At 42.3% G+C, this 72089-nt stretch overlaps 1 protein-coding gene across 1 annotated transcript; it reads left to right on the top strand.

Annotated features, from left to right (window-relative positions):
- Nucleotides 1-11957: 11957 nt before the first annotated feature.
- Nucleotides 11958-21575, top strand: Rbmx2 (RNA binding motif protein X-linked 2). The gene is made up of 6 exons (XM_006996639.4): nucleotides 11958-12148; nucleotides 12333-12448; nucleotides 15078-15129; nucleotides 17641-17770; nucleotides 19520-19703; nucleotides 20404-21575. The coding sequence occupies exons 1-6, from the start codon at nucleotides 12144-12146 to the stop codon at nucleotides 20889-20891; spliced, it is 975 nt and encodes a 324-aa protein (XP_006996701.1). The 5' UTR covers nucleotides 11958-12143; the 3' UTR covers nucleotides 20892-21575.
- The last annotated feature ends 50514 nt before the right edge of the window (nucleotides 21576-72089 follow it).

The raw sequence follows: 72089 nt of genomic DNA, 5'->3' as shown, positions 1-72089 counted from the left end.
TCATCATTTGGTAATTTTGGCATCCTAACACAAAGAAGAGAATTGGAGCTAAATTGTCCAAAGTCTCATAGCTAGCAAGTAATGGGGCGGAGACTTACTGCAAGTCTGCCAGACCTCAGATCCTATGTTTGAACTACTCGGTCTTTCCAGAATGGAAGATGCTGACCAGACACAGAATGAAAACTGTGTGGCATTATTCTATAGTTCTGGAAACCTGGTTCCAGCCCCCTCAAAGGATTCTAATCTTTAAAAAAAGGCTGTCAGCTTTCATGTATATGCATTGCAATTTGAGCCACGACAGGCTTCATTAGTCACCTTTCTCTTTTCTGTGGTAAAATGTTCTCACAAAAAATCAACTTAAAGTGAGGCACTGGCAGACTGATCTGTCTGAGTTTGAGGCCAGCCTGCTCTACACAGTGAGTTCTGGGCCAATTTGGACCATATAGTTGAGACCCTCTCTCAAGAAGAAAACAAAAAAGCAACTTCATGAAGGATGTTTTATTTTGACTCAAGGTTCTGGGGCACACAGTCCATCATGATGGGAAAGTCATGAGGCATGGCAGGAACATAAGGCAGCTGGCCACATGGCACCCCAAGTCAGAAGGCAGAGAGTGATGACTGCTGGTGTTCTCCTTTCTCTTCAGTTCAGAACCCCGGCTCATGGGATGGTGCCACGCACAGGTAAGGTGCTTCTTGTCACCTCAACCAACCTCATCTTGATAATCCCTCCTAGGCATACCCAGAAGCTAAATGCTATCTTAGAGGTGTGCCTGGAGGCTTCTCTCCTAGGTGATTCTAGAACATATCACATAGACAATATTAACCATCAAACAGGCCAATGCCATGCTTTGTCTCTGAGATTTTAGTATCGACCTATGCCTTTTTTTTTTTTTTTCACTTATCGGTTTCAGTGCCATGTCTTGTTTGGCATTCCTGATCCTTGGCCTACCCTCTTCTTCTCCTAGTCCACAGACTGTCTCCTGCTGGACCAGTTTCACCAGGTATTTCTGCTAAGTGACTTCTTCACCTTGGGCATGATTTGCTATCATGTGATTTGTCTCAGCAATAGAACACTCCTGGAAAAATCTGGGCTGAGAACAATGAAAGTGACCAAGAAAGGGATACAAACTACCCTTGCAGACAATCTTTTGTAGAACAGAAAGTGGCCAGTAGTCAGTGGGTTGAAACCTAACCTGTTTCACTGTAGTTGTGGTAGCCATTTGGGATCTCTTGCCTTGGGCAACCTCCTGCTATCCCTTAAAATTCCTTTTCCACTGAGCTCTAGTTTAGATTGACCCAGTAACATTTTATCATACCTGGTCTGGTTATCCCTTTTTGTTGAATCTGGCCTCCATGCCTTTTAGGCTTGCATGCCAGTGTGGACTTCACTTTATGAATGTGGAGTAAATGTGATTTGGGACCAGTGGTGCCCTCTGAAGCACCTTTGCTTCCTCCCTTTCTCCCTGGAACTGAATTCTGCTTTTCAATCAACTTTGCCAGTTGCGGCGTTGAAATTTGTGCTGATTTAGGTATGGAAAATTACTGCTTTGACCTGAGCAGTGGCAGAAAAGTAAATGTAAACAATGGCAGTCAGGTGGAACTAAAACAAAATACATATCATCTGTATATGTTTTGGAAGGCGTATTCACCCCTGGAAATAACTTGGCCTCTTTTAAAGGACTTAGGTTTCTCTATTCAGCCTCTCGATGTTATACTTAACCATCAGATTGCTAACTCTCATAACTCATGCTAATTCTCTTGCAACAACTTCTTGAAAGCTTAGCAATTGGGTTTGGTTGTCTTTGGGTGACAGTATTCACAGGTAACTCTAAATACTCTAAAGCTGTGGTCATTAGGTGTTGTTTTTGAGCCACGAAACTCTTTTAGAATCTAAGGGGCACCCTAAACCTTTTCATAATGTACTTGCTCATATACATACACATATACAAAATCAATATCACCATAGACTCCCTGGATCCCATGAATGGATTCCAATGTAATGGAATGGAGGAAGTCATAAGATCTTCTATTAATGTAGCACATATTTATTGTTCTCTTTATTTTTCTACTCAATCCACCATTAAACCAATATGTGTAATCAACCTTTTCAACTCTGGAATGAAAAGCCCACATTCACTCTTTTAGATTTATCTTTTGCTTCATTAAACAGCATTATCCCTAAAATACCTAGTGTAAAATTGGGTAAAATATAGGATGGCAGGATAGTGAGATTGATGGGAACTTTGAGTCAACTTTTTTGATAGTAACTCTGTTTTGGATCAATTGAAGTAAGCGGGTGAAAACAAGTACCCAACAAATGTGATTGGGTGGGTGAATGAATGAATGAATATTGTCCTAGTTCATGATAAACAGCATGACCCAAAGCCACTGGAGAGTAAAGAGTTTTTTTGGTTTTCACATCTAATCACAGTCTACCATTGAGGGAAGTCGCGACAGGAACTCAAGCAAGAACAGAGGCAGGAACTGTGGAGGAAATCTGCTTGATTCCCATGACTTGTTCAGCTTGCTTTTGTCTTTAATTAAAAAAATTAGTTAAAATATAAATACAGCATTTCCTCTTCTCTTTTGACTGTCCAATGCATCCTATATCCTCCTTGTCCAGCCCCTCCGATAATCTCTATACAATTTATAATCTCTTTTTTTCTATGACCTGATGAGGCCATTTTGTGTTGCTTGTATGTATGTATACAATTTCAGGGCTGACTGCTTGGCATTGTATAGCTCATTAGGGGGCTCATCCTTGGGAGAGACCAGTTCTCTCTCTCTCTCTCTCTCTCTCTCTCTCTCTCTCTCTCTCTCTCTCTCTCTCTCTCTCCAGTCATTAGTTGGCTGTAGTTCTTAGTCTAGGTACTGGCCACTGTTAGCTATTCTCCTTTTGTGTTAGCATGTCTCTTGGTGTTGTCTTTGTTTGGGTATTGATTAGGCAGTCATATTGTTGTGGTATCATCCCTGTCATTTCTCAGAGACACAACCTCATAGTAGACTTGCCCTGGCTTTTACAATCTTTGTCTCTTCTCTTCTGTAATGTCCCTTTAGCATTAGGTACAGGAGTTGTGTTGTAGATGTATCTACTGGGGATGGGCTACCTACGATCAGTTCTTCTCTGTATTTTGACCAGTTGTGGTTTTCTGTGACGGTCTCCATCACAGCTGCAATTATTTGGCAAAGATGGCTCACAAATAAATCCGGCTCATTGAGCTGTTGGTCTGTGGTGTGGAGATGGTAGCAGGAGCAGATGAGAAAGCTTGTTTTCTTATACAACCCAGGACCAAGCTTCCTAAGGATGGCACCACCCACAGTGGGCTGGGTCCTTCTACATCCACCATTATTCAAGAAAATGCCCCACAGACATGTCCACAGGACAATCTGATGGAGTCAATTCTTCAGTTGAGATTCTCTCTTCCCAGATTTTATATATATATATATATATATATATATATATATATATATATATATATATATATATATATATATGTGTGTGTGTGTGTGTGTGTGTGAAGTTGACAAAAAGGTTTAGAGAACATGTCACAAGAGCAGATGAAAAGACTGCAAGAACCAGAGGACCAGCCAGATTGCTACAAAATAGTGTTTTCTGGACTTGACAGGGATGTTGCTCAATAGCTATAGTTGCCTTCCTAAGACCTGTTCAATACACATCGGTCAACATTGCAGTATTGAAGGGGATGGGCTCACATGTCTCCTCAAATAGGGGTGAGATGGTCCCTAAGCCTTCGGTGTAGGGGGTGTGTTTGAGGATGGGTACTTGACAGTCCCTTAATTATCTGCACTTCGACCAGTTATGGATCTCTACACTAACCTCCATCTTCTGGGGGAAAAAGCTTCTTTGATAAGGCTTGAAAGCTGGACTAACCTTTGGGTATGAGGATAAATACTTAGAAAGCAGTTATTAATTTAGCAAAATGGTAGTAGTAAGTTCTTCTCTAGAGTCTATGGCCTCCAGTCATGGTTTCTTGGGTAGGTTTTCATTGCCAAGCATAAGTTCCCTCCTACTGAGCAGGGCTTCAGTCCAATCAGACAGCTGTTTGTTTCTCTCAAGATATTAGTGCCAATGTTGCACCATTGAGCATATCTTTCCGAGTCAATCATCATAGTTTGCAGGATTTGTAGCTGGGTAGGACTGTTGACAACTCTTCTCCCCTGGCAGCTTGCACAGCACCTTCCAACACTATGAGAGCTAGCCACCCAGAAGAGACTTTCAGGTCAGCATCAGTTTGAGTTCTCTGAGACCTGTGACCAGAAAAAAAACTTTATTATTTAAAACAGTTATAAGTTGAATAAGCATAATACAAAGTGGTTAATGTCATAAAGAAGGTGAGAGTGATTGACATCAGGATCAGATGAGGAAGAATTAATTCTGATAACTATAAGACCTGGTGGTAGAAAACAGATTGTCAGAGGAAGAACATACAGATAAGTGGCTGACAGTTGAGACAGGCCTTGAAGACAGTCACTACAGTAGATGGATTCCATACAAAGAATATTTCCAGTAGATGCACAACCAGAGGCAAAAGTGTCTGCATGCATGCGTGCATGCGTGCGTGCGTGCGTGCGTGCGTGTGTGTGTGTGTGTGTGTGTTATATGTGTGTGTGGCATAAGTATGTAATAGAAGAAGAAGACAGATATTTGAGAGGGGGATATTAAGATGGAAGTGGGAGGAGTTGAGGGGAGGAAGGAAAAGTAGATATGATCAAAATGCACTGTACTGTATGTGAAATTCTCAAACAATATTTTTAACTGAAACAGAAGGAAAGACCTCTAAGAAAATAAAGAGCAACCCATACTTTGATGGCTCTAGGGTCAGAGTGTTCCAGGAAGTGGGAATGTCCCTTACAGATGTCCTGAGCCAGGTCTCTGTTTAAGAAACATCAAGGAGCCAGGCGGTGGTGGTGCACGCCTTTAATCCCAGCACTCGGGAGGCAGAATCAGGCAGATCTCTGTGAGTTCGAGGCCAGCCTGGTCTACAGAGTGAGATCCAGGACAGGCACCAAAGCTACACAGAGAAACCCTGTCTTGAAAAACCAAAACCAAAACCAAAACAAACAAACAAACAAACCCAGCAAGGAGTGGCTGGGGAGATAGCTCAGTGGGCAAAGCACTTGCAGTATATCCCCAGCACCCACATAAATACCAGCCTGTCTGTAATCTCAGTCCTCAGGAGGCAGAGACAGGGAATCCCTTGGGCAAGCTGGCAAGCTAGAATAGCTAAATCCGTGAGCTCTGTATTCAAGGGAGGCAGAGAGACCCTACCTTAATTTACAAGCTGGAGAATGATCAAGGAAGATGCCTGCTGTCAAACTCTGATAGCCACACACTAGTACGCTCCCCCCACATGTGACTGAGAATACACAGACACACACAGCACATACGTGCTCATGTGCATGTACTCATGCCTATGCTCTTGGTTGCCTGTAAGAATCTGAGGGTAAGATCCTATTACTGAAGATGTCATAGTTTTTCATTTTGATCAACCACCTTCCCTTTATCCAATTGCAAAACCCCACACACTTTGTCCCCTTAGCCTGCTTCACTCTTCTTTATAGAATTTACTGACACTGGATGTATATTTACACATTTATTTTCCATCTTCTCCAATAAGAATACAAGCTCCATGGAGACAGGAACTTTGGTCGATTTGTTCACTGTTAAATCTCCAGCATCTGCCAGGCGGTGGTGGCGCACGCTTTTAATCCCAGCACTCGGGAGGCAGAGCCAGGTGGATCTCTGTGAGTTCGAGGCCAGCCTGGTCTACAAAGTGAGTTCCAGGAAAGGCGCAAAGCTACACAGAGAAACCCTGTCTCGAAAAACCAAAAAACAAACAAACAAACAAACAAACAAAAACTCCAGCATCTAGGATAGCATTTGACATTTAATAGATGCTTGTTAAATATTTCTGAGTGAATGAATAAGTGGCAAAAAATTGCCAGGAATGCTCTTCCAAGATAACTTAGCAATAAAAATAGAAGTATCTGGATAAAGGTAAGACTATTATAATTGTATAGCTAGGGACCAAGAAGAAACAAAGGCATCTTCTACCTTCTACACCTTTAGGATGTACAAGGGCAGAACCTTCCCTCTCAGGATCTCATAGTCTTCTTGGGGAGAGTGTAAAGGATTTCTGAAGTACTACAGAGTTCAGAAGTAGGAGCTATCACAGGGAACTAGCAGGATGGAGGGACTCTTTTTTGTAGGAGAGAAGGCTGGATGGGGATTTGGAGTTTGAGCAGGTTTCAATCAGAGAGAGGTTGGTGGCCCAGGGCATGTGACTTTCTTGGCAGAAGTGTGTAATTTGCATAATGATTTGGGACTCAAGGGAATGTTGGCAAGTGGAGGCTAGATGAAGTTAAAGCTTTATACTGAGGGATCAGGGAGACGATAGGGGTCAGAACAGTTATGATGAGTTCTGAAAGAGCTAGGGGTGATAAAAGCTTGTAGTCAAATTGTGATTTGAAGAGATGTGTCTCACAGGCACTGCAGTAGATCTTGATGATTCGATGAGGATCCTGAGGGGAGAAATAAGAAGAATGGGCCTAGGAAATCTGGAAAACTGTTTTCACTGCTCTAAATAGGGAAACCAGGAAAGGCAACTGTTTTGGGGTATAGTGTGGTAATAAGAAGGGGACATTGATTAAACAAAATTTCCAGCCTTTCCTTTAATATGGGGTCTCCAGTTGACTTCCTTAGCTAGTACTACATGTTACATACAGCAACTACTAAATGAGTGTTATTGATGGATATCACAAATTGCTATCTATCATGAATGGCAAATCCATTTCCTCTTCTCCGGTGTTAAGTTTAGAGGACACTTTGGACCTTTATCCCTTTCAACTCAGATTTAATTATATTTTCTAGGCATCATTACATATCAATTCCCACTAACTATAAACACAACCATGAAAAATATGGCTTCTTGCTTCTTTTCTTCTGGCTCTTCTGGGGTGATCAAATTTCCAAGTTTATGTCTGGCTTGCCATTGAGAGCACTGCAATTGAAGGAAGTCCTTAGTACTTGCACATTGGGATGCACTCAGCCCCTTCAGTTTCAGAGCTCCCCTGCTGATCAGGTATGGTAGCAGGGAGAGGCAGAAGGATTGAGAGTTCAAGGCCAAACTGTGTGCTATATGTGACTCTGCCTCAGACAACAACAAAAAAGGAAAGAAAAGAAAACCAGACCAAATCAAACCAGTGAGCACTTCTGCTGAACCCAAAAGTTAGAGGGGAATACTCCTCATATTCTCAACGGAAATTATCCTTCCATTTGGTTGGCCCCACTTTCTCTTATGCTCCAGCTTCCTCCTGAATGCAGATAACTGAGCTCCAGGTGTAGCCCCAACTCTCTTATTTCACAGTTACCAGAAGACACCGGCAAGATAATACTGCCTGAAAGCTTATCACTTTGCAAGTGGCTACTTTAGCCCTACCAACAAAACAAATGGAGATTTCTAGGAACAGATAAAAACCCATATGCAATCTGTCACTGTTTAGTTTTCACTGGCAAGATTATTCAACAAAGTTAATGAATAGCAGGGTAGGAAGGGAGGAGAGGGTGTAGCTGCATTGGAGTGGGGAAGTCAAAGGCAGTCCCTAATTCATAGACAGAATATGGGAGGAGAAACTGTCCTTGGTGGGCAGCCTTTGCTTCTCGCAGGAACCTGGTTGTAGGTTGAGCCACTTGATGGTACAATTGTCATCAAATACTTCTGTGAATGGCCTTCTATCTGGTGCTCTGAATAAGGCCACTCAGACTAACTATCCATCTCTGGACTTTCACTTTTAAAATATTATGGTTCATGACCAGATATTGATGTAGACATATAAAGGATGAATTATATCTTCTTTTTTTTTTTTTTTTTTTTTTTTTTTGGTTTTTCGAGACAGGGTTTCTCTGTGTAGCTTTTTTTGCGCCTTTCCTGGGACTCACTTGGTAGTCCAGGCTGGCCTCGAACTCACAGAGATCCACCTGCCTCTGCCTCCCGAGTGCTGGGATTAAAACTCTGGTTTCTCTTCAGATCGAATTATATCTTCTATATGGCTTGTGTCACACATTACATGTTATCATTTCTTCTATTTGTTAGATACCTAGACAGAAGCTAGTAAGCTTGGAGGCCTTTGAAGATGGGCCCCCTTCATCATAATCAACTGTGTCTTTCTTTAAGGTTTAAAATACCATATGTAAAGATAGAGGGATCAGAGCTTTGTTAAGGTCCATTAAGGGAAAGCTACTTCCTCTTGTTAAGGGAGTGGATTCTGAGTTTTACCTCTGGCCTTAAATGGAGACATGACATTTTGATATTCCTCAAATGAGAATATTGAATATTGGCCGGGCGGTGGTGGTGCATACCTTTAATCCCAGCACTCGGGAGGCAGAGGCAGGCGGATCTTTGTGAGTTTGAGGCCAGCCTGGTCTACGGAGCGAGAGCCAGGACAGGCACCAAAACTACACAGAGAAACCCTGTCTCGAAAAATCAAAAAAAAAAAAAAAGAAAAGAAAAGAAAAGAAAAAAGAAAGAAAGAAAAAGAAAAAAAGAGAAAGAAAGAGAATATTGAATATTGTCCCTTATCTTAAAAGTTCTATGCTGCCCTTAATCACAGCACTTGGGAGACAGAGGCAGGCAGATCTCTGTGAATTTGAGGCCAGCCTGGCCTACTTAGTGAATTCCAGGAGAACCAGGGCTATATAGTGAGACTCTGTCTTGAAAAAGAAGAGTTCCATGCTTCTGGATTGGTAGAATAAATATTGTGAAAATGGCTACACTACCAAAATTAATTTGTAGAAATGCAATGCATTTCAAAATTCGGATATATTTAACAGGTTTAGAAAAAAAACTATACAAGAATTCATATGGAACCACAAAAGACCACGGAAAACCAGAGAGATTAAGGAGTAAGAACAATGTGGGAGGTATTACAATACCTGACTTCAAAGTTTCCTATAGAGCTATTGTCATAAAGACAGCCTGGTACTGGCACAAAAATAGACATTAATACCAATGGAATAGAATAAGAAAATCCAGAAATAAAATGACAAAGCTATAGCCACTTAATTTTTGATAAAGGAAGTAGAAACATACATTGGGGAAAAGATACCCTATTCAACAATGTGCTGGCAAAGCTGGATTTCTACCTGTAGAAGACAGAAATTAGATTCTTATATTTCACCTTGTACAAAAATCAATTAAAAATGGATCAAGAACTTTAATAAAAAACCTGAAATACTGACGCTTCTAGAAGAAAACATAGGGGTACTCTTCAAGATATTGGGATAGGCAAGAACTTTTTGAGTAGAACACCAATAGCACTGGAACTAACCCCGTGTTTCAACAGCTGGGACTACATACAAATTAAAAGGTTTTTTTTATGCCTAAGGAAATGATCAGCAGAGTTAACAGATAGCCCATAGGATGGGAGAAAATCTTTGCTACGTATACTTCAAAGGGCTACTATTCAGAATTTGCAAAAAAAATTGAAATTAAACACCATGGAAAAATAAATTTGTCAGTCAACAAATAGGTTCACTATCCATATACATCAGGAAAATAAAATTACAAATAATAAAATAAAAATTAAATAAAAAATAAAAATTACTACATTGAGATACCACCATGATATGCCACCAGTCAGAGTGGCTATATTCAATGAATCTGACAACAACTGTTGGAGAGGATGTGGAGAGAAAAGAACCTCTTCCATTGGTGGTGGTGGATGTAAATTAATATAGCCATTGTGGAAATCAATTTGGAGAGTTTTTAAAAATTAAAACTATAACTACCATATGACCCTGATATTTCACTCCTAGGCATATACCCAGAGAACTCCATACCCTATCACAGAGATATTTGCATCCCTATGTTTATTACTTCTTTATTTACTATAGCAAATAATTAGAATCAGTCTAGCTGCCCATCAACAGAAGAACAGAAGAATAATGAAAATTTGGCATGTATAAAAGGTGAATACTGTTCAACTATAAAGAAAAATGAAATCACAAAATTTATAGAAAAATGGATGGGATTGGGATGTATAATATTAAGTGAGCTCACACAATCTCAGAAAAAGTCTCTGCATGTTTTCCCCTCATATGCAGATTCTAGCTAACAACATATATATATGAACAAATGTACAGGTGAGTGTAGTATATCATGTAGAAAAGAGAACAGAAAGGCTCAATATTAGTTGATGAGGATGGACTGAATGCAAGTAATGGACATGAGTGAAAGAGGATATAAATCAAATTCTTCTTCTCGTTCTAATGATATCATGGTTTTCTTGGTTTTGTTATTGGACGAGTGAATAAAAATATATTTGATAATGAAAGTATAAAATCCAATGTGAAGTTCCACAGCTTCTGTTCTGAATGCTAGTCTAACTGTATAGAAGTTCATTGAGTTGTATAGTCTTTGGGTCTGATTAATTTCAGTGTTTAACTTGCAATCTGTTTTTGAAATAATAAAATTTAAAATAAAAAAAATAAAATGAGTTAATCCAATAGGGCCTGTTGATCACCTACTCATGAGAGTATCCCTTGGGAAAGCTGATTTACTTGTAGAGTCTAAGGCATGGCTTTCTTGTTTCCTTTTATCCACCCCCTTCCTTCCACCAGCTGCCAAGACTTGTAGCTAGCTTCCTTGCACTGCTGTCATCCAAACTTTAATAAAATGGCCTTTAAGTTTCCTTCTGAGTCCATTAAAAAATTCTATTGTTAAAGAGACTAAGAATCCACAAAATGGAACCCCTATTCTCTGCTGACATACTGACTTCTGACTATTTAGGACATGAACTATTCAAGTAAACATATATTGCCCCTTATACCATTAGCTCTTTGAGTGCAGAAGACCCATCCTTCAGATTCCTCTCTATAGAGCAACTGTACAGGACAAACCTAGATATTCAATAAGGGGTGAATAAATTAGCCTGACCTGATTGGTACAAGCAGAACACTTCAAAATAACCAAAATTTAAAAGATTTATTAGTTTTATTTATGTGTATGTATGTCTGTGTATGCCATGTGAGTGCAGGTGCCCACTTAGGCTAGAGGAGGAGGATGGGTCTTTTGTAGATGGAGTTGTGAGCCACCTGCTGTGGGTGCTGAGATCTCAATACAGGTCTTCTAGAAGATCAGCAAATGGTTTTTAACCACTGAGCAATATCTCCAGACCTTCAAAACTGAGTTTTGAAGCTCAGTTTCTTCCTCTGTAAAGTGGGGATGGTAACTGTTGTGAGTTTGAGTTCTTGGGGTTGTTGGGAGGGTAGAGATTGAATGAAAAAAATTAAAGTGGTTCAGTTATATAGGGATCAGGCTGGGGGAAGGGAAGCAGAAGGCAGGGAGATGTTTAAGGGGCGAGGTGAAGAGTGCTGGGAGGAGTCACAGGAACTGAGTGAGACTTGTCCTGGGTTTGAGACTAACAAAGATAGCATGCATAAATTGTCTACCTCATCCATTCAGCACTTGTACACTATCTAGATACTAATTTGACTATATTAATTTCTGCCCGCTGCTGGAAAAAGGCCACATTTCTTACATAAATCTGTGGGTATTTAACTCAGTCTGTAGAGGTACACTGGCCCATCGTTCATATTGGAGCAGGAAACAATATTTAGCAACTCATAGCTATCTTTAGTTTTCTACTGTTTCGTCCTGTACAGGGAAGTTTTGCGGGACTGTTTTTGAGCAGGTGCCCCGAGAGTGATAGAACTGGAACTTTTAAGTCAGTCGATCAGAACGTTTCATTCAGAAAACGTTTAAAGCTAAATCAAACATTGCAGGGCTTTGTCCAGGAGCCGAAGGTCTGGTAAGTCCCACGATCCCACCCACTCTCTGCATCACAAAGGGAAGCAATGAATAACTAGGGAACTATTTCTCTACAGGGGCAAAAGGTCCGTGAGAAAGCGCTTCTGCGCAACGGCGCTACTGCGCAGGTGCCAAGTCTTAGCGTGCCGGACGCTTCTGCGCTACTGCGCAGGTGCCAAGTCGTAGAGTGCCGGAACTTCCTGTGGAAGTTCCGCCTCGAGTGCCGCTAGCTCCAATCGGAGCTGTGTGATCGGGTTGTGTTCGCCCTTCGTAGCCTTACCCGGAAGCTGATGTCTTGAGGGAGAAGGCGCGAATATGAAGTAAGGGTTTAGTTTCTCTGTGGAAGCGGGAGTGGGTTGCGGGTGGCTGCCCACAGATGGTGTTCGGCCCTCGCCGGGGTGGTAGGGCCTTCAGGGAGAAGGTCGGTAGGGGCGGGAGAAGATCGGTATCTAGAACGCAGGCCGCGAGGAAACTTACTTAACGTCTTTCCCTCCTTCCGCGCAGCCCTTTAACTAAAGTGAAGCTGATCAACGAACTGAATGAGCGAGAGGTTCAGCTTGGGGTGGCAGAAAAGGTGTCTTGGCACTCGGAATACAAGGACAGCGCCTGGATCTTTCTTGGTGAGGTCCACAGTGTTCTCTAGCAGTGCTTTTCAGAGTCGCTGCGTCCCCTCTCCGGTTATTTTAACGCCCCTGCTCATCGCTTCTGAGCACGCTGGTTCCCCACACTCTTGTAGCCTGTCTGCCTACAGGTCCGTTTTTGATTTTTCTTTTTTACTCGTCCATGTTCAGTTGTCTTCTCTGATAGCCAGTGCTTCTTAGAATTGGTATTTACCATTCATTGTACTTAAAATCTTGCCACTTGGCTGCCCAGAGACAGTTGTTAACTCCACAATCAACCCATTATGACTCCAAAGAAACTGAGGTGCAGACAGGTTAATAGACTTCTTTAAGGTCACATACCGCAGCACTCAAAACTATGAGATTAGTGGTCATTATTTCATTTTTACTATTTGCCCTTCCTCAAAATTATTTTCTCCTGCGATTGACTTTTGCTTCTAGTACTTTGCTGTATTGTTAGGTCCCTGGACAAACATTAGGCAGCTTGGAAGACATTGAGGGTGGCTCCACTCAGAATCAGCTTTACTCCTGCTTGAAATTTAAAATGCCACCTGAAAAGGTGGAGGTATCTGGGCTTGTTCACTAAGGCAGAGCTACTTCTCTTGGTGAAAAGAAGACAGTCTGTATGACATCCTTGGCCCTGGGCGGATGTGGGACAATTTAAGCAAACCTAAGTACTACTTACTAGTGTGTCCCTTCCTTAAGACTTAATCCGCCGGGCGGTGGTGGCGCACGCCTTTAATCCCAGCACTCGGGAGGCAGAGGCAGGCGGATCTTTGTGAGTTCGAGGCCAGCCTGGGCTACCAAGTGAGTTCCAGGAAAGGCGCAAAGCTACACAGAGAAACCCTGTCTCGAAAAAAAAAAAAAGAAAAAAAAAAAAAAAAAAAAAGACTTAATCCAGCTGGGCTTAAGATCATCTGGCCAGGAGTCACCTGCCAGAAAAGTTCATTCACCTGAAGACATGTTGAGAACATGGGAGGAAACTGATCCCCTTAGTGAAACAATGTCCTTATACACCCCAAGAGTTCCTCAGTGCACTTGTTAACCTATTGCTGCTAAGTCTGCCTGCTCTTCTGACTTTCGACTTCTCCACCCCCTCCATTTCTATCCCTTTGGATACTGGTTGAAATCCTGAGCATGTTTGCCCTAACACTCTGGACTTTCTTATTTCAAATCTAAAGGCTCTCCTGTTTGTAGTGGTATTGTGTTCACCAAAATATTGTGTACCTTAATAAACTTACCTGGGGCCAGAGAACAGACAAGCCACTAGTTAGTCAGTGATAGCACACGCCTTTAATCCTAGCATTCCAGAGATAGAAATCCCTCTGGATCTCTGTGAGTTCAAGGCCACATTGGAAATAGCCAAGCATGGTGACACGCCTTTAATCCCAGAAAGCCAGCCTTTAATCCCAGGGAGTGGTGGTAGAAAGCAAAAAGATATATAAGGCGTGAGGACCAGAAACTAGAAGCTTTTGGCTGGTTAAGATTTGGCTGGATAAGCATTCAGGCTTTTAAGCAGCAGTTCAGCTGAGAGCCATTGGGATGAGGACACAGAAGCTTCCAGTCTGAGGAAACAGGACCAGCTGAGGAACTGGCAAGGTGAGATAGCTGTGGCTTATTCTGTCTCTCTGATCTACAAGCATGGACCGCAATAACTGGCCTCGGGTTTGATTTTATTAATAAGAACTTTTAAGATTCCTGCTACACCTGTTCCCTTGCAGCTGTTTCTCAGCCTCCATTTCTGAGCATGCTTGACCCTCTAATTCACCAGGTGTGGCTACATATTTCTTACCCATCTTCCTCCTCCAAGTAGCTGGTACAATTTACAACTTGCCTCCCCATCAGCTCTTTCTCAAATGCTAGTAAAACAGACCTCAAGCTTCCTCAGTCTGTTTTAAAATTACTAAGGAGACTAAGAATCTGCAAAGGGGGAGCTCTTAAGTCTCTGGTAACAATATTACTATCCTGTGTTCACTTTATGTTCCAACCAGTAATTCTGCAGTTTACCTTTTGAAGGAGACCATTCCAGTAGCTATTGTGTTAAGCACTTTATATGCACATTTTTGTTTTATGTCTATAACATGCTTGTGAGGCATATATACTGATATCCCCTTTTTACACACAAGAGAAAAACATGGAGGGGAAATTTTCTCCTGTGAAATGCTTAACAGTTTTCTTTATAATTCTTATTTACATGTAGGTGAGCATAGCAATAGCATATTTGAACTAAATGTTTGTGAAATCTGAGTCTTGTGCAGGAAATTATCTGCTTTATAGGATTTTGGATGTGAGGACTGAATGATAAGATTAATTTGGTAAGTGGTGATGCCTTTCAACTCAGAATTAATCACTTTTATAACTTTTTTTTTTTTTGAGACAGTTTCATTATGTAGCTCTGGCAGTCCTGGAACACACTTTGTAGACCAGGCTGGCCTCAAACTCACAGATCCAAGAGTTAGTTACTTTTCTTCTGGAATAGTGTTGCCTTACCCACTCTGTCACTGTAGTAGACTGATTTTTGTGAGCTCAAGGCTCACCGACTGTACCTCCAGTGTCTGGTCTAGTGTACAGTATGCAGTAAGCACTTGATTAATGTTTGCTGACCTGGAGTCTGCTGTGTTTCTTCTAGGAGGGCTTCCTTACGAGCTGACAGAAGGAGACATCATCTGTGTGTTCTCACAGTAAGTCCTCTTTCATTTCCTACCATCGTCTGGGTGCCTAGAGCACTTTGCTTCCTTTGTTCATTTTTGTAATGCCAAAATGGCATTTTAAGCTGCGTATGGGGTTGTAGAGCTCTAATGCCAGGAGAAGAGGCTGAGGTAGGACGATCACCATGAATTTGAGGCCAGCCCAGGCTATATAATACATTCCAAGTCAGCCTGCACTACATAGTGAGACCCTGTCTCAAAAAGCCACCAAAGCCATTTAAATTCTAGGCTGAATGACTTCTCTGGGGGAACACTAGAGCGTTGATCGGTCCCAGGATAGATAAGGTTCCAGAGAATTAGCACATGGGAGAACCCAGAGCTTGGATCATTTGAGAGGGGGTCTGAGGGATTCTAGTCCATTTCTGTCAAGTTAACTGAACCTTGTTCAGCATGGGCTTGCAGTGGAACAAACTGGAAATCCCAGGAAGATGCAGTGTTGGCCTCTCTAGTTGGGTTCCTGTAAACTAGGGGTCATCCATGATCACAGGGCCCTCTGGGCCTTATCTGTGTGGCATTGTAGGATTTGGGCAAAGCTTAAAAAATTGGGCCAAACAGATGCAGATTTAGCCTGGTATGTTTTATCAGCATTGCTGAATTGCTCTCTGAAATGATTTTTACTAATTTCCACTCTCACTGAAATGCCTATTTGTCCAAATCCTTTTTTGATACATGGTTTCTCTGTGTAGCCCTGGCTGTCCTGGAATTCTCTATTCTGTTACCTTACTGAATCGTTATACTGTTTATTTTTGTCATTGTTTATCATTGATGCTGTTTAATCTTTTATATACACTATTGTATATATTCTGCAAACAGATGGTTTTCCTTCTCCATTTTTGTATCTTTTTATCTAATTGTATTGGCTGTACCTTCATTATACTGTCAAATAGTTCTCAACCTTAATTGAATCACATTGATATTTTGCACTAAGATACTAGATTTTGGATTGGTGTGTATATATGTAATCATATAATTTATATATCAATTCCCATTTTATTTTCTGACTCTCTTAACTTATAAAGCTTCATTTGGAATTGCTTTTATAAGAAGTAAGGTAGACCCTTTCTATTTTTATATTCAGTTAATTTTTGCTTTGATCTTTATTAAAGCCTGTCTTTATTAGGTTTGTTTTATTTTATATTCATTCTTTTTAAAGAATCAAATTCTTCAAGGTTACAAAGTTTCCTGAGTGTAGCTGGCTTAGCTACATCCTGCAAATTTTCATGTATTTTAATTTTTTTTGTTAGTTTCTAAGTGATATACTCTTGGCATTTTAAATTTTGTTTCATTTTTTTTTCAATCCAGCTATTAGCTAAGAGAATGAGTTTCAAGTTCTGGTTAATGGGAGGTTTTCTTTTTAATTATTATTTTTAAAATTTGGTGTTTATGGGTATTTCGCTTGCATGTATGTCTGTACCATGTGAGTGCCCAGGCACAGAAGAGGATACCAGATTCTTTAGAACTGGAGTTACTAATGGTTGTGAGCCTCCAAAGTGGGTGCTAGGAAGCGAACCTGGGTCCTGCAGAAGAGCAACCAATGTTCTTAACCATTGAGCCATCTCTAGCTCCAGTAGCAGGTTCTTGTTTAAAATATGATTTCTAATTATATCACACTGATTGGTGAGTATGTGCTGTAGATATTTAGAGTTTAACTAATTTTTTAAAAGATGTTTTTTTAGTTAGGTGCATGTGTGCGTGCGTGCGTGCGTGCGTGCGTGTGTGTGTGTGTGTGTGTGTGTGTGTGTGTGTGTCTGTCTGTCTGTGTGTCTGTGTGTGTTTGTGTACTCGTGCTTGTAGAATCAACCCAGAAGCATCAGATTTCCCTGGAAATACAGAGGTTATAAGACACCTGGCTTGGATGCTGGGAACTAAATTTAGGTTTTCTGCAAGAGCAGTAGGTGCTCTTACCTGCTGAGCTGTCTTTTTTTCAGAAGCTTTAGTGCTTATTGATATTTATTTTGAGACCTTACCAATAGTGAATTTAATTTGTTTCATGAATTTTTGAAAACAATTTATCTCATTATATACTTCAAAAATACCTACATGTCTACTAGTCTGACTGAATTATTGGCAATTATTTTTATTTGTTTATTTTATGTTATTTGATATTAATTCATCTAGTCTTATTCCTTTCAACTTTGTTTTAAACTTAAAAATCAGCAACAACTTTCTGTTTCTTTTGTGTAGACCTAGCTGACCTGAAAATTGAAATACAAATTAGGCTGGCCTCAAACTCATGGAGATCTGCCTATCTCTGCCTCTACCTACACCTGCCCAAAAGTTCTGATTCATGAGTTCTGCTTCTTTTCAGTGCAAAATAACTTTGTCAATCTCATTTAATGCATTTATTTTGGCCTTGTTATAGTCTTACTTATTTTCAACCTCCTGTGTCATCTTGTTGGATTTTTCCTGTACTAGTTGAATTTTGTTTGATCATTCAGTATGAAAGCTTTTACATTTTAAATGAATAATACATTTTATCAACAGATATGGGGAGATTGTCAACATTAATCTTGTGAGAGACAAGAAGACTGGGAAATCCAAAGGATTCTGTTTCCTGTGCTATGAAGATCAGCGGAGCACGGTTCTGGCTGTTGACAATTTCAACGGAATTAAGGTAAATGTGCTTACAGTGCAGGATTTGCCTGGACTTTTCCTGTGTATGAGGTACGCTTCAGGTTTTTTTTTGCCTGCTGTTTACAGGTGCAGGAATAGTACTGGTCAGCTGGATGTATTGTGGGGGTTATAGAAGTGCTAAGAGACACTGGATAGGGAATGATTCCAGGAAACCATTTTCTGGTTCATGCATTTGCCAGGCATTCCTTTCCCCTATGTGTTAGCGAACTGTTGTTCCAGAAACATGGGTACTGTGCCCCCTTATCTGGGGGATGTTTTTCTTACACACATTTTCCATCTGTTCTAGTGCATTAGAGACCAGAAACACTGCTCTTGGATATTATGCTGTGCTAGGGAACCAGGGGCTTCATCATGGTTTTATGAGCTAAGACAGACATGTATATCTAGTATATGATTCCAGTGACTTAACATATTGGCTCTTGGAAATTCTTTACTTAAAATCTGGTGACCAATTCTATAAAAATAATTCTGAAATTTTAAGGGAGTGGCCTTCAGAAAAAGTCACCATCAAAGGAAAATTGCATTTAAAAAAAAGTATGAAAATAAGAAATAGAATGGATGACAGGAGCTTCTCAGGCTTAAAGGTACATATAACTATGTACTCTTGGAATGGAACAGTAAAACTGAAATTTAGGGTTCAGATGCTATTACCTGTGTAGAAGTACATCTGCTTCAAAGCAGACTGTTTATAAAGCAAAGGGTTCATCTTATTGCTGTTGACCTGTACAACTGTAGCTTATAGTCCAGTAGTCTGGGAACTGAAGGTCCTATGTGCTAGTGGAAAAAAGTATGAGAGTCAAGAAAAAGGAAGGGAAGCTAGGAATATAGCTCAGCGATGGAGTGCTTCCCTTTTATACACGAAACCCTTCATTCATTACCACCACCACCACCACCACAGCAAAAGAATTTTGTTCCTTGGGGCTTCTTTTGCCTCCTGATTACTTTGTTGAAAAAGCAGCTGTATGTAGCATTAAATTTCATGTTTCTCAGTCCTCGTGCTTTTCTAGGGCATGTTGTTTTCTTGTTAAATGTTGTGTATAACTGTGTGTATGTGCACATATTCATGTGTGTGCATGTATAGGCGGAGGCCAGAGAACAGCCTCGGCATCATTCTTCATGATCTGTCTACCTTTTCCTCTTCCTCTTTTGAGACAGTATCTCTCACTTGTCTGGAACTTGTCAAATAGGCTAGGTTGCTTGGCCTGTGAGCTGTAGCAGTCTTCCTATCTCTGCCTTCCAGTGCCAGAATTACAAGTGTGTGCTACCACACTCAGATTATGTAGGTTCTTGGGACTAACCGCCGGTCCTTATTCTTACGAGGTATCAACTATACCATTTTTCTAGCCCTGTAGATGATCAATTGTGCTTTAAATCCTAAATTCTCGTAGACTTTCTTGATGATGTGCTTAGGACAATACTTCTGAGTATTTTTTAACTTCATGACACATGAAGAACGTGAAATTTGCATAGTACCTATAGTGTATCAACGGGGGCTCTGGGCACAATTGCCCCAGAGATCTCACTTGCCCCAGGCCCCATTTACCTGCCCTGAGTGCTGTGTATTATTAATAATAGCTATATATGCTATAACATACCACTTGAACATGTTTTCTTTAATGATTTCTTTATATAAGGTAATGGATGTGATCCAAACCTTGGTTCTCTGTAGTTTGGTTCAGATAGCTGGATGCGGGGGCTGTCTTTGCGAAACTTTTCTGATCTTATTTAGATCAAAGGAAGAACTATCCGTGTGGACCATGTGTCAAACTACCGGGCTCCTCAGGAATCAGAAGATGTGGACGATGTGACCAGAGAGCTTCAGGAGAAAGGCTGTGGGGCTAAAACACCTCCGTCAAGTTCTCCTGAGGTCTCTGAAGACGAAGATGTCAAGCCCATAAAAAAGCACAAAAAAGGTTGGGTGTTAAAACTCAGGAGAGGATTCTGGGTAGCCTTAGTGTCTTCTCTCCCAGGCATGCACAGATAGTCAATAATCCACTCTTCAATGTAAAAGGGGAAGGTGTGAGAATCCTTGTTTGAATTGGGAAAGCACAAGTGTCTGGGGAAGGAAGGCTAGTGATGTGGGCAGAATTGTGTCTCCTTAAGGTGATATGTTGTCGTCCTAACCCTTCAGTATCTCAGAATGAGATTGTATTTGGAGATACAGCCCTTCTGTGTGCGATTGTTTTTACAACTTGACCTATCAGGAGAACAGGTGTCCAGTTTGATGCTTGAAGACACTTTCCAGGAGGCATAACCTGTGACTGCTGCTGCCTGGGATGTTTTTCACATGCACATCCTCTGTCTGCTAGCATGGGGACATTTTGTTTTTTGTTTTTGTTTTGTTTTGTTTTTTGTTTTTTTCGAGACAGGGTTTCTCTGTGTAGCTTTGCGCCTTTCCTGGAACTTACTCTGTAGCCCAGGCTGGCCTCAAACTCATAGAGATCTGCCTGCCTCTGCCTCCCAAGTGCTGGATTAAAGGCATGTGCCGCCTCCGCCCGGCTGCATGGGAACATTTTGGAATGTCTCAGTTTTATGTGATCTCCTGAAGTAAGGAAGGCACATTTTAAGAAATTTCTTTGTGTTTTCTTTTTCTTATTGATTGCCCCCTACCAGACAAGAAGGAGAAAAAGAAAAAAAAGAAAGAAAAAGAGAAGACTGAACACAAGGTGCAAACAGAGCTGCCATCCTGCTCTTTGTCCTCCAGCAGCAAGGCAGTAAAGGAAAAGGATGAGCCCAAGAAGCACAGCAGCAAGAACGTAGAGAAAGCCCAGAAGTCTGAATCCAGAGAGGGGAGGCCGAAGCACCCAGGCTCCCCTGACGGCAGGAGTTCCTTCCATGGTAGAGCAGAGGACCCCGAGTGGGAGCCAAAGAGAGAGAAACCCAAGCATGAGCATAAGTCCTCCAGTAGGAGGGAGAGAGAGGAAAGGAGCAGGGAGAGGGATAGAGGGAGAAGCTCAGGTACTCATTCCAGCAGGCATGGTGGCCATTCGGAAGGGCGGAGTCATAGAAGCAGGAGTCCGGATAAGTCCCATAGGCATAAAAAGCATAGGCATTCCCGGGAGCGGGAATCCTTCCATGCCAGTGACCGTAGACATTACTGAAGCCTGTTCCAGCTGGCCAGTTCTTTGAAAGTATTTTGTTGCATAAATATCAAATTCTCTTTGTTGTTGTTATTTCTCTACATAGGAATATATAGGGGACTGAATTCTTTCAATCCCTTACATGACAGAGTTGTTCAGAAGGCTATAGTTTCAATAGCCAGATATCTTTTATTTAAAAAGCCAAACAAACACGATCCACTGTCCCTGGGAAAATAGTTGGTACTGACCAGGGTTTGTGGCTTAAATTTGGTTTATAGACTTGGCCCTTAAACCCACAGACCTCTGGTTTGAGATTGCTAGGAAAGGCAAACGCAAGGCAATGCTTGAGTTCTAGCATTGGATATGTTAGATATTTAGAGTCCAGCACTGTAGGACCTTACCAGATGGCAGGTACAACTGTAGAGAGCTGCAGCTTATGAGATTTGGAGAGCTTAATGTGGATGGGATAGGATTCTTAAGACCAACCAGTTCCCTCCCCTTTCAATTTCTTTTCTGGTTGTTGCATTATGCCAGGGATGGAACCTAGGTCCTTGCACGTGCAAGGAAAGTCTCAGCTATATCCCAGGTCCCTTTATTTTATTTTTGGTTTTTGATGATTACATGTACCTCTTTGTGTATTTTTTCTTTGTAATTTATTTATTTGTATTGAGATGAAATTCATATAAAATTAACCATTTTAAGCAATTCAGTGGCATTTGGTCCATTCATCGTTGGACTAGAACCATTTTCATGTAGTTCTAAATCATTTATACCTTACTCTATCGTCCCTGACAACCATAAATAGACTTTTATTTCTAGGGATTTGCCTATTTCTTACTTTCCTCATTTCTGTGACAAAATTTCAAAATGCCCAAGGAAAGCGGCTTAAGGAAGGGTTTGTTTTCTTGGCTTTGGATGCTTGTGGAGGCCACAGAACTTTTGAGTGTCTGTCACTCCACCTTTCTTTTAAGACAGGCTCTCTTCCTTCTGAGAGGTGTTTGGGTTAGACCAGTTTGGCTGACTGGCATATCCTTGGGATCTGCTGCCTCTTTCCTCACCCAGCTCTAGGGTTACAAAGATTTAGGTGCTGGGAATCCAAACTCAGGTTTTCCCATGTTTGTTCAGCAAGCACTTGACCCACTGAGCCTTTTGCCCACCCCTTATTCTATCTTACAGTTTGAGGGGATACTGTCTGCCCTGGTGAGGAAGACATGTAGCAGGAGCTTGAGTTCTACATGGTCATATTGTATACTCAGGAAGCAGAGAGAGATGAATATTGGTGCTCGGCTCACTTTTTCGTTCTTCCTTTTTATGCAGTTCAGGATTCCTGCCCATGGTGTAGTGCTACCCACATTCAGAGTGGCTCTTCCTTTTTAAACCTCTCTGGAATTATCACAGACACCCACCGAGAGGTATGTCTCCAAGGTTGATGATGAAGATTAAATATCTGCTTGGGTGTTTCGTTGAAGTGGCCCTTTATGTCCACCTTTTTTTTCTTTTTCTTTCTTTCTTTCTTTTTTTTGTTTTTGTTTTTTTGAGACAGGGTTTCTCTGTGTAGATTTGGAGCCTGTCCTGGATCTAGACCAGGCTGGCCTTGAACTCACAGAGATCCACCTGCCTCTGCCTCCCGAGTGCTGGGATTAAAGGCGTGCTCCACCACCATCCAGCCTATGTCTCCCTTCTTTAACCTGGTGTGGTTTCAAAGCTGATAGTGTAGCATGTTGGCAGTACTTTCCTTCTCATGGCTGCATAATGATGAAGAGATAGATGGGTTTTGTTCCTGGATGGGCATCTGCTTCTTTTTTACTGTCTGGCTAATCATTGTGCTTTTGGGGGTTCCAGATATCCCAGGATTCCTTCTGGGCTTAGTTCACGTCTCAAGTTACCACTCTGCTAAGATGGGAGGTTGTCATCTCTATTGCCTGTCTAGTCTGATTAGCAGTTCCTTCTTAGCTTTCTTCTTTTAAAAAAGTTTTCAAATTGAAAATATAGCTACATCAATTCCCTGTTCCACTCCTCCCTCCATGATCTCCTGTGTTCACTCAAATTCCTAGCCTCTTATTCTTTATTACTATTACATATAAATATCTGAATAATTATGAAAGTGCCACCTGTTAAGTTTGTTTAGTGTTGGCTTGTATGTACATGTTTTGGGGCTGAGCACTTGGCTTGAGATAAACATTTAAAGGACTCATCCTTGGGGAAGACTAATTTTCCCTCTCATCAGTCTTTAATTGCCCATAGCTCTGCATCTAGGGGTGGGGCCTTTGAGGTTTCTCCCGTTCACTTTGGCAAGTCAACTGATGTCATCATTCAGGTCTCCTTTTAACAGCCATATCACTGAGATTTCCTGAGTGTAGCTTCGCTGTCACATCGAGAAGATAGAGTCTTGCAGCAGACTTCCTAGTCCTGTGGCTCTTAGAATCTTCCCACCCCTTCCTCTGTGATGCTGCCTGAGCCTTAGGTGTAGGGGTTGTGTTGTAGATGTTTCAGTTGGGGCTGGGTACCTTATGGTCAGTTGTTCTGTGCATTTTGACTACTTCCTACTTTGTGGAATTATCTCTGCTGTGAAAAGAAATGTCTTTGAGGAGGGATGAGAGCAGTTAGGAATTACACAGGTTGAGGAAAGTGTTAATAGTAGGTTCTTAAGATCTGTGACCTCATTAGCCATGGATGGCTGACTAGGATTATAGTACCAGGCATCATTTCCCTCCTGTTGAATGGACCGAAGTCCAATTAGACAGCTGTTGGTTACTACCAGTATACAAGTGCCACTATTGAACCGTTAGGGATAACTTGCTGTACGGATCTTTGTTGTGAATTGTAGGTGTCACAGCTGCCTGGGATTATTGATTGCTTCCTCCCTTGGCAGCTTGCTAATACCTTTTGGTACTATTAAAGCTAGTCCTTGGGGAGGAGGCTTTCAGGTCAGATCTAGCTCAAGTCTTCTCAGTGCTGTGTCCAAAGTGGGTGTTGCCTTCAGCAATAGAGACTGACTTTCAAGGGCAACAGCAGTAGCTTCTATTGTTTAGGGGAGCAGAGATTCTCATGCCTGATTCTGGGATTTCTATTAGATAGTCTAGGACTCTTTAAAAAATCGTCCCGTTATGGAAAATAGATTTTTTTCTTGCATAATATATTATATCCTGACTATTATCTCTGCTCCCTCTACTCCTCCCAATTCCTTCCTACCTCCCCTCCCATCTGGATCTACTCTCTTTCTATCTCTCAGTATAAAACAAACAGGCATTTAAGGGATAATAATAAAATGAAATATAAGATAAAACAAACAAACAAAAAATGGGAATTGGACAAAACAAACAGAAGGAAAAGAGTTCAAGAGAAGGCACAAGAAACAAAAACCCACTCATTTGCACGCTCAGGAATCCCTTAAAATTGCTAAGTTGGAAGCCATAATATATACACAAATGATCGGGTACAAACCCATACAGGCCCTGATATGCTGCCTCAGTCTCTGTGAGTTCATATGAGCCTTGCTCATGTTGATTTAGAGGGCCTTGTTATCCTGGTGTCCTCCATCACCTCTGGCTCTTACACTCTTTCTGCTTCCTCTTCCACAGGGCTCCCTGAGCCCTGAGAGTGTTGTGGGGTATCCACCAGAGAAGACTGCTCAGACATGGGTTTAAGTCAGTAGAAAGTCTTTATTAGCTGGGCAGGATCAGGATCCCAGTGTAGAACCTAACCTTTCTCAGGGTGAGCTTTTAAGTTCAAAAAAACATATTCCGGATTGATGTACTTCAGTTAACAAAACAGTTAGCTTAAAGCAGAACTACAGAAGCCAAAAAGCAAGGTTAGTACATTTAGATTCTTCCCAAAAGGTCTTTGTTTTCGTTTTGGCAGGTGGTGCTGTCTACGTGCTGAATTTTACAGCCTGAATGATACTTTTTTTTTTTAAAGGTGAAATTTTTGCACTCTTTTTTTTTGCCTTATGCCTTTCATTTTAAAAATCCTTCATATATTCCTTTCACAGTTGGATATTTTCCCTTCTACATTCTTTTTTTATTAAGAAAATTTTTTCCTTCATTTTGCACACATTCAAAGATCCCCCTGAATGATGCTTCTATCATGGAGGCAATTGTACTAAGGTCTAGGGCCCTGTTTCGTTCCCCACTAGTCTTAGTGAATGAGTCAAATTGTGGACTCATTCTGCTCTGAAGAGGTGTAGCTGGTCCTAAGGACCATTAATTTTACTAAACTGATACATAATTGGCCATACAGTTTGACATGCCGGGCCCCACCGTTAATCTAGTCAGAATGAGAATTAAAGGCCTACTCAGTGCTGATGGCAGAGGAGTTAGCCAGGGGACCAAGAGAACAGACTGGTATCAGTTCTTTGATGTATGTCTTTGCCACTTTTGCTTTTTGAGGTTTTCCCCAACCATGCAAGATTTTCTCAAATTACTCCTGATCAATTAGCATAGAAACAACAGCAAAGTCATACATAGTTTCCTTTATCTAATTCAATTTTGTAGGACCATTTCTGTAAGGGTATCTGACTGTTGTTTACATTTAGAAACAGGAACATATAATACCTCTAGGTTCTGATCAAACCATCTGCTTCATTTGGAAAGCATCAGAAGAGGCCTGTTTAGTCAAACCATTAATACATGTCCACTAGGTAATCTCAGGGGCTCGATAATATTGCTGTTGTCCAGAAGAATTAACCTCTAAGGCAGAATAGCAGGCATCAGAAGAAGGGGAAGTGTCTAGATTAAAGGTTTTAGATGTTAGACAGGTTTCAGCCCCTTGTAAATCCTCTAATGTTAATTTGGGGTAGCCCCGGTCAGTTTTGTCAGTCAGTGGGCTGACAGGCTGGTTAGTTCCCATCCCTCTGTAGTATGGCAGCCGGGGGTCTAAGCATAACCAGACCTTGGAACACTCTGCCCTAAATGCTCCATAAAGTCACTCCCCTTCTCACAGACCTCCAGACCTTAGCACAACTGACTCCATGATGGAAATACCATCCAGGACATAAAACTCAGCATGTAGACAGTACCATCTGCCAAAATGAAAACAAAGACCTAATCCATCAAAGTCCATAGTTCTGAGAAAGACTCTAAATATACTAACCTTGCTTTTTGGCTTCTGTGGTTCCTCTTATGGATAATTGTTCTTGTTAACTGAAGTGTGTCTACACAGAATATTTTTTTTTGTGCTTAAAAGCTCACCCTGAGAAAGGTTTGGTGCTGCATTAGGATCCCAGAGACCCAGTATGACTACCAGCTGGCTAATGAAGATTTTCTGTTGGCTTAAACACATTATCTGAGCAGTCCTCTCTGGTGGTTGACCCAAAACATTTCTGGAGGTTCCACTAAGATCCTCAGAGATCAGACCTTGAGACACTGGGGGTCTCAGAGCCCCTCAGATCCAAGAAGAGTGTGGTGGTCAGGGGACTCCTATGGGGTGTGCAACCTGAGACGTTCCAGGGCCCCAGGACTCCCTTTGATCAATTGCTGCCTAATGCTTCAGAGGACCCTGGCACTACCACCCCAAAAGGAAACATTAGAAAGTCACCTGGTCTCTCACGTCTGGAGGTAAATCTGGTTAAGGCACCTTCTGATTGGACTCATAGAGGTTGGACGTGCCTGCTGATCCAACATCCAGGATCGGTGTGACATGTCACTGGATTCCCCCGACTGTTCAGGTGTATGAATGTCTGGTTGTTTTTACTGTGTGTCTCTCTGTTCACGTGTGTCTCTGTGTCTTTCTGTGTGTTTCTGTCAGTTTTGTTTCCCTTTATTGACCAGTGGCTTTCTCGGGTAACACACACACACACACATACACACACACACACACACACACACACACACACACACACACACACACACACCCTAACTTAAGACTTGTGCCCTCTAGTTTGGAATCCAACTACTTTTCGCTCTGCCAAGTTGTTCAGAGAAACACAAACAAAAACCAAAGCCCCCTCCACCTGTCCCACTTCAGCACTCAATTGTTTCATCCCTTGACTCCTGCCCACAGTCCTGGGTCATCCAGGGTCCTGGTCCCTGTGTGTGTGGAGTCAGGGAGGGCCGAGCCTCTCATCCAGGGCCCCCTGCCATCTAAGCAGAATGCACACGGGGGGGGGGGGGGGGGAGGGGGGGGAAATAGTTCCCTGTGGTGAGCATCCGTCCTACACTAACCTGCCTGCTCTAAGCAGTCCCAGGGAAGGGGGAAGAGGAAGTTCTACTCCTTCCTCTTTCATGATTTCTGTCTCCATTTCAACCAGTGTCCTTTCGACTGGAAAACTCAAAACAAACCATTCTCTGAAAAAAAGCAGAAAAATTGCCCCCCCCCCCAGTGAACAATGCACCTTGGACAGACGTATTTTCCCTTCTGTCCAACACTGATCAAGGAGACTAAAAAAATATGCTAGGTACTTTTTTGAAGGATTAAAGACAGCTCCTAAAAAGATTCACTTTGTCACCCAATTGACCCCAGATATTAGAGAAAGGTTATAAAAATTAGAAAAATATAAAGGTATAAGTAGGTCCCAGTTGCTGGAGGTAGCTCAAAAGGTGTTTAACAACAGGGAACTGATTGGGACAAGAATTTTTGCATAAGCTGAAAGCCGCCACGGTCACCTTCCTCTGATGATAAGATGCAGTTAATTAGACTTACAGATACCCAGCAAAACTTTGATGTCTTACCCTCTGTCAAAAGAATATCTCCTAGCTGAAAGCCCTGCCTCCAATTAAAAGATGCAGTTGGACTGTTTCTCATATTGACCTCAAAGATTTCCAGAGGTATAGTTAGAAACCAACCCTCCAGGACTGGCCCAATGCCAAGTTCATATAATTGTTCAACTAACCAGTTCAGCTACCCTCATCCAGATGAAACAATACCCAATGACTTTGGAAACAAAAAGGAAAAATTGCAGTCCATATTGCCTGGCTTAGAGACAGGCATCTTGGTGCCCTGCCAGTCACTCTGGAATACATCTTTCTGGGACCCCTGATTCTCATGAGTCTGATTCTTTCAGAGAAACGGGTGTATACTCTCATGGACCTTCAAGATGCATTCTGCAGCCTCCTATTGACAGAGGTGAGTCAACCCATCTTTGCTTTCGAATGGAAACACCCAGAAGGAGTTTAAAGCAGGCAATGTACCTGGACTAGATTGCCCCAAGGATTTAAAGACACTAAATGCTGACCTCCTGCCCTTCCAGCAGAGGTTTTCTGGGACCATATTCTTACAATATGTAAATAATCTCCTCCTAGCCTGTATAACTACCATAAATTATAAAAGGACCGGAGAGACTGCTGCAAGAATTACAGACCTTGGGCTATAGAATGTTGGCTAAGAAAACTCTGTACTTCAGAGGCCACCTATCTTGGCTACCAGCTGAGGGAGGCGAAAGGAGCCTGTCTCAGAGTAGGACTGCTGCCATCCTTCAGATCCCGACTCCAAAGATTGAGAGCTAGGTCCCAGAGTTCCTAGGTGCAGCTGGGTATGGCTGCCTCTGGATACCAGAGTTTGTGAAAATATCAAGGCCTCCAATCACCAGCATGAAGTGGTGTGATCTAGACAGAGACTAAACAAAAGGCATTTAAGGCTTTAAAAGCAGCTCTGACTTTGGCTGTAGCGCTAGCACTTCCAGATGTAGCAGGAATCTTAAAGGGTCTTATTAATAAGAGCAAACCCGGAGCCAGGTATTGGGGTGAATGCTGGAAGATCCGAGAAGCAGAACAAGCCACAGCTTCCTCACCTTGACAGTTCCTCAGCTCATCCTGTTTCCTCAGACTGGAAGTCTGTGTCCTCATTCAGAATGAATCTCAGCTGAACTGCTGCTCAAAGCCTAAAAGCTTAACCAGCCTAGTTCCTTGTCCTCACGCCTTATATACCTTTCTGCTTTCTGCCCTCACTTCCTGGGATTAAAGGCGTGAGTCACCATGCCTGGCTGTTTCCAGTGTGGCTTTGAACTCACAGAGATCCAAGTGGATCTCTGCCTCCCAAGTGATAGGATTAAAGGTGTGTGCCACCATTTTCTGGCCTCTATATCTAGTGGCTGTTCTGTTCTCTGACCCCAGATAAGTTTATTAGGGTGCACAATATTTTGGGGAACACAATATCACCACATCCAGATGTCTCCAAACCTTTCCATCTGCTTGTCCAAAAAACAGAAGACATTATAAAAGGGGCTTTAACCCAAACTTTGGCGCCATGGAAATGCTCTGTGACATACTTGTCCAAATGATTAGACCCCGTAGCCACAGGACGGCCCACCTGTCTAAAAGCTGTGGCGGCTACTAATTTGTCGTTTTTGTTTTGTTTTATTTGAGACGGTCTTACTATGTAGCTTTGGCTGCCCTGGAATTCACTGTGTAGACCAGACTGGCCTCAAACTCACAGAGATCCTCCTGCCTCTACCTCCAGAGTGCTGGAATTAAAGGTGTGCGCCACTATGCCTTACTTACTGCTAGTCTCATAAAAAACATCAACAACAAAAAGTTAACCCTGGGCCAGGGATCAGAATATTATAACTCACAGCACCTCAAGCCGCTGAGGACCTCCTCCAAGGAATACTAGAACAGTGGCAGTCTAATGCCCATGTGACACAGTACCAGGCCTAATTCCTGGACCACCTCCATCCATCTTTCTACTATCTTCATGTCTGAGGACAACCCACGGGTTGTTCATCCCTGACTATTATTACATGCTGAAAGATGAAACCAGGTACACAAGAGCTGTGATAATTACTTTAACCAAAATGATTTGGGCCCAAGCCAGGTACCTCAGCCCAGAGAGCAGAACCGATAGATTGTACCAGGCTCTCAGATGAGGAAAAGGAAATTCCTTTTACCGATGAGCATGTCTACATGATGCTTTTACTGATGAGCATGTTTACAGTTTGATTGATAAAGAGGGCTTTTGCCTGCTGGGAAAAGGACATCAAAAACAAAAAGAAAATCTTGACCCTCCTACAATCTCCTTGGCTTCTGCTGCAAATTGCTATCCTCCACTGCGGTACTGCCAAGAACATCAAAAAAATGACTCCTGAGGTAAAAGGTACCAGCACCACTGGCCTGGCTGCCCTCTGACCAGTGGGGCCTATTGATATTCTGATGATATACCCCAACCCAGTGCTTCCCGAGACTCCATGCTACAACTAAGAGGAAATAAAGGATACAAATGGACAGCTCAAACCCACAGGTTGATGGAGGACACCAGAAGGACCATGGCAACTCTTTTTTTTTTTTTTTTTTTGGTTTTTCGAGACAGGGTTTCTCTGTGTAGCTTTGAGCCTTTCCTGGAACTCACTCTGTAGCCCAGGCTGGCCTTGAACTCACAGAGATCCACCTGCCTCTGGCTCCCGAGTGCTGGGGTTAAAGGCGTGCACCACCACTGCCCGGCTACGGCAACTCTTATAAAGGAAAACATTAAATTGGGCCTGGTAAACAATTCAGAGGTTTCGTCCGTTATCATGGTGGGAAGCATGGTGGCATGGAGGCAGATTTGGTGCTGGAGAGGTAGCTGAGAATTCTACATTTGGTTCCATAGGCAGCAGGAAGAGACAGTGAGCCACTCACTAGGCCTGGCTTGAGCTTTAAATTTACAGTGCAATTGGAGAAAAGGTTTTCAGGTAACAATCAGTCCAATGCCAGCTGCACAATAAAGCTTAAAGTGTGACTGCATAGAAATTCCTTTACAAAGTACATGTGGCCATGAGAATGGATTCTATAGCTAAAAGTTCTATAATCTAGTGACCTATAATCTGCTGACCAATAGCACAGAGGTCAGCAGGCCATAAAGTACATGTGACATCTTCCTTAAGGATGGGAAATGGTCTAGGGAGGGAAGAGTTTGGGATAATCATTTTGGGGAATTTGAGTGAGATCTGCCTCTATAGCAAAAAGTAGATGGAGTCTGCCTCCACAGATAGCAACAGGTCACCAGGTCATTAACAAAATCTACTCTCAGCTTTCTGGACGGAATGCGGGTATTTGATTTTTATTTCCTCCATTGAGGAGAAACCCAAGTGTGATTAACATTCCTGGTTCTCTTAGTGCTTGCTTTTTTGTGAGTACAAGGACCTCTTTGCCCTCAATAAGTTGTCACTTGTTTTATTGATCTTAGCAATTATGACAGGTTTAAGATGAAATCTCAAAGTAGTTTCGATTTGCATTTTCTTTTTTTTTTTTTTTTTTTTTTTTTTTTTGGTTTTTCGAGACAGGGTTTCTCTGTGTAGCTTTGCGCCTTTCCTGGAACTCACTTGGTAGCCCAGGCTGGCCTCGAACTCACAGAGATCCACCTGGCTCTGCCTCCCGAGTGCTGGGATTAAAGGCGTGCGCCACCACCGCCCGGCTTCGATTTGCATTTTCTTAATGGCTAAGGATGATGGACATTTCTTTAAGTGTTCCTCAGACATTTGAGTTTCCTGTATTGAGAATTCTCTGTTTAGATCTGTACACCATATTTAGTTGGGTTATTTGTTTTCTTGATATCTAGGGTTTTGAGTTCTTTATATATTTTGGATATTAGCCCTCTATTGGATGTGTAGTTGGTAAAAAAATATTTTTCCATTCTGTAGGCTGCTGCTTTGTCTGAATGATGGTGTCTTTTGCCTTACAGAAACCTTTCAGTTTCATGAGGTCCCGTTTATTAATTGTTGATCTTATTACCTGTGCTATTGGTGTTCTGTTCAGAAAGTCTTCTCCTGTGCCAATGAGTTCGAGGCTAGTCCCCACTTTCTCTTCTATCAGGTTTTTAGGGTCACTTATATATACTGTCATATTATCTGCAAATAAAGATACTTTGACTTCTTCCTTTCCAGTTTGCATCCCCTTGATCTCCCTCAGCTGTCTTAGTGCTCTAGCTAAGACTTCAAGTACTGTATTGAATAAGTATGGGAAGAGTGGACAATCTTGTCTTGTTTCTGATTTTAGTTGAATTGCTTTGAGTTTCTCTCCATTTCATTTGATGTTAGCTATAGGTTTGCTGTAAATTGCCTTTATTATGTTTAGGTATGTCCCTTGTATCACTAATCTCTAGGACTTTTATCCTGAAGAGGTGTTGGATTTTTGTCAAAGGTCTTTTTCTCCTTTTCCTCTATTTGTTGAATCTGGAACACTAGCCCATGGGATGGTGCTGCCCACATTTGGATGGACCAGTAACCATCCTTGAGGGAATGAGGATGTTCTAAAGAGATAATCCACCCCCCCCTTTATATGTCACACTATGAAACAATAGACTCCAATGCGTTTGAATTCCCCAAGAGTGTCATGCTAGGAGAAGGACAAGCCTGGGTCCCTGCTGTCAGGCAGAGATGAGATAATCTCCGGAAAAAGATATTATGCAAAATTGTCAGACTACCTTCAAGGAGAGATGATGATGGGCAGAACCACACCTTAGTTATATACCTTTTGACCTCGATTTAAACCTAAACCTCATATCAAGACCCCAAAGATGGACTTGCAGGTTTGTGGGGGTATCGCTGACTAGATTGTTCCTTTTCTCAAAGTGGCCATTTTTTAACTTTTTTTTTTTTTTTTTCGAGACAGGGTTTCTCTGTGTAGCTTTGCGCCTTTCCTGGAACTCGCTTTGGAGACCAGGCTGGCCTCGAACTCACAGAAATCCACCTGGCTCTGCCTCCCGAGTGCTGGGATTAAAGGCGTGCGCCGCCGCCGCCGCCGCCGCCGCCGCCGCCGCCGCCGCCGCCGCCGCCGCCGCCGCCGCCGCCGCCGCCGCCGCCGCCGCCGCCGCCGCCGCCGCCGCCGCCGCCGCCGCCGCCGCCGCCCGGCTAACTTTTTTATTTAGTCTTTGTTCACATCATGCATCTCCAGCCCACTCATTTCCCTGTCCCTTCATATCTGCTCTCTGTTCTTGCAACCTCCACCCACAAAATAAAATAAAATAAAACTTAAGAAAGAGAAAAAAAGAAAAAACAATCTTGTCATGGAAGTTGTAGTGTGACACAGTGAGTCACACAGTAAGCCCTTTTGTATATCCTGGGGATATCAATGGATCATGGCATAACAAGTTACATGCAGTAAGACTAGGCACAAAACCTCATGTCAAGGCTGGACAAGAAATGTCTTTTCTGCATGTCATTAATTGTTTAATTGTCACTACTTGTTTCTTTTTTTTTTTTCTTTTTCTTTTTTTTTTTTTTTTTTGGTTTTTCGAGACAGGGTTTCTCTGCGTAGCTTTGCGCCTTTCCTGGAGCTCACTTGGTAGCCCAGGCTGGCCTCGAACTCACAGAGATCCGCCTGGCTCTGCCTCCCGAGTGCTGGGATTAAAGGCGTGCGCCACCACTGCCCGGCTAATTGTTTCTTTAATTGGCCATATATCTTTACTTGCAAGTGTTCATTGCAAAGAGTCATTGGTCTGGTTTGAGGCCTCTGGTTTCTGCTGCACTATTGATGCTGGTCCCTCACTGGGACTCCTCTTGGATATCCTGTTGTTGCTGTGTGTCTGGATATCCTGCAGTTTTGAGTCTGCAGGATCAGCTCCTTTATGTGCTCCAGCAGATCATAGATGGGGTGGATGCTGGGGGAGGGCATGCAACTCATAACCCTGGTTCTGGGCCTGGGTAGTTGCAGGGTTGGTCAGCTGGCCAGCTCTCCCCTGTCCTCACCACCAGGGTGAGCTCTCTATCTTTGTTTGCCCCAGCTAGTTTACCCCCTTGCAGCAATGAGCAAGGGGTGAGGCCAGTCTCCTGCTTTCCTGTCCTCAGGGTCAGTTCTCCCACACCTAGACCTTCAGGGCCAGCTCTACTGTGTTGTTCAGATGTGTTGCAGCTGGTGAGGGCAGGGCCAGCTCTCCCACCGGCCTCAGGTGTTGATGGGTGTGGAGGGGGGTAGGGGTGCGGGGAGGGGAGGAAAGCATCGCTCCTCTGCCTATGACAGCACATGACAGATGGGTAATAGGGACAGCTCTCTAATTCACAACTTTGGGGTTGCTTCACTCGCACCCCTGCCAATGAGGTTGGCTCTACTGTGCTGCCCAGGTGAGGTCCAAGGCCTGTTCTCCTGAGTGTTGCAGCTGGTGGGGAGCCATTTTTTATTTATTCTTCTCTCTTATATTACATCCCAACCACAGTTTTCCCCTTCCTCCCCTGCTCCAGTCCCCGCTATGTCCCCTCTTCCCCAGATCAACTGTTCTGTTTCCCTTCAGAAAAGATCAGGCCTCTCAGGAATATCAACGGAACCTGGCCTAACAGGTTACAGTAAGACTAGGCACAAACCCTCATGTCAAGGCTGGACAAGAAATAGGTCTTTTCTGCTTGTCACTCTTGTTTTTTAATTGGCCTATTGCAGATGGGTGGCTGAGCTAGAGTCCAGGCTGTGAGCCTGACAACTCTGGTAACAATTTTGGTGAGCCATGGTCAAGAGCAGAGGCATATTTTTAGTGTCAGCCATTTCCAGTAAGTTGACTTTGGGTGGAGAGTAAAAATTGAACAGTACCACACAGCAGTTGGAATCATTTTATTCCACAGATTCATTTGTGTGTGTGTGTGTGTGTGTGTGTGTGTGTGTGTGTGTGTGTGTGTGTGTGTGGCTTATGCATGGTATATGAATGTGGAGGCCAGAGGAGGACATTGGGTGGCGTGTGTGTGTGTGTGTGTGTGTGTGTGTGTGTGTGTGTGTCTTAGTTAGGGTTTCTATTGCTGTGAAAAGATACCACAACCATGGCAACTCTTATAAAGGAAAATGTTTAATTAGGGATGGCTTGCAGTTCAGAGGTTTAGTCCCATATCATGGCAGGAGGCATGGTGCTGGAAAAGGAGCTGAAAGTTCTACATCTTTATCCGAAGACAGGAGGAAGAGACTGTGTCACTAGGCCTAGCTTGAGCACATGAGACCTCAAAGCCTACCCCACAGTGACACACTTCCTTCAACAAGGCCGCAGCTACTCCAACAAGGCCACACCTCCTAATAGTGCCACTTCCTATGGGCCTATGGGGGCCAATTACATACAAACTGTCACAATGGGTTTGTTCATTTGTATGTCTGTGTTGTGGTCTGTGTATGTGAATGTAAATGTTTTGGGATGAGTTTTTTGGACTACATTAATCGGTAAGTTATTGCCCCTGACATTTATTTTATTTCTTTTATAAAGCTGTTAGCTGACATGCAAGAATTTAACAGTTAATGCAGAATTTGGGACTGAAGAAAAACAAACTGGTTTTACAGGACTTCTTTAAAAAAAAAACTCAGGACTAACAATAAAATATAACTAATTGAATTATTTGTTTTGAGCTTCCTTCCTGGTGGAATGTTTTGACTCCAGCACTTTTAACTGTTAATGCTGGAAACTGGGGCTGATTAAAAAATCTTGTTCCAGGATTAAGAGATATCTGATTTTATGAAGTATGTGTTTTATTAAAACCTAAAGTTTGTTTATGTAAAACATAATTCATTGACTAATAAGATAAAAGCTTTATTGTTGTAATTTTTTTAATTTGCTAGATAGATTTTGATATGAATTTTCCATCAAAACATATTTTAGAAAGAAATGGAACTTTAACTTTTTTTTTTTTCTCGAGATAGGGTTTCTCTGTGTAGCTTTGCGCCTTTCCTGGAACTTGCTTTGGAGACCAGGCCGGCCTCGAACTCACAGAGATCCCCTGTCTCTGCCTCCCGAGTGCTGGGATTAAAGGCGTGCGCCACCACCGCCCGGCTGGAACTTTAACTTTTAATAGTTAAGGGTATCAGAAAAATAGAAGACACAAAAATACTTTATGTTGATCAAAATAACTCTAAATAATGCTGTTGGATTATTGCCATGGTTTTGTTCAGTGATATTCCTAATATGCAAACAAGAGGCTTAAGGTTTTTATTATGGCCGAATATACATGAAATGGTGGGCTAATTGTGCTATTGGGATAAATGCATTTTGTTGTAAAAATGTTATGAGATTGGATATTTTCATATCTAATTTGTGTATTATAAAATTATCAAGATTTTATGTTTTATTAAAATATTTTCTGCTGACTTTATCAAGCTTCTGGTTACTTAGGAAAGTATTTATTTATTTAAAGATTTATTTATTTATTATGTGTACAGTGTTCTGCTTGCATGCATGCCTGCAAGCCAGAAGAGGGCACCAGATCCCATTATAGAGGATTGTGAACCACCATGTGGTTGCTAGGAATTGAACTCAGAACCTCTGGAAGAGCAACCAGTGCTATTAACCTCTGAGCCATCTCTCCAGGCCAGGAAAGTATTTTTTAAAAGTTATGATTCATTTAATAACTGTTTATGGGGCTGGAGAGATGGCTTAGTGGTTAAGAGCACTGGCTGCTCTTCAAGAGGACCAGATTCAATTCCCAGTACCAACGTGGTAGTCTCACAATCATCCATAACTCCAGTTTCAGGGAGTCCAATTCCTCCTTCTGGCCTCTTTTTGTATCAGACATGCATGTGGCACACAGACATAAATGTAATCAAAGCACCCATACACAAAACATAAAGTGAAAGCTTAACAAGTATATGTTTCTGTTAGCGTGTGTGTGTTAGAGGAGCTTAGTGTGCATATGGAGGCTAGAAGAAGACTTGTAGGAATTGCTTAGCTCCTTTCACCACGTGGGTCTTGGTGATTGACGTGAGATTGTCAGGCTTGGTGGCAGGTGCTTTCATTCATTGAGCCATCTTGTGGGCTCGTGTATTAGTCTTTTAAGTTACTGCTTTCTAAACAACTATTTTAAGGTGATTTCAACACATTTAACACCCTGTTTATCCATAACTGGAAATGTGTATGTATGTCTAAACTTTTGACATTGGTATTGTGCACAAGTTTATTCAATTAAAGGCATGTAAGTTCAATATATAAAAACTGATAGGTGCTTGCTCTCTTAATTTTTTAATTTTATTTTTATGTGTATAGGTGTATTGTCTTCATGTATCTGTGTGTACCACTTTTGTGCCTTGTGCTCATAAAAAACCATAAGAGGGTATTAGATCCCATGGAACTGTTATTACAGATGGCTGTGAGCCACCATGTAGGTGCTGAGAATTGAACTCTTCTGCAAGAGTAGCAAATGCTCTTAACTTCTGAGCTATCTCTCCAGCTCCAAATGCTTAGTCTTATGCAAAATGCATTATGGCATTGACATTCTTTTGACATTCATGCTATTTTTATTTAGCACCATTCAAATGAAAAAAAAAAAAAACCCTGCTATTTGGGCAATCTTGCTGTTTGACCTGGTCTATGTCTACTTGCCATGACTAAATATTTTGTTACTGTACATATGAGCTGTACAGTATGTCTTTCTTATACATATTTTTGTATGTCAGAAAATGAGTATGTTGATGGTAATTAGCGCTGTTCTCTAAATTTGTTAGAGGTCTAAAATTCTAAGTTTTGTTAGGACTGTAGACCTATTATTCTACCAAGCCAAAGATTATAAAATTTGCTCTCTAAATAGAAGCTGAATTCATATATAAAGAACTTCTATGTAGATCTTTTGCATAATGATTGTCATTGCTGCTGGCTCCTTTATCTTTTTTTTTTTTTGGTTTTTCAAGACAGGGTTTCTTTGTGTAGCTTTGCGCCTTTTCCTGGAACTTACTCTGTAGTCCAGGCTGGCCTCAAACTCACAGAGATCCGCCTGGCCCTGCCTCCCGAGTGCTGGGATTAAAGGCGTGCGCCACCATTGCCTGGCTCAACTGCTGGCTCTTTTATGTGTTACATTTATATAAGCTTTCTAGGAAGCAAAACTTAGGAGAACACTTTACCAAGCTGATGCCCCTCAGACTAGAATTGTTTGTGGTATTAGCCTTTTTCAGACCTGTGTTCCTGTGACTATCATTTTTAGGCAAAGATAATTAGACGTATCATAACACTATATACTTCACATAGTCCCTCTTAATAATTAATTGGTATTGGGACTTTACCATTTTTCAAAGCATACATTTGTAAAAAAGTACTTAATTAAAAAAGATTTTATTTTTTGTCATTTTAAATAATGTGTAGGTGTGTGTGTGTGTGTCTGCGTGTGGATGTGTACACTTGAGTGTAGGTGCTTGCACAATATCGAAGCATTAGATCCTCTGGAGCTGGAGTGATAGACAGTTGTGGGCTGCCTTGTGTGGGTGCTGGGAACCAAAATTAGATCCTCTGGAAGAGTAGCAAATGTTCTTAACTACTGAGCCATCTCTCCAGCAACATTCCCCTTTTTGTTGCTTATTTTTGAGATGGTATTTTAATTATAAAAGATATAATTATATCCCTTACCTTTCCTCCCTCCAAACCCTCCTATATACCCCTCTCCACTCTGCTTCAAATTCATGCTCTCTTGTTTCACAAATTTTATTGAATAGATACATGTATTTGTATAGACATATATATATATCTCCAAGGATAACCTGTTGAATCCATGTAATGTTACTTGTACGTTTGTTTTCATGGCTGACTATTTGACACTGGATAACCACTTGGTGTCCTTGCCTCCCTTTTGGAGGTGAGGTCTCCTTCTGCCTTTATCTCCTGAGTGCTGAGATATCAGGTGTTTGCCCTCACACTTGGGATGTGCCGTGTGACACAAGGGACTCTAGCCTAGGCTTCATAACAAGACCTGGGCTCAGAGCCAACAACAAAATGGACTTAAACTCCAACCTTTGTGAATTCTAGGCAAGCATTCTACCAACTGAGCTACAGCCTCTGTTGTCCTGACTTTTAAAGGAATTTACTTTTTTGACATTGTTTTCTTGAACTATTTGCTCTTGATGGTTGTGTTTTTGTAAAGCTTTGTAACTGCCATTTGTTAACATCCTGCAGAAGTACAAGTGGCGAAAGAAGCCGAGCAGCATTTTTGAGCTGTTAAAATGTCACCAGCATGACAGACTGAATTAAAGCTCAAGAATGGACTCTATATAGCCTGGCCTAAGAGCTACTCCTTTTCTACCTCGTAGTTGCTTAAAATTGGCAATAACAGGTTTGATTGGAACTAACTCTTTGATATCTGTCACCTCACAATATAGTACCAAGCCAGATCAGCCAGCCCAGATCTCTTCCATGTTGAAGGACAGGCAAGGTCAAACTACCAGCAACATCTTCAGAGAATATTGTTCTCAGAAGTTGTCAAGGGGGAAATGTCAGAATCAAAATGAAGCCATTCTGGGCACTGTGCCTCTTGCCTGTAATGAAACTTAGGAGGCTAAAACAAGAGGATCATAAATGTGAGGACAACCTAGGCTTCATAGTAAGCCCTTGTCTCAAAGCTAACAACAAAATGGAGTCACTTGTGTCAGCCCTTCCAAAAGTAACTAAAGCTAAGAAGTTATTGAGAAATGGTTATTATGCATGGTTGTCTGACACTAACTCTTGGATCCTACTTGGGTTCTGTTTGTGAGATTTTTAGACACAGGATTGAGATATATTGTGACAAAGCTCAATGGGTAAATGATTTCTGCACAAGCCTGACAACCTGAGTTAGATCCTAAGAACCCATGTAAAATGCCATATACAGGGGCATGCATCTGTAGTTCCAGTACTCCTACAGAGAGATGGGAAGTGGGGACAGGAGAATCAGCTGAACACACATGGGCCAGATATTCTGGAATATACGGTGCAGCAGCAAAAAAAACAAGATGACTCTTGAAAAGTGTTAGGCCTGGGTTTCCTCTCTTGGAGTGGGCCTTAAATGCAATCAGAGTGCTTGGTTACTTCAACAACTTTTGTGCCACTATTGTACCAGCGTGTCTTGTAGGCAGGTCATCATTGTAGATCACAGGGTTCGTAGCTGAGCTGGTGGTTACCTTTCTCCTCTGGTAGCATGCAAAGTACCTTGCGGTACTATGAACACTAGTCAGTAGTGGTGAAGGCTCTGGTTAGGCACCAGCTTGACGTCTCCATGTTCAATGAGATATGTAAGTGCTGTCTTCAGCAATAGCGCCTTAGTGGTGAAAGCTCTTATCTACAGGAGGTTATTACCAAGTCAACTCAAGTTACATACTAAGGGCTGGAAAATCACTACTGGGTAGGCCAGCTGGCCTCCTATGAGCTCTGTTTGGAGTCAGCCCCTAAGGTGTTACTTGGCTTCCATATACTTCTTGAAATGACAGGATATTCTTTTTCCAGTGTGCATATACCTAAGTAAGTGGCTATGGGTCAATTTGTGGAAATACTGTGACAGTCATTACCTACTCATTGCCCTTCTTCACAGGAGCCCATCTGCCATTTTCCAAATCTGAAAGTGGACTGAAGTTGGTGAGCTGAACAATGAATAGAGTTCATTGGTGAAAACCTTCCTTATCCTTCTATTTGCTCTTTTTCAGCCTATAAATATTGAGCAGCCCCTTCATTATCTATCTGCTGTTCATCTGTTCACCATGTTCAATTTACCATCTCCAGACTCTTTGTTGGCTTCTGTTCATGTCCTCCTGCTCTGGCTCTCCGCAGATACTGCCTTTTGGTTGTATTTTTGGCTTTATGTAATCTTTCCCTCAGCATGTCCATTCCTCCTTCAGTGGCTTTCCAGAGCTGCTCAGGCCTCTCATTTTTTTTTCAGTGTTGGTTATTACTGCACCAGGCCTCTGTGATCTATGTTAGTAGGGACATCTGACTCCTGGTCCTTTCCCTGGGACTAGATTATGTGTCCTGAGAAAAGACTTCCAAGTCTAAACTCTTTCTTTTTATTTTTTTGTATGTGTGTACATATTTGTATATTCATGTGTGTGTGCGCTCATATGTAGAGGCCAATGGTAGATATCAAGTATCTTCTTCAGTCTCCGTCCATTTGATTTTTTTGAAACAGAGTCCTTTGTTGAAGCTAGAGCTTGATAAGGCTATGGTGGTATTATGATTTGAATTAGAATGCCCCCCATAGGCTCATATATTTGAATGCTTAGTCCCCAATTGGTGAACTATTTAGGAAGGATTAGGAGGTGTGGCCTTGTTGGAGGAGGTGTGTCATTGGAGGTAGGCTTTGAGATTGGAAAGTTCATAACAGGCCCAGTCTTTCTCTGCCTGCTATACTTGCCTGCATGCCCCCATGATCCCCACTATGATAGTCATAGATTAACCCTCTGAAACTCTGAGCAAGTCCACAATTAAATGCTTCCTTTTTAAGTTTCCTTGGTCATGTGTCTTTTCACAGCAATAAAACAATAACTAGGACAGGTTACTAGCCACCAACCCTAGGGATCTTTCTCAATGCTGGGATTACAGGCACATGTCATTTGGTATTTTTACATAGGTTCTGAGGATCTACTTGTGTGGCATGTACTGCATCAACTAAGCTCTTTTCCCAGCCCCTGAAATCTTGCTTTTCCAGCCCTCTTAATAATAGCATCCACAGAATCCAAGCCATTTTTTTTTATTCCTGCAAATTCCAGATGATCACATAAACTCTTCGGGATTGTGCTCTCCTTTGTGAAATCTAGTACTTCCTCAGCCAGGTTATGTTGTGTTCCTTATCAGCTTAATAACCAGGAGAGGCTGCTGCTGACCACTCCTTTGAGGGGAGTGCTAATTGCCCAATACAGGGAACAACTTCTGTAGCATCTTATGGTACAGAGGGATCTGTTAGCTCTTCTGAGGGAAAAATAAGGTATTTTTTGGGCTATCACACTCAGAGCTCTTTAGTCACATGTTCCCATTCCATGTTTTAGGGTATCAGAAGGGATGTCTGTGGCCATAATTTGGCAGAGTGTATCTACTAGGCATTAAGTATTGAGCCTTCAGTCTTCCTGGAGTTCTGCGATTCTGGTATGGCTTTTCTTTTCCTTCTTTTTTGTGGTGTTGGCATCTCCACTGAAGGAGGGGAAGGCCTCTGTGAGAACCACAGAAGCTCATACAGACAGTCTTTAGGTACATATTACCCACTTTCCATTTCTTAGTACCTTTCTCTGGAACATCAGGACTGCTTTTGATTGCTGCGTTTCCCAGCCATCTCCATCCTTTCCGTAAGTCCATTTCATCCAGACTTTTTCACAAGTGTAAGTCAATACACTGTAAATTCCATTCATCTCCTAGGTCATCTCCATAGTAATCCTTAGCAGGGCCTTGTTGGAGTCTGAAGACCATGCTGCAGCTGGAGCCATACAGAGCTAAGTGTCCTGTGCTACCACCCAGGGCCACGGTGTCCACCACTGATGCCGAGGGCCATGTCTGGGTCTGTTACCCTATAGCAGCCTGCCAGGGCTTGTGGCCCATGTTGCTACTGACAGCTGTGTGGATACCAGGGGTCAGGTCAGCCACCTGAGTCCATGTTGGTGGCTGAGGGACATGCTGCAGCCAGGCCATGAGGACATGAGTGGCTTAGGCTGCTACTCAATGCCATGGTGACATCTGGGCCAGAGCTGTAGCTGAGGGCCATGTCTGGGTCTCTGACCGTACTGCAGCCAGTGTCTGCATTGATGTCCTAGATTCTTGTTACCATCAAAGGCCACATGGATGCTTGAGATCTGGGGCCATGCAGATATGAGTGGCCTGCACTGCCCCCTGGGGCCATGGTGACATCCAGACTCAGCTGCTGCCGAGGACCATGTTTGGGTTCATGGTCAGCAGCCAAGGTCTGTGCTGCTACCAAAGGTTACATGGAGGCCAGGGTTGGGGGCCAAAACCTGTGGCCTTGTTGGTGTCTGGGTGCCACACTGCCACCAGAGCTATATCTTAGTGGCTTGTGCTCCCACCTAGAGCCAGAATACCATCTGGGCCCAAGCTGCTGCTGAGGGCCATGTCTGGGCTGTGGTCCTGATGTGGGAACAATTTGTGATGGAATCAGAGGGCCATGCTGAGCGGGCCCTGCCTTCACTGGCCCTGGGATAGCTGGCCCAGCCCTCCTCTGCTGAATGCTGCAAGAGAGCTGGCCCTGACCCTCATGGGAGAGCTGCTGCACCCCTGCTCCCCACCTCACCCTTCCCATGCACTCAGGAGAGATGGCCTAACCCCTTACCATGGTGGGGAGGGGAGAGAGCTGACCTTGATGGCATGGGCATAGGGGAGCTTGTCCTGCTCCTTGCCTGAGGGGGTTGTCCCCGGAGGCCAGGACTGATCAGCTTAACTACTACCTAGGCCCACAGCCAGGCCTTGGGTTGGACCACCCTAACAGCTAGCCTATACAGGACTTGTTGGAGCTCATGAAAGGACTGGTCCTGCGGGATGATAACTGCAGGATATCTGAGCGGAATTCCAGTGAACATCCAGTGATAGTGTGGTGTACTGGAAACCACAGGCCTTGAACCAGACCAGGGGCTCATTGCAATGAACATTTGCAAGTAAAGTAGATTGGACAAAAGGGTGTACTGTGTTACACACTGAGACTCTCAATACCACCAGGATGAATGAAGAGGTATTGGAAAGGCAGGAAAGATGTTTTTTTTTGTTGTTGTTGTTGTTTTGTTTTGTTTTCTTTTGCTTTTTGTTTGTTTTGTTTTATTTTGATTTTTTTTTTAAATTTTCATTTGGAGGGCTGCTGCAGAGGGGAGGGGAGGATATGGAGGGACTGTGAGGTGAGTGGAATTGGGGTGCATGATGTGAAATTCCCCAAGTTTCAATAGAGAAATTATGTTAAATATTAAAAAAGGAAATCCTTAGCAATTGGATTGTTACCTTCTACCTGGGATTATCCATGCTCTCACAATGATGTCCAGAACCACATCTCACTATGGCCTGTTCTCTTAGACCGTCCACCACTGGCACCATTTGGGGTAGTTTGGTTTATCTTAGAAGCGGAAATGAAGATGGGATTGAGAGTAAGAATGGGGATGCTCATTTGCCAGAGGAGAGTTGAGGGGAGAGAAGAGGAAAGGAGAGGAGAGGAGAGGAGGACGGAGTGTGGGCGGGGTCAGGGAAGACAACCGTGAGGGGAATCAGTAGGGAGCCAGGCAGAATTTATATGCAAGCCTAATCCTTCTGCAAGGGAGGGAAAGCAGGAAGGGGAGGTAGGAAAAGTCTTGAATTGTTTCAGCCAGGCTGAATGTGTGTCTATTGGGAAAGACTATACAATGGGGACCCTGAGCAACCTGTCACGTTCTTAGAGTCTTGGACTTTGAGGCTTATCATGCTATTGCAGAGCATCCCATAGGCACCTAAGTAGGCCCAGGTGTCACGGCACAGCTATTGTTTAACTGTTCACTTCCCAGGTAGAGGGTTCCTGGTTTGTTTGGTTATTACCCGAGGAGTCTTTCCTCCTGCACCTGATTCCTCAACCACAGAGCAGCATCTCCACACTTGTAACATCTAAGCCTGTTGCATTGTAGCAGTGGGTTTTGAAGACAGGGTAGCAGGATAGTCTCCATCAGTGATTCTCAGCCTTCCTAATGCTGTGACCCTTTAATATAGTTCCTCATGCTGTGCTGACCCCCAACCATAAAACTGTTTTCATTGCTACTTCATAACTGTAATTTTGCTACCATTATGAATTGTGATGTAAATATCTGTGTTTTCTGATGGTCTCAGGCGACCCCTGTCAAAGAGTTGTTTGACCCCTAAAGGGGCTGTGACCCACAGGTTGAGCACTGCTGATCTGCATGAATGGTCATGCCATTTGTTGTGTTGAACAAGCTCTTGTTCAAACCCAATGAATGCTCACTGACTTCTTCCCATACCTGGGATGAAAATGTCAAGTTTATTTCTTGCCATCATCTATGAGAGTGGGGCTCTTCTCTGACAGTGTCCCTGCATATAAATGGCCTGTCAGAGGAGTGGTCATGTCTTGCAGGAATGGCAAGTCACACTGAGAAGTAACTGGAAAGTTAGGGCTTGGTGAAGACATACATGGCTCCCGGGCTTTAGCAATTTGGAATCTCAGCTTCAGCTTAGCAACATGCCTTTAACCAAGCTCAACAGCTGTGGCCAGCAGTTACTTAAATTCCCTCCAATCAGAGGTACTGATGCATTCTGTACTAGCTTAGGCACAGCCCGAAACAGTCCACTAGCTATTGGTTCGCTAACCTTTGGGAATCCCGAATACTTCCTTGTTTCTTTCATGGTTCAGCTCACAGAGGACAGTGGGAGTTCATTGGCACACAGTTTCCCAGGGATGACAAGGGTATTCACATCGAATAAAATGCTTGCAAAGGATGGTTTTTAGTTTCTGACACATCTGTTTTATTGATGTGACCTCATCCATACCAGAGTCTGTCTGTCTCTGTGCACTTCCTCTAACCTTTGGAGCATGTATCTAGTATGTGCCTGTCTTGGGAGTTTATATGCTCATCAAATCTTAAATTGGGAATAATCTGTATCTGCTGCAGGCTATCAGTTCTGTAAACATGTTTTGAAGCTCCTGGAAAGGAATAACTTGCCTATTATCTAAATGGCATTCTAGTAAAGTGTAAAGTGTTCCACACTGTGCTGTTATGACCAAGGAATAAGGCCAGACATTTTCTGCTGTCTTCATTTTATCTGATAATGTAAACTCAGAAGACTGTAATGTGGGATGTGCTTATTTGCAGTATGAATGATTTAACCTAGAGCTCTTCCTTTATGAAGAAAATTTTACTGGGAACTGCATCATAAAGGGATGATAAGAGCAGGTCTTGTTTTCAATAAGAAAGAATCATAATTACATTTGAGATAACCATTTGGCATTCTATGTGCAAGGTCCTGTAAAGGGACAAATGATGTAAATTATGGATGTTACTCTAATGAATATGCTGTGTCACAGAAGCAGAGAGGATGCATATTTAGTGCCCTCTGGCATGAATATCAGTAAGAGCTGCTTACTTTTTATACCTTAGAATTTAGGAGGATACTTTGGAGATCGTGCAAGGTAACCTAGTTCTTTGAAGAAGCCATTTGTGCAATCCAAATGAACGTTTCCTTCTGTCTTTCTTGCCTCAGGAGCAAATGAAGTGTTTTCTGTAATCTCATTCGATTCAGATCAATATTAGAACTTGCTTAAGGTGTGATGTTGGTGATAGTTATAATGATTCTTCTTCAAGAGGAAGCCTTATTTGTTGATTTATTTGTTTGTTTGTTTGTTTTTGAAACAGGGTTTCTCTGTGTATCCCTGGCTGTCCTGGAACTCACTCTGTAGACCAAGCTGGCCTCGAACTCAGAGATCCACCTGCCTCTGCCATCCTGAGTGCTGGGATTGAAGGCGTGCGCCACCACCACCTGGCTTTATTTATTTATTTATTGCTTGTTCATATGTGTACAGGTACATAGCAATGTGTGTATATGTGTGTGTGTGTGTGTGTGTGTGTGTGTGTGTGTGTGTGTGTGAGAGAGAGAGAGAGAGAGAGAGAGAGAGAGAGAGAGAGAGAGAGAGAGAGGACATCCTCAGATGTCATTCCTCAGAAGCTGTTTACCTTGTTTTTTGAGACCCTGTCTTTTACTGGGACCTGAGGCTCATCAATTAGGCTAGGCTAGCTGGCCAGCAAGCCCCAGGAATCAGCTACAGCAGGGATGCCTAGCTTTCACACGGCTCTGGTCCTCAAGCGCTTTCCTGTCTGACATATCTCCCTGGCTCCATTTATTTATTTATTTATTTATTTATTTAGCCAAACATGTTTTATTTATTCTATGTGTGTGCATGTGTATGTACATGTGCCCCTGAATCCAGATGTGTATGTACCACAGAGTGCCTGTGTAGTTCAGAGAACAATTTTTTTTGATTTGGTTCTGTCTTTTTTTTTTTTTTTTTTTTTTTTTATCTTTTTTTTTTTTTTTTTATCTTTTTTTTTTTTTTTTTTTTTTTCAGGCAATTTATTTTGTTCTATTCATTCACAGTTAATACAGAAAATACTTGGAAACATTTCCATATAATATTTGACACAGAAATCATCAAATAGAAGTATACAATGTTGACAGGAGGCAGTACATTTATAATTTATAACCCCAAATGTATTTATAAATTAGAAATGGAAAGATCTACAAATGAAATTATGAAGGTTCACCAAAGTCATTTAATCTGTCAGTTTCTTATTCATTTTTATGTCTTAATAATATTCTATTGTATGAATAAGCCACATTTTATTTCTCTCCAGTATTTGATAGCTATTTGAGTTGTTTTAACTTTTTTACTATTAGCAACACACTGCTGTAAATCTTCATGTACATGTTTCATAGGTGCACATTTTCAGTAGTTTGAGGTTATATTCCTAAGGGTAGAATTGTTGAGTAACAGAGTAACAATGTTTTGCATTTTGACCAACCACCAGACTGTTTTGCCAAAGTGGCACACCATTTTACAATCTCACCAAATCCTTGTTTTTAAGGCTCTGATTTTTGTACAAAAGCATTCAATCATTCTGTCAGACCAAACCAGGAAAAGTAAGCTATAGTTCAGAGCTGTTCTATTCCATTTACTATGCAAAGCCAATCTTGGCGTTTGCAACTCTCAGCCCTTTTGAGTATTCTTGCAGTGTTCACCTTTTCCTCCACCACTTTTTTTTTCTTCTTTTTTTCTGGTTTATTTCTATCTATTACAAATGTATAAAAAATCCTCCATCAACACTGCTGATAGCAGCAGAACCTTGAGAAATATACCTTTGGTTTGCCTCAGAAAAGGAACACATATTGTACTGTAAAGTTTATAAAATTGGCGCAAAACATTGTAATAATGCTACAATACAAGTTTTAAGAGTTCAGTGACTAATGGGGAGCCGATGGGTTACATGCAGAACTGTGAAAGCGATCTCACTTAGCCAGCTGTACACGTAGACTGTAAATCTACATTCAGATCATTTCTGAACTAAGACTATCATCTCAGTTTATCTGTTGAGGTCAACCAGGAAACCCTAGAATATACCTTGATTTTTGCAAAAAAACAAAATAGGGGGAGGGGTTTCTTCAGCATTTCAGTCCACGAGTAACAGTATCCTAACAGGCAAAGTGTTCTCTCACTGTCAACATAGAATGAACTGCTGCTGGAGGTCAACTTGGGCTTTAATTTGCATTAGCACTTACATGCATAGTAGTCCAAGTTGTTGACCTCATGACTTTAAAAAGTAACTCTAAAAAAAAGTCTCATCAAAACAATATACCCTTTTATGAATTACGCCTCAATTAAAAAAAAAAAAGTAGCCCCAAATAAGCAGCAGCTCTGAAAAAGAAAATATAACTTAAGATATTTGAAAAAAACAAGGTGAATACAGGTTCAAAAGTAATTAAGATATATTTTCTTAAGGCTATCTAGAATTAGGCTTTAAAGAATTCTACCATTTCAAGTTTACCACTAGTTACTAGATACCTATTTACAAACAAGATGTTCACCTTTTTTGTTCCTTTATCAAGAGAAAAATCTACCTTCAGACTATGAGGGTGGTGATGGGGAGGGACTAGAAAACAAGATTCAAACAATCCCATGCAAATATCACATTTTTCAAATGGAAGAACTTCAAACTGCACTAGAAGTTCCAATCACTAAGACACTTTCCATTGAAATGATTTAAGTACAACTACATGGCACCAAGGTTTAGGCCTAATATAGGCCTGACAACCAAGTCCTTGTTTTCTGGAAGAAAGGCCTCAAAAGTCCCACTCAATTCCATATAACAACACTTCAAAGATCAATTAGGTTTTCCTTTCCTTAATATTTTTGTTTTTGACTTCTAATCCTAAAGACTAGATTAAAACTTAGCTCATTTCCCAGAAGGCATTGCTTCCCTTTGCTCTATGAAAGAGTCCACCAAGACCTCTTCCTCAAAACCATCTAGCCCCCAGCCTCCAGCCTTTGCTTGTGATGCATCTTTCTCAACATCCTGAAAAGGTAATGTAGGTAAAATATGCTCATAAACATTAAAACTAGTTGTTAGAAAGATGTAACTAGCTTTATAATTTAAGTTTTAAAGCATAAATACTTGCAGCTTAATCTGCACTGACAATGATTGTCAAAGCCTAGAATTCAACATTTACAAATTCTCATTCACACACACAAAACACACTATTATCACACAACTTGTGTCTTGAGAGAATCTTCTGCTTTTTAAATCTTTGGCCTCCCAGTCAATCCCAAATTCAACCAACTTTTCCGAGTTCTGGTAGTTACCTGGACCACTGAGGCATTGCCACAAGACTTCTTCTCTTTTGAAACATCCTTTTTCTCTAGATATTAGGATAGCTACACCAGCTTGTTTCTTCTGTGGTGTATGTTGGTGTGGGATTATCTATTGCTTGATTTTTAATGGATGTGTTTAGCTTCTTTGGGTTGAATTTTCCCTTCTAGTGCTTTCTGTAGGGCTGGGTTTGTAGACAGGTATTGATTAAATCTGGTTTTATCCTGGAATCTTTTGTTTACTCCGCCTATGGTGATTAAGAGTTTTGCTGGGTATAATAGTCTGGGTTGGCATCCGTGGTCTCTTAGTGTCTGCATGAGATTTGTCCATGATCTTCTAGCTTTCATAGTCTCTATTGAGTAGTCTGGTGTTATTCTGATGGGTTTACCTTTATATGTTACTTGGTCTTTTTCCTTTGCGGCTCTTAATATTTTTTCTTTGTTCTGTGTGTTTAGTGTTTTGATTATTATGTGGCGAGGGGACTTTTTTTTTGGATCCAGCCTATTCGGTGTTCTGTAAGCTTCTTGTATCTTCATATGTATTTCTTTCTTTAGGTTAGGAAAGTTTTCTTCTATAATTTTGTTGAATATATTTTCTGTGCCTTTGAGTTGGTATTCTTCTCCTTCTTCTATCCCTATTATTCTTAGGTTTGGTCTTTTCATGGTGTCCCAAATTTCCTGGACGTTTTGTGTTATGACTTTTTTGTCTTTAGTGTTTTCTTTGACTGACGAATCTATTTTCTCTATCGTGTCTTCAGTGTCAGAGATTCTCTGTTCCATCTTTTGCAATCGGTTGCTTATGCTTGTTTCTGTAGTTCCTGTTCGTTTTGTCAGGATTTCTATTTCCAGCATTCCCTCAGCATGTGTTTTCTTTATTGTCTCAAATTCATTTTTGAGATCTTGGAATGTTTCTTTCATCTGTTTAATTGCTTTTTCTTGGCTTGATTTGATTTCTTCCCATTTTTTGTTCATTTTTTCTTCCATTTCTTTAAGGGAGTTTTTTATTTCCTCTTTAATGGAGTTTTTCATTTCCTCTTTAAGGGAAGTTTTTATTTCCTCTTTAAGAGAGTTTTTCATTTCCTCTTTAAGGAAAGTTTTTATTTCCTCTTTAAGGTAGTTTTTCATTTCCTCTTTAAGGAAAGTTTTTATTTCCTCATTGAGGGAATGTTTTATTTCTTCTTTAAGGGCCTCTATCATCTTCTTAAAGTCATTTTTAGGGTTGATCTCTTCTGTTTCTTCTGTCGTGGTATGTTTAGGTCTTGCAGGTGTAGAATCACTAGGTTCTGATGTTGCCATATAGGTCTTTATGTTGTTGCCTGTATTTTTGCACTGGCGTCTACTCATCTTTTCCTCTGTGCGGTGCAGGTGGTGTCTGTGTCTGAGAGTGCCTCTCTTGTTCTAATTTTTAGTCTTGGTTTAGTAGGGGTTCTTGGTTAAATTGGTGCTATTGGGCTGTTTCTTCAGGGACAGCTGATTTCAGTTGGTGAATTATATACTTATGATTCTCGTGATCTGGTTTGGTGACTGGGTAGTGCCTTCTTCTGTGTTCCCAGGTCACGTTTTGTTCATTTGTCAACTCCTCAGCTGATCTTGTTTCTTCAGATTTCAAACTGTAGGCATCTGAATCCTCTCCCAGATGGGTTTCAGCTGAGCAGGATAGTCTCACCAACACCTCCAAGTTGTTGGGTTTCACAGGATCAGCAGTTGGGCCCTGGGTTGTCCCCAGACGGAGTGTCCAGACTCGCCCTGGTTCCGACCCACAGAGATACCCTCTTCCCCAGGTGTTGGGGCTAGGGGCGTCCCCGCTCCAAGCTGTGTCCACCCCTCTCCGTCCCCGGGCCTGTCCACCCCTGTGGCCCACCGCCACAGGCCCACCTGCGTCCACTTGTCTCCACCGCTGGGCCTGTATGTCCCTGTCAGCTGCCGCTGGGTCTGTCTACCTCTGCGGGTGGCCAATGGGCCTGTATGTCTCTGCCGGCTGCCGCCGCGGGCCTACCCACCTCTGCTTGTCACTGCTGCCGGGCCCATCCACCTCTGCGAACCGCCACGGGGCCTGCACGTCTCTGCTGGTTGCCGCTGGGCTTGTATGTCCCTGTCGGCCGCTGCCACCGGGCCCTTCCACCTCCGCAAGTCACCGACCTGCGTCCGCCTGTCTCTGCCGTGTGGCCTGTTCACTTCTGTGGGCCACCGCCAGGCCTGAATGTCTCTGTCGGCCGCCGCCGCCGGTCCTGTCCACCTCCGTCTGCTTATCTCTACCGCAGGGCCTGTACACCTCTGTGGGCCACCGCTGGGCCTGAATGTCTCCACCAGCTGCTGCTGGGCCTAAATGTCCCTGTCAGCCACTGCCGCCGGACCCGTCTACCTCCGCGGGCCGCTGCCACAGGCCTACCTGCGTCTGCTTGTCTCCACCATCTTGAATCTCCTTATGTTTATCTTTGGTTCTGTCTTTATAGCATGGGTTATGTGTATCAAATTTAGGTCTTAAAAAGTTTTTTTTAACCTGCTGAGTCATCTTGCTGGCCCTTATTTTTTTTTAACAATCACATACTTTTATTATTTATTTCTAGCTTTTGAGATTATAATATAATTACATCATATCCCCTTCCCTTTTCTCACTCCAAACTCTTTCATATATCCTTCCTGACTCCTTCAAATTCGTAGCCTCTTTTTTCACTAATTGTTGCTACACACACACACACACACACACACACACACACACACACACACACCCCTAAATACATAAATACAACTTGTTCAGTCTGTATAATGTTGCTTTTATGTGTATTTCAGTACCTGTCATTTGGTATTGGATAACCAGTTGGTGTACTCTTCCATGGGGAAGACTATTTCTCCTGCTCTCAGCTTTCCTTAGCTTCCTGTAGTTCTCTGTCTAGAATTGAAGCCCCATGGGCTTTCCCTCATCCATGTTAGCATGTTCATTGGCATTGGCATTATACAGCTCATGTATAGGTAGTCATGTTGGCAAGACTTCATGGGTGTAGCTTCTGACATTATAGGAGGTACAATCTTACAAAAAACTTCTTGATCCTCTGACTGTTACAGTCTTCCTGCTCCCTCTTCTACAATGTTCTCTAAGCATTAGATGTAGGAGTTGTTTTGTAGATGTATCCATGGGTACTGAGCTCCACAACTCTTTGTTTAGATTGCTTGTGGTTTTCTGTAATGGTCTCTGTCTTTGCAATGAGAAGTTGCCTTGATGAGGAGTGAGGTCTACATTTGTCTGTTGGTATTAGGACAAATGTTTAGAATGTACTTAGGGGTTATGTTGATTTAGTAAATTAGCAGTTGTAGGTTCCCTCCTAAGAGCCATGACTTTACTAGCCCTGGATAATTAATTAGGTTCCTAGTGCTAGTCATCATTTCCCGCTTGTTGACTGTGTTTTAAGTTCAGTTAGAGAGCTGTTGGTTACGATCAAGGCATGTGTACCACAAGTGCACTGTTAGGGTTATTGTGCCATGTTAGTTGTTGTGTTGGTTCGCAGGCAGCATAGCTGGGTAGGACTATTGGTTGCTTCCATTCTTTGGAAGCTTCCATGATTCCTTCTGGTTCCTCTTTCATGATTCCTCTTTCCTACAACTCAAAAGAGGGCTTCTCATGCCTGGTGTTGGTGTTTTTATTATAGGTGGCCTCTGGCTATTGGAGCAAACATTGTCAGCCCAGATGTGCAAATTTCATTTAAACTATATATGTATATTTATATACAGATTTACTTACATGTATTATAGTAGTTTCTTTAGGTGAATAGTTAATGGTAAGATTCCTTATGACTTTTCTAGACATCCTTACTCCTATTTTACCCCTTCCTTCTTCTGTATTTGTCTGATTCCCCCTCCCTGGTTAGGCATCCTCTTTTCCCATTTTCCCAGTCAGATCACTTGTACCCTGACATCGCCTCTCTAATGCTCCCCCACCCTCCTGACCCAGGCAATCATCCCTTTTTCCTTTCCTGGTTTCTGTAGTTATTCCAGGATATGTACTCAGTTCTGAAGATTTGTAGCTTAGGAGCCTCCAGTGAGAGAACATGTGATGTTTGTCTTTCTGGATTTGGGTTACCTTACTCAATATGATCTTTTTCTAGTTCCATCGATCTACCAGGCTAGACCATGAGGAAGAAAGTGTTCATGAACATTAAAAAATTTAAAATTAATATTTATTTATTTGTTTTACTTTTGAGATTATAATATAATATAACATTTCTCCCTCCCCTTTTATCTTAGGGTTTCTGTTGCTGTGACTATCATGACCAAAAAGCAAGTTGGGGAGGAAAGAGTTTACTTGGCTTAAACTTCCACAGCACTGTTCATCATCAAGGGAGGTCAGGACAAGAACTCACACAGGGCAGGAACCTGGAGACAGGAGCTGATGCAGAGACTATGGAGGGGTGCTGCTTACTGGCTTGTTCCCCTTGGCCTACTCACCTGCTTTCTTATAGAACCCAGGAATACAAGCCCTGGGATGGCACCACCCTCAATGGGCTGGGCCCTCCCCCATCAATCACTAATTAAGAAAATGCCCTACAGGCTGGCATACAGCCCTATATTATGGAGGCATTTTCTTAATTGAAGCTCCCTTCTCTCAGGTGACTTTAGCTTTAGTGTCAAGTTGACATAAAACTAGCCAGAACACTTTTCCTACTTCACAACCCTCTCATATATTTTTCAAATTCATGACCACTTTTCTCACTGTTATTTCACATGTATATGTACATATATGTATATATGTATATATACATACATACATACATACATACATACATACATACAGTCCTAAATATAACCTGTTCAGTCTGTGCAATGTTACTTGTATTATGTTTTCAGGGCTGACATTAGACAAAATCTTTACTTTTTTTCTTTTAAGGTTTGCTTGGATCATACTCTGCAAAGGAGAGCTGCCAGCTGCAAATGTACAGATGAAACCACAGCTCATCTTATTTTCAGATTACTTAATCATAAAGGCCAAAGTTTGTAGAAGCACCTGCCAGTACTGTAGACTTCGAGTGTAATTCTTGCATACATTCTGAACAACATTGGATTTTATCATTTGATTCTTTCTAATCTTTCTGGAAGGTGTATTTTGGTACCTTTAAGTTACTCTAATTTGAATGTTTTTCATTGCAAGTGAGGACCAATATGCATGGTTACCTATAGTGCTTTAGTATAATCCTTGATTATTTGAAAGACTTCAACTACAAAGGCTGCAGATACGGGCTTAACTGTTTTTCATGTATTTTGGTCAGCAGGCTTTGGACACCCATGCTGAGCACCTTTTTCATATTTTGGTACTGGATATTTATTAGTCAAAAAGCATTTTATATAGGGGGTGGTGCTTACTTTATTTGAAGCCACAATTAAGAACATATAAACAAGAGCCAAATAGCACCACCAGGGACCAGTGGCTCTCTAAGAGCAAGCACACTGACACATTCTCTCTTTCTCTACTCTCTCCTCCCTCCCTGCTTGCTGCTGTTTTGAAGGGAGGATTCTCAGAGTCGAAAGACAGCTGTTAATACACTTGTTATTCCACAGGCTGTTTGGAAAGGATGTTCAATTCATTAGCCATATAGATTGCTTCTGGAAAGCCCATTAGTTGGCTGAGGGGACAGGAAGGGGAAAGGCTCAATTTCCATGCTATATTTTGTACTTTAGAATTTTATTGTATCTTTTTTTGATATATGGTCAGGTAGCACAGGCTGGCATTCTTTATCAGGTGTAGGTTACCAATAAAGATGATTTAAAGCCATATATGAGATCAGTGTTTGTTATTATTGTGGACATTTAAGAAATGACTTTAAAACTTATGGTGCTGCATGCAAAAATCTTTGGTATTTGAGCACAGGCAGGAATGAGTAAAGAGACAAAAGCAGCTAAATTTGGTTGTAGGTGATATCTGGGCAGACCTGCCTGCCATTCTATTTACTAAAATTTATGCAACACAAATAGACATAAAGAAAATTTCCTTGCCTTAACTCCTCAGGGAGGCGTATATAAGACGGGCCCCTTTCTCTCATGCAGCTTCTTGGATAAAGTGTGGATATGAGAATAGTGATCATTCTCTTGTGTTCTGAGTGGCGGGGGAGGGGGGCAGGAACGGTGTCTTTAGTACCAAAGCAGTGTTTCTGGGTATAGAAGCTAGTTTCTAGGCAAGCACTGTGCTTGAATCTCTGGGGGGGCACAGGTTCTGGCTGTCTTTTTGTGATTATTTGATGTTAGTATTCTAGACAGGGCCGATGTTTTACCAATTTGATTTTGGAAAATATGGGGGAACTTTTGTGACTAAAAAGTATGAGCTTGTTCCTGGTCACATTGGTAGTGCATATGTCTTAAAGGGGTCAGCACCCAGAGGCTTCAAGATTCCTCCGAGGAATCACATTTCTGTACAGCCTTAATTGTTTGGGATAGACTTAGGCCATGAACTTTGAGGGAATTCACAACCTTTCATGAATTGGCTCTTTCCCATGAGGCCTTATATTGATAAGACCTGTACTTCCAAATGAGTGTCATTTACTACATGTTGCTATTTATTGTTTTATTTTCTCAGTATGAGTTTTTTGCCTGCATGTATGTCTGTGTACCACATGAGTCAGAAGAGGACCTTGTATCCTCCAGAACTGGAGTTACAGATGGATGTGGCCACCATGTTGGTGCTGGGAATCACACCCATGTCCTCTGCAATCACAATAGGTGTTCTCAACTGCTGAGACATCTCTCTAGCCCCTACATGTGGTTAAGGTGAAATAAACTAAAATGAAACTTCGAGTTCCTTTATCACAGTAATGAGCCAATGCCTCCGTGAGCCTTATGAGTACATGCTAGACTACACAGGTAGAACAAACTCACTGTGGTGGTTTGAATGAAAATGGCTCCCATAGACTCACTGCGAGTGGCATCATTGGAGTAGGTGTGGCCTTGTAGGAGTAGGTGTGGCCTTGTAGGAGTAGGTGTGGCCTTGTTGGAGGAAGGGTGTCACTGTAGGGGTGGAGTTTGAGGTCTCATATGCTCAAGCTAGGCCTAGTGTGGCCGTTTCCTTCTGCTGCTTGTGGATAAAGATGTAGAACTCTCAGCTACCTTTCCAGCACCATGTCTGCCTGTATGCCGCCATGCTTCCTGCCATGCCGATAATGGACTAAACCTCTGAACCTGTAAACCAGTCCCAGTGAAGTGTTTTCTTTTATAAGAGTTGCCATGGTCATGGTGTCTCTTCACAGCAATAGAACACTGACTAAGACACCATCAGAGAACATTCTTCTGGACAGCACTGAACTGGGTACTTCAGACATGGTGCAGCTGGATGTGGTTGTGATTCATGGTACAGGCCTCTGACGATTGGCTCAATTCTTCCAGAAAACTTCAATGTTGACCACTCTAGTTTACAAAATGACTCCATTTGGGAATCCTTCTTGAGTGTCCGCATCTTTCATGACATGCTGTCTTTTTGGTATAACGTTTTGATTTTTGTCTTTTTTATGATTCATGTTTATTATTTTTAATTGTATGTAGATGTGTGTATGCAGGTGAGCATGGCAGTACAGATGGCCTCAGAGGCCAGAGCTAGCATTACAGACAGCTGTGGGTTACCTGACATGGGTGCTAGGAACTGAACTTGGATCCTATGGTCATAGGGCCCTCAAGAGCAGAGCTTAAACCCATAATGTATAGATGTGCCACTATGTGGGGCCTAGTCCTCTTCTCATGCTAGAACGCTTAGCAAAAGTGTCACGCAAACTCTCCTTATCTCAGTAATGAGACTCAGCATGAGGACAGAGAGCATGCCATCTTCCACTCATTTAGTTTTATTTTTTCTTTATTTTTATGTGTTTCAGTGTTTTGCCTGCATGTAGGTCTGTGTACCACTTGTATACCTGGTGCCCATGGAGATCAGAAGAGGGCATCGGATCCCTTGGGACTAGAGTCACATGTGGTTGTGAACCTCCATGTAGGTACTGGAAATCAGCTCTGGGTCTTCTGGAAAAGCAGCTAAGGCTCTTAATCACTGAGCCATCTCTTCAGCTTCCTTCACCACTTATTTTTAAAGGAATGTCAGCATGCTTGTGAGACACAGAGGCTTTACCTTTTGTCCTGTTCGGGGGGTGGGAGTGGAGGTAAAGGTAATGAAGATTTGGTAATATTGGCATTGGATCTAGAGAACACCTTTGATGGAACTGATGACTTCTTTGTCCCATCAGATACCCATTTGGAAGTATTGGAAACAGGGTCTGTGAATAAATAGTAAAAGATATGCAGGCATTTATTATGCTTCCCAGTGGAGTCTGTCATGCTAGGAGATTGACAACTTAAGACTGAAAGCTACAGTTAAAGAAAGATGTGTGGTTTTTAAAGTTCTTCCAAAAATGTATTTCTCCACTTCATACAGTCAGTGAGGGTAGATACCTTAGCTAAGGCCACATGGGTAGAACGCCAGGAGCCAAGTTGGCACAGGGCTACTTCTGTGTGCTATGTACCCTGACGTTCCTTTCCTTCCCTTTTCTCTTTGTTTCCTTTCTCAGTCACCTATCCCTGCCTCCCATCCTCCTCCTCCTCCCTCTCATCCTTTTAATGAGAAAAGGAGACAGGGGCTCATTCTGTAGCCCATGCATCCTTAAACTCGCCATCTTATTTCTATCCCCAGAGTACTGAGATAACAAGTTTGACTCATCATTTCTGTCTATACCTGATGTTCCTTTTCTTCTTTTAATGATATTATTTTATTATGTGTAGGAGTGTTTCTGCAGCATGTATATCTGTGCATGATGTATATGACAGGTGCCCACAGAAGCCAGAAGAGGGTGTCAAATCCCATGGAACTGGAGTTACAGAGATGTGGGTGCTGGGGACCAAATTTGGGTCCTCTGGAAGAGTAACAAGTGCTCTTAACACTAAGACACCTCTTCAGGCCCTACCTTATGTTTCTTGAACTAACTTTATGCAGTGTTACTTCTTTATCTGAACAGACAACTATAAAAAATGGCTGTGGCCGAACCTGGCTGAACAGGTAATTTTCCACCCTTCAGTGTAAGTGGCCCGCTCAGAAGATCCAGGTGGCAGCAGCAGTGCATTAAAAAGTGGCAATTGTTTCCCAATCACTTTGGATAAATTTCAGTTGATCAACTCCCAAGTGGTTTGTTGTGTGAGCTATAAATAACACATGTGGCCAATAAGCGTCTCCATTTGGGCTCATTTTTCTGCATCAGTTGTTCTGTACATTGGGCTTTTAAAGCATATCCTGGTTTGCATTAGCAGAGTGATTATTTTATCTCTAAGGACAGAAATGAGCATTTATCTGAACTGCTGATGCAGCATGATGGGATATGGCACTACATGAAAAGATAGACTACTAATACACATACTTTCTTATTTCCAGAAATACTTAAAGTTCTCCTAAACCTCTTATGGTTTCCCGGTGTTAATTTTCTCCAACAACATAACCTTGGAAATATTAAGAATCAAGAGTTCCAAGCTACTATTCATAATAGCCAGAAGTTAGAAACAACCTATATGTCCCTCAATAGAACAGATAAAGAAAATTTACAAAATGGAGTAAATTATATTACATGTATCAAGTACAATGTAAATGGTACATTTACATAATGGAGTACTACTTAGCCATTAAAAAATAAAATCATTATAAGGGAAACTGTCAGAAATACTGAATAGTGAAATAAAGACTTTTGCCATTGGCCTTAGAAAAATGAAATCATGCAATTCTCAGATAAATGTATGGAAGTGGAAAAAATCATCCCGTGGGAGGTATCCCAGGCCCAGAAAGACGAATATGGTATGCATTTGCTTATATGTGGATATGAGTTGTTAAGCCAATGATTACCAAGCTACAATCAGTAGGTATAGAGTAATACAACACATACACTACAGAGGGTAGGTATAGAGTAAGGGGTTGGTGGTGGTGGGGAACGACAGATAGATCTCCCTAGAAAAGGGAAATAGAATAGATAATTATGGATGGATGGGGGATGGAATGGGTGGATCAAGTGTGGAGGTGGAGGGAAGAGGGTGTTGTAGGAGAGAATATGGGGAGAGACAGCTAAAATTAAGGGCCATTTTCAGGGTAGTATGGAACCCTAACACAGTAGAAGCTTCCTAAAAGATATACATATAGGAAGGTGATCTAAATGAAATTGACAATTAATGGAGGAGACAGAGCCCCAACTGGACATCTGTCACCAAATGAAGCTTCCAGTACTGGGATTGGATGACATCTAATTGAGTTGTTGGCCAAAGGGGTCCCATGGGAACCCCCAAACATCCCAGGCTGGTTATTTTCCACAAAGTGATGGCAAGGCCCCATTGCTGAAGACGACACCTACAGAACCATTGAACATGGAGATGTTGAGCCTGTATAGAGTCTTCACTCTTTGGTACAGGACAGCACTCTGTGTACCACCAAAAGACAAACCTAAGAAACAATCCAGCCACAAAACCTTTGATCTAAAACGGTGTCCTGCCTAACAGGTGTGCTAGTGCCATGGTGGCACAAAGCTTGTGGGAGTAACCAAATTTCTAAGAGACGAATTCATACCTGACACTGCTTTGGTGATCAAGAACCTGAGACTAGATAGCCAAGGGACCTAGGGTAAAACCAAATACTACTGTTCTAAATAAATAAATAAATAAATAAATAAATAACTCTCAATGACATTCTGTTATACTCATAGATCAGTGCCTTGCTCAGTCATCATCAGAGAAACTTCCTCCTGCAGCAGATGAGAACAAATACAGTGAACCACAGCCAGACATTATGAAGAGAGTGGGAGACCTTGGAACACTCAGACTAAATGGAATGTCCCCATCAAATTTCTCTCCCCAGGGCTCAGTGAACCCTGTGGAAGAGGAGGCAGAAAGAGTGTAAGAGCCACAGGGATGGAGGACACCAGCATAACAAGGCCCTCTAAGTCAACATGAGCAAAGCTCATATGAATTTACAGAGACTGAAGCATCATGCACAGGGCCTGTATTGGTCTGCACCAAATCTTTTGCATATATATTACGGCTTCCAGTTTAGTGTTCTCATGGATTCCTAAATGTGTAAACGAGTGTCTCTCTGATTCTTGTGCCTGCTCTTGTGCTCTTTTCCTTCTGCTGGTTTGCTTTGTCCAATTCTGATGTGTGAATTTGTGTTTTTATCTTACTATATTTTATTTTATTGTTGTCCCTTAGAAGCTTGTTTTCTAATGAGAGACATAAAGGGAGTGACTCTGGAGGGAAGATGAGGTGAGGAGGAACTGGGAGGAGTAGAGGAAGGGGAAACTGTAACTGGGATATTATGTGAGAGAAATCTATTTGTTGTAGAATATTATTTTAAAGTGTGTTACTTTTTTATGTTGCATTTGCTTAACTCTGTGAAGTTGTGTTACTTTGTCTGCCTAAAACACCCGATGGTCTAATAAATGGCCAATATCGAGACAGGAGCGAGAAATTGGTGGGGCTGACAGGCAGAGAGGATAAATAGAAGGGGAAATCTGGGAGAAAGGGGAGAGCTAGGAGCCAGAGAAGGAAAGAACAACAGGGGCCGGCCACCCAGCTACACAGCAAGGCACGGAGAAAGAGTGAGATTTACAGAAGTAAGAGAACAGGAAAATCCCAGAGGCAAAAGGTAGAGGGGTTAATTTAAGAAAAGCTGGTTAGAAACTAAGCCAGGCCAGGCATTCATAATTAAGAATAAGCTTCTGTTTGTGATTTATTTGGGAGTTGGGTGGCGCCCATCCCCCAAAAGAGCAAAAACAAAAACAAATTTGAAATTCCAACGTGGGCCAGATTTCCAGGTAGGGCTCAAGAAAGCTGAACAACAAAAAAGGGATATGGCTCCTTTAAGAGTTTCAGCCTGACAGTTTCTGTCAGTATGTTAAGTAGAAACAAAAAAACTAAGTAAAAACACCTGCTGCAGTGTGAGCATTGGCATTCTAGAGCTCTAGGAAGGTTGAATGCTGTTCCTAGTCAGACAAACCGCCAACTGCCCATGAATTTCACACTTGGCTTTCAGGACCCGAGAAGTGGGCAGAGCCAGGTGAGAGCCCCACGTGGAGAATCCAGATGTAGCTTAGCAGTCTAAGGTTTGCTCACATGGTCAAAAAAAGGCTGAAGATAAACAGTAAAAGAGGTCCAGATGGAAAAACCTCCAAGCAGGTTACAGTGTGTTTAACAATGTGCTTAGACTTAAGAAAAGGAAAAGGGAATAGTCATAGAAAAAAGATGAACAGTTTATAAAATAAAGTCTTTAAAGAGAGACTTGTGGTGGTATTGTGTTCCCCAAAATATTGTGTACTCTAATAAATTTATCTGGGGTCAGAGAACAGACAGCCACTAGATACAAAGGCTAGAAAATGGTGGCACTCACACCTTTAATCCTAGCATTCCAGAGATAGAAATCCCTCTGGATCTCTGTGAGTTCAAGGCCACATTGGAAATAGCCAAGCATGGTGACACACCTTTAATCCCAGAAAGCCAGCCTTTAATCCCAGGGAGTGGTGGTAGAAAGCAGAAAGATATATAAGGCGTGAGGACCAGAAACTAGAGGCATTTGGCTGGTTAAGCATGTGGCTGGTTAAGCTTCAGGCTTTTGAGCAGCAGTTCAGCTGAGAGCTATTGGGATGAGGACACAGAAGCCTCCAGTCTGAGGAGACAAGACCAGCTGAGGATCCGGCGAGGTGAGATAGCTGTGGCTTGTTCTGTCTCTCTGATCTACCAGCATTGACCCCAATAACTCACCTCGGGTTTGATTTTATTAATAAGAACTTTTAAGATTCCTGCTACAGAGAGTAAATGAAAAAAGCCACATAAGATGGGAAAGGATCCCACATAAGGTGGGAGTTTGGATCCTGTATGTTGTGTTGATTTTGAATTTTTTGAATGGTCATAAGCAAACAACAGCTGCTAAGAGACATGGGATTGAAAGTGGGACTGTTGAAATAAACCCACTTTATGTCTTAGGAATGCCTTAACTTTAAGAAAGAAGTCAAATATATTTGTCAAATGGAAATCAAAAATGCTTTGGAGTTTTGTTTCCACAGGAGATGAGAAGCTTTGGATTCCTTCAGGGTTAATACGGATCAGGTTTGTTCAGGTGAGACCTCCTGAAACTGGACAGGTGATATCTATCAGCAAAGGTTACTGCTGGTTTTCCCAGGACTTGGTCATTATCTCAAAATTTTCTCTCTGGGACCCTAAAGATACTTTGTCCACAGACAGCAGGAAGCAGTATGGAGAAAACTACACCCACATTCCCAAAAGAGGTGTGGGAGATTTTTGGTTATTTAGTATGTTATGGATGTTTGTTATCATTTAGGGGAATGTAGAATATTGATACAAATTGAAAGTTATTTTTGTTACACTGTGTATATGTTTCTACTCTTGTTTAAAGGACTTTTGTGCATTGATACAAATTTAAGGTTATAAGCCAAGCTAAGCCAGGGCATTCATAATTAAGAAGAAGCCTCTGTTTGTGATTTATTTGGGAGCTGGGTGGCGCCCCTCCTAATTTTTTTCAGAAAAAAGTTATAAGCTAAAATAACAGATGGCAATTTGCCCTCTGGATAAATGGAGCAAGTTTAGCTTCTCCATTTTTTAAAAAAAGATTTATTTATTTTGTATACAGTGTTCTGCCTGCATTTATGCCTGCAGGCCAGAAGAGGGCACTAGATTTCATTACAGATGGTGGTTGTGAGCCACCATGTGGTTGCTGGGAATTGAACTCAGGACCTCTGGAAGAGCAGTCAGTGTTCTTAACCTCTGAGCCATCTCTCCAGCCCTAGTTTCTCCCTTTTTTAATGGCACTAGAATGTTTGGTAATTTTAAATATCAAGAATGCTCTAAAAATTAATGGGAACAAAGCCAAAACCTATAGGGGTCAAGTACAAAGGCTTGCATGTGGAGTTCTAGTTTTGAACAATTTAGACCAAGGCTTAGTTACAAGACTAAGATATGTGCTGCAAGGGAGCATTCTGAAAAATCTCACTGGAGGGAAAAATGAAGCTTTGCTTGAAATTGGGAGATCTTGCTAAAAATGCAAATATCTGGACATCATTTACCAAAGATGCTGAGTGGGCAGATCTGAGGAAGAGATGGGATTCCTCACTATTTTTTTTAATTTTATAATTAATTTAATTTTACATATCAGCCACAGATTCCCCAGTCATCCCTCCTTCGCCCCCTGCCCTACCCCCCCAATCCATCCCCCATTCCCACCTCCACCAAGGCAAGGACTCTCCTGGGGGTTCAGCTCAGCCTGGTAGATTCAGTTGAGGCAGGTCCAGTCCACTCCTCTTTTCACCCAGGCTGAGCAAAGTGTCCCAGCATAGGCCCTAGGTTCCAAACAGCCAGCTCATGCACTAAGGACAGGCCCTGGTCCTACTTCACTATTTTTTAAAAAAAGATTTATTTGTGTGTGTGTGTGTGTGTGTGTGTGTGTGTGTACAGATCTGTATGTGCTAGTGTATATGCCTTTGTGCAAATATTGGCTAGAAGCAAACTTTGGGTATCCTCTATCATTCCTTGTGTATTCCTTCAAGACAAGGTCTTTTCCTGAACCCGAGGTTCACATTTTCTCAGCTAGGTTACAGGCCAGCAAACCCAGCAATCCCAGCTATCTTCCTGTCTCCATCCCCCTTAAAGCTAGGGCTACAGGTGTGCACAGGTCACCCAGCCTTTTATGTGGGTTCTGGGATCTGGATTCTAGTCCTCACGATTATGCAGCAAGTGCTATTAACCTCTGAGCCATCTCTCCAGCCCTACTATTGTTGTTGTTATTTTTAATTAGAATTAAGGTTGCAAGAAATTCAGGATGGTTTCAATCTCAGTATGCAGCCAAGGATAACCTTGAACTTCTGATCCTCTTACCTCTGCTTCCCAAGTGCTAGGTTTTCTGGTGTGAGCTTCCATGCCCAGTTTATGTGGTACTGAGGGTCAAACCCAGGGCTTCCTGCATACTAGTCAAGTACATTACAACTGAGCTATATCCCTATCCCCACAGCTGTAATTTTAATAAGTTATGATTCTGTGAGCCTTTTAAAAAACATCTCAACACAACGTTGGCTGTTTATATGTTTTCTTCTCCAACAGCTGGATCAGAGCACAGATTTGTTGTTTGATTTTATAAATTCTGTTCGGTGAGTTCTCACAGTGACACAACCATGGGGGGGGGCAGGTATATGTCAAAGGGAAGGACGGGATTTTACTACTTGATTGGTCATGTCACCTGAAACCCAGCTGGGTTCCTTTTCCTCTCCACTGAACTCTGGAATGCAGTGGTGACTGGATTGCATTGCCAGGTTGGCAAAAAGAAAGTGTGGGATGAAAGTCATAAGCTCTATGACAGGGGTTTGATGTCTGGCTCTGCCACTGGCTGGCTGTACAACCTCTATTTTCTCTTTGGTGCAGTAGGACATAACTTACAGGAGGGTCACAGAGTCAGAAGCTGTTTCACTTCTGGGACTGTTCCTTCATCCATCAGATAGCGGTAACACCCCATAGGAGAGATGGAGACAAGCCCTTAGGAGAATGCCTGACATACAGCTGGTACTTAATCAATGTACTTCTAGTGTGGTTTAAGTCAAAGAATTGTATAACAACCTGAAAATGGCAATCTATATTCACTTTAATATTTCAGACCCTCGTTGGTGGTGGATTGGTACTGCAAGATAGGAGCCACCTCACAAATGTTTCTATGCAGAATGAAAACTGTGTTAGAAATAGATCCCACCATTAGGAATAGAGCTGCTGTGAACACAGTTGAACAAGTGTCCTTGTGGTATGATTGACCACTCTTTGGGTACATGCCCAAGAGTTGTATAACTGGGTCTTGCATAGATCATTTCCCAATTTTCTGAGAAACTGCCATATTGATTTCCAATGTGGCTGTACAAGTTTACACTCCAACCAGCAGTGGAGGAGTGTTCTCCTTATGTCACATCTTCTCCAACATATGTATGTCATGTATGATTTTGATCTTAGCCATTCTGATAGGCTGTAGTGGTTTGAAAGAAAATGGCCCCCAAAGGGAGTGGCACTATTAGGAGGTGTGGTCTTGTTGGAGGAAGTGTGTCACTGTGGTCCCAGACATGCTTAAGCGACCCCCAGTGAAGCAGTCTACTTCCTGTTGCTTGCATATCAACATGTAGCAGCTACCTTTCCAGCACCAGGTCTAGCTCCATACCACCATGCCCCACCATGATGATTATGGACTGAACCTCTGAATTGTAAGTGGGCCACCACAAATAAATATTTTCTTTGTAAGAGTTGCTGTGTTTATGGTGTCTCTTCACAGCAATAGAAACCTTAACTAAGACAGAACTATAAGATGGCTCTCAGAGTCATTTTTATTTACATTTCCCTGATGGCTAAGGAAATTGAAGATTTCCTTAAGTGTTTCTCTGCCATTTTAAATTTATCTGTTGAGAATTCTCTGTTTATAGCTGTACCCAATTTTTAATTGAATTATTTTTTTGATGTCTAGTTTCTTGAGTTATTTTATATTTTGGAGAGTAGCTCTCTGTCAGATGTGAGGTTGGTGAAAATCTTTCCCCATTCTGTAGGCTGCTGCTTTGTCTGAATGATGGTGTCCTTTGCCTTACAGAAGCTTTTCAGTTCATGAAGTCCCATTTATTAACTGTTGCTCTCAGTGTCTGTGCTGTTGGTGTTATATTCATGAAGTTGTCTCCTGTGCCAATGCATTCAAGACTGCTTCCTACTTCTATCAGGTTCAGAGTAACTGGATTTGTGTTGAGGTCTTGGATCCACTTAGACTTGAGTGTTGTGCATGGCGATAGACATGGATATATTTTCAATCTTCTACATGCCAACATCCAGTTATGCTAGCACCATTTGTTGAAGATGCTTTCTTTTAAACATTGTACATTTTGGGGTTCTTTGTCAAAATTTGGTGTCCATACGTATGTGGATTTATGTCTGGGACTTCGATTTGATTCCATTGATCCACCTGTCTGTTTTTATGCTAATATCATACTGTTTTTATTACTACAGGTCTATAGTAGATCTTGAAGTCAGGGATGGTGATACTTCTGGAAGTTCTTTTATGGTACAGGATTGTTTTTATCTATCCTGGGTATTTTTTGTCTTTCCATATGAAGATGAGTACTGTTCTTTCAAGGTCTATAAAAAATTGTGTTGGAATTACGATGGGGATTGCATTGAATCTGTAGATTGCTTTTTGTAAGATGGCCATTTTTACTACGTTAAAACTACTAATCCATATGTTCATAGTAGCCTTATTCATAACAGCCAGAACCTGAAAACAGCCTAGATGCCCCTCAAATGAAGAATGAATAAAGAAAATGTGAGACATTTTCAAGATAGTTTCAGGCTGTTCTGGAACTTGCTCTGGAGACCAGGCTTGTATAGAATATGGAGATTTGCCTGCCTTAACCTCCTAGGTGCTAGGATAAAGGTGTGTGCCACTACCAACCAGCTCCACTGTGGAACCAGTTTAAGAACTCAGGTTTCCCAGGTTACACAGAAATTATCAGACATGTTTGGCTTGGAATAAAATTAATATTGTGGATCTTCTCTGAGGTAGTAACAGAGGTAGAGGAGGACTTAAGGGAAGGAGTTGTAAAAGGGTATGAATTTTTCACTCCAGTTTTCCTTAGGAAATTCTTAGCAATGGAGGGATCTAGAGCCAGGAAGTGCCAGATTGGTATGGCAGTGGTAAGGAGCATGTGGGTGGTAAAGAGTATGGTAGGGGTAGGGAGCATTGCCATGTTAAGGAGTGTGGCAATGTTAAGGAGCATGGCAGTGATAAGGGACACGGCAGTAGTAAAGAACATGGTAGTATTATATAGTGTGGCAGTGGTAAGGAACATGGCTGAGGTAAGGAATGTGGCAGTGGTAAAGAGGATGGCAGTGGTAAGGGGCATGAACCGGGTAAGGAGAATGGAATTTGCATGCAGGTTGAAAGTGGTGTCCAGCTTCGAAGTGGTAAGGCAGTGGTAAGGGGTGGTACAGTGGTAAGGATCATGCAAGTGGCACAGAATGTGACAGGAGTAAGATGTAGGGCAGTGGGAAGTGGTGTGGCAATGGTAAGTTGTGGGGCATTGGGAAGTGGTGTGTCAAGGTAAGGAGTGTGTCAGTGGAAAGGAGTGCAGCAGGGATAAGGAGTATGTCAGCAGTAAGGAGTATAGACATGGTAAGGAACATGGTGGTGGCAAGGAGCATGGCAGTGTTAAGAGGCATGGCTGGTAAGAAGCATGGCAATTATAAGGAGTGTGTCAGTGGTAAGGAGTGCAGCAGTGGTAAGGAGTGTGTCAGGGGTATTGAGTGTGTCAGTGGTAAGGAGTACAGCAGTGATAAGGAGTGTGTCGGTGGTAAGGAGTGCAGCAGTGATAAGGAGTGTGTCGGTGGTAAGGAGTGTAGCAGTGGTAAGGAGTGTGTCACGGGTGAGCAGTGTGTCAGTGGAAAGAAGTGCAGCACTGGTAAGGAGTGCAACAGTGGTAAAGAGTGTGTCAGTGCTAAGGAGTGTGTCAGTGGTAAGGAGTGCAGCAGTGGTAAGGAGTGTGTCGGTGGTAAGGAGTGTGTCAGTGGTAAGGAGTGTGTCACGGGTGAGCAGTGTGTCAGTGGAAAGAAGTGCAGCACTGGTAAGGAGTGCAACAGTGGTAAAGAGTGTGTCAGTGCTAAGGAGTGTGTCAGTGGTAAGGGGTGAGTCAGTGGTAAGGCATGTATCAATGGTAACGAGTGTGTCACTGGTAAGGAGTGTGTCAGTGGAAAGGAGTGTGTCAGTGGTAAGGAGTCTGTAAGTGGTAATGAGTGTGTCATTGGCAAGGAGTGCAGAAATGGTAAGGAGTATGTCACTGGTAAGTAGTGTGTCAGTAGTAAGGCATGTGTCAATGGTAAGGATTGCTGAAGTTGTAATTAGTGTGTCAGTGGTAAGGATTGCAGCAGTGGTAAGGAGCGTGTCAGTGGTAAGGAGTGCAGCAGTGGTAAGGAGTGTGTCAATGGAAAGGGAGTGTCAGTGGTAAAGAATGTGTCAGTGTTAAGGAATGCAGCAGTGGTAAGTAATGCACCAGTGGTAAGGCGTGTGTCAGTGGTATTGAGTGTGTCATTGGTAAGGAGTGACGCAGTGGTAAGGAGTGTAGCAGTTGTAAAGAGTGTGTGAGTGACAAGTAATGTGTCAGTGGCAAGGGTGTGTCAGTGGTAAAAGGTTTGGCAGTGTAAAAAGTGTGTCAGTGGTAAGGATTGTATCAGTGGTAAGGTGTCTGTCAGTGTTAAGGAGTTCAGCAGTGGTACAGAGTGTGTCAGTGGTCAGGAGTGTGTCAGTGGTAAGGGTTGGGTTAGTGGTAAGGAGTGGGTCAGTGGTAAGGGGTGTGACAGTGGTAACGAGTGTGTCATTGGCAAGGAGTGCAGAAGTGGTAAGGAGTGTGTCCATGGTTAGTAGTGTGTCAGTAGTGAGGAGTGTTTGAGTGGTAAGGAGTGCCACAGTTGTAACTAGTGTGTCAGTGGTAAGGAGTGCAGACGTGGTAAAAAGTGTGTCAGTGGTAATGAGGGCAGTTGTGGTCTTGAGTGCAGCAGTGGTAAGTAGTGTGTCAGGGGTAATGACTGCAGCAGTGGTAATGAGTGTGTCAATGGTAAGAAATGTGTCAGTGTTAAGATGTCTGCCACTGGCAAGGAAAGAGTCAGTGGTACGGAGTGAGCAGTGTTAAAAAGTGAGTCAGTAGTATGGACTGTGTCAGTGATAACGAGTGTGTCAGTGGTAAGGATTGTGGCACTGGTAAGAAGTGTAGCACAGGTAAGGAGTGTGTCATTTATAAGGAAGGCAGCAATGGTACGGTGTGTGTCAGTGTAAAGAGATTTGTCAGTGTAAAGGAATGCAGCAGTGGTAATAAGTGTGTCATGGTAAGGAGTACAGCAGTGGTAAGGAGTGTGTCAGTGGTAAGGAGTGCAGCAGTGGTAAGGAGTGTGTCAGTGGTAAAAAGTGTGTCAGTGGTAAGGAGTGTGTCAGTGGTAAGGAGTGCAGCAGTGGTAAGGAGGATAGCAATGGTAAAGAATGTGTCAGTGAAAAGGAGTGTGTCAGTGGTAAGGAGTGTGTCAGTCGTTATGAGTGCTTTGTTGTTAAGGAGTGTGTCAGTGGTAAGGAACACTGCAGTGGTAAGGAGTGTGTCAGTGGTAAAAGTGAAGCAGTTTTAATGAGTGCAGCAGTGGTAAGAAGTGTGTCAGTGGTAAGGAGTGTGTCAGTGGTAAGGAGTGTGTCAGTGGTAAGGAGTTCAGCAGTGGTAAGGAGTGTGTCCGTGGTAAGGAGTGTGTCAGTGGTAAGTAGCGAGTCAGTGTTAATGAGTGTGAAAGTGGAAAGTAGTGTGTAAATGGTACGTAGTGCAGCATTGGTAAGGTTTGCAAAAGTGTTAAGGAGTGTGTCAGTGGTAATGAGTGTGTCAGTGGGTAGGAGTGTGTCACTGGTAACGAGTACACCAGTGGTAAGTGGTGAGTCAGTGTTAAGGATTATCTCAGTGCTAAAGAGTGCAGCAGTTGTAAGGAGTATGTAAGTAATAAGAAGTGTGTCAATGGTAAGGAGTGTAGCAGTGGTAAGGAGTGTGTCAATGGTAAGGAGTGTAGCAGTGGTAAGGAGTGTGTCCGTGCTAAAGAGTGCAGCAGTAGTAAGGAGTGTGTCAGTGGTGAGGAGTGTGCCAGTGGTAAGAAATGCAGCAGTGGTCAGGAGTGCAGTAGTGTTATCCGTGTGAGTGGTAAGGAGTGTGTCCGGGTTAAGGAGCGCAGCAGTGTTAAGAGGTGCAGCAGTCGTAAGGAATGCAACAATAGTAAGGAGTGTGTCACTGCTAATCAGTGCAACAGTGGCAAGGAATGTGTCATTGGTAAGGAGTATAACAGTGGTTAGTAGTACAGCAGTTGTAAGGAGTGTGCCAGTGATAAGGAGTGTGTCAGTGGTAAGGGAGTATCAGTGGTAAGGAGTGTGTCAGTGGTAAGGTGTGCAGCACTGGCAAGGAATGCATCAGTGGTAAGGAGTGTAGCAATGTTAAGGAGTGTGTCAGTGCTAAGGAGTGTGTCAGTGGTAAGGAGTGTAGCAATGTTAAGGAGTGTGTCAGTGCTAAGGAGTGTGTCAGTGGTAAGGAATACAGCCGTGGTAAGAAGTGCAGCAGTGATAAAGAGTCCAGCAGTGGTACGGAGTGTCAGTGGTAAAGGTGTGTCAGTGGTAAGGACCACAGCAGTGATAATGTGCAGCAGTGATAAGGAAGTTTTCATTGGTAAAGAGTGTGTCAGTGGTAAGGAGTGCAGCAGTCATAAGACTGTGTCATTGTTAAGGAGTGCAACCTTGGTAAAAAGTGTGTCAGTGGTAAGGACTGCAGCAGTGGTAAGGAGTGCAGCCATGGTCAAGAATGCAGCAGTGGTAAGGAGTGTGTCAGTGGTAAGGATTGGAGCAGTGGTAAGTGTGTGGCAGTGGAAAGGACTGTGTCATTGGCAAGGATTGTGTCAGTGGTAAGTGCAGCAGTAGTAAAGAGTGTGCCAGTGGTAAGGAGCACGGCAGTGGTAAGGAGTGTGTCAGTGATAATGAGTGTGTCAGTGGTAAGGAGTGCCGCAGTGGTCAGGAGTGCAGGAGTTGTAAGGAGTGTGTCAGTAGTAATGAGTGCCACAGTGGTAAGGATTGCATCACTGGAAAGTGGTGTGTCAGTGTAAGGAGTGCAGCAGTGGTAAGGATTGTGTCAGGCATAAGGATTTCAGTAGACTTATGGAGTATGGTAGTGGTAATGTGTGTGTCAGTGTTAAGGACTGCAGCAGTGGTAAGGAGTGCATCAGTGGTAAGGAGTGACAAGGGTAAGGAGTGTGTCAGTGGTAAAGAGTGCAGCAGTGGTGAGGATTCCAGCAGTGGTAAGGGATGCATCAGTAGAAAGGAGTGTGTCAGTGGTAAGTAGTGTAGCAGTAATAAGGAGTGTGTCAGTGGTAAAAAGTGTGTCAGTGGTAAGGAGTGTGTCAGTGGTAAGGAGTGTGTCAGTGGTAAGGAGTGTGTCAGTGAAAAGGAGTGTGTCAGTGGTAAGGAGTGCAGCAGTGGAGGAGTGTGTCAGTGGTAAGTGTACATGTGTGGTAAGGAACATGGAATTGGTAAAGAGTGCAGCAGTGGTACGGCTGAGTCGCCTTTTGGCCCTTAATATCTTTTATTGGCTTGTCTCTTGGGTATTATTGCTATGAAGGAATATCATGATATTGGCAACTAACTCTTATGAAGAAAACATTAATTGAGTTAGATTGCTTTTTGTTTCAGAAGTTCAGTCCATTATCCTCATTACATGTAGGCAGATGCACTTTTGGAGCTGAGAGTCCTACATCTTCCAGCCAAGACATAGTTGACTGAGACACTTGGTGGTACACAGAGCATAGGAACTTCAAAGCCCACCACCACAGTGAGACAGTTACTCTGACAAGGCCATACCCACTCCAACCAAGCCATACCTCCTAATGGTGCCATTTCCTATGAGATTATTGGGAGCTAGTTACATTCAAACTACCACAGGGCCTCTACCACTTCTTGGATTCAGAAGCAGTGTTGTTTTAGAAGCCACAACATAGTCAGGAGTAGGTGCCTTGGCTATAAGGGCATAAGGCCATTCCAGGATAGTGGCCCTTCAAAAGGGAGTATGACATTGGTGGAGACCTTACTACGTGCTAGGGGAGAGGGATTTTCTGTACCGAGTATACAGGCAATGTATTGTCTTAAGCATTTAACACTAGTTCTCCAAAGAGTATTTGAGCAGTTTATTGGTTAAGACATTGTAAAAAATGATATTTCCAGTGCTAAACTGAGCCAGAGATAACTTAAAACACTGGTTGTCAACTCCTGTTAAATCATCTGGAAGAATCTTAGAAACACTTATGATTTAGTTTCATCTCATCTGAACAGGAATCCCTGGGAGATGGACAAGTATTAATGTTCTTTTAAAGTTTGCAAGCAACTCTAATGTGCATCTAGGTTGAGAAGTTCAAGGGACAGATGCCACCAAATCCCTGGCTTGAGTAGGTTAAGTCAGTGGCTTTCAGTGAAGAGTGTACATTACAATCACCTAGGGATATTTAAAAACTCCTACAAACTAATTGAATTGGCATTTTTGGGATGAAAGATATATTGTTCCTATATGCAGCCAGGGTTGAAACCTTCTGTTCTGTGGTTTAGTTCATCAGATTCCCGGGAGACACAGGCTGATAGAATGGATACGAAAACAGGATTCATCCTTCTGCTGCACACAAGAAACACCCAAACGATGGAACTAGAAAAAATTGTAACACAAATCTTAAAAGGTCTTATTAATAAAACAAACCCAGGGCCAGTTATTGGG

Source organism: Peromyscus maniculatus, chromosome X (assembly GCF_049852395.1).
Source record: "Peromyscus maniculatus bairdii isolate BWxNUB_F1_BW_parent chromosome X, HU_Pman_BW_mat_3.1, whole genome shotgun sequence".
Lineage (NCBI taxonomy): Eukaryota > Metazoa > Chordata > Mammalia > Rodentia > Cricetidae > Peromyscus > Peromyscus maniculatus.
The sequence above is the reverse complement of the archived record's forward strand: the minus strand, read 5'-3'. Positions and strand labels throughout refer to the sequence as shown.

What these genes read in the sequence shown, in the direction of transcription:
- Rbmx2 (XM_006996639.4), top strand. An exon ending in CAGCGCCTGGATCTTTCTTG is followed by an intron (nt 12,449 to 15,077) that starts GTGAGGTCCACA and finishes TGTTTCTTCTAG; the next exon opens with GAGGGCTTCCTTACGAGCTG. An exon ending in ATCATCTGTGTGTTCTCACA is followed by an intron (nt 15,130 to 17,640) that starts GTAAGTCCTCTT and finishes TTTTATCAACAG; the next exon opens with ATATGGGGAGATTGTCAACA.